Source organism: Ovis canadensis, chromosome 2, assembly GCF_042477335.2.
Source record: "Ovis canadensis isolate MfBH-ARS-UI-01 breed Bighorn chromosome 2, ARS-UI_OviCan_v2, whole genome shotgun sequence".
Classification (NCBI taxonomy): Eukaryota; Metazoa; Chordata; class Mammalia; order Artiodactyla; family Bovidae; genus Ovis; species Ovis canadensis.
The window spans coordinates 214,936,201-214,997,148 of NC_091246.1; the positions used below are offsets into that span (position 1 = coordinate 214,936,201).

Consider the following 60,948-nt stretch of genomic DNA (forward strand, 5'->3'; position numbering starts at 1 on the left):
ACCCTCCTAGAGCATGACCTTTGTGTAAACATTTCATACCCTTTGGTGTCATTCTGCAAGAAGAATGGACAATAATAATGAATACAAAGTGTTTTGTTTCCACCACTTATGAAGCCAGGAAATCACCTATAAAATTACCAATGGGAAAGTAAGAAAATAAATAACCCCCTCCTCCTCTCATCCTCTGCACCACACTCTTGCTTCCTCACACACTCAGGTGTCAAAAGAATCACCAGTTCTGTTTGGGAGACTTCAAGCATCCTTTTCTTGCAAGGCCATCCAAAATATAATGAGTATTATGACATCTCCTCCACAGCCATGTAATCAGCTAATACTAAAAGTGCTAAGAGAGATGGCTTTTTTCTGGTTCACATCTAAAATGTAGACAATCAACCATGAATGCCTCAGGCTGATCGCATGCTGGGAGAAGCAATAATAATACGTCTGGCCAGATCTCCCTGCCAACTGGAAGGCCCAGGTTGGGGAGCAGATGTGCCGTGGAGGTGATGCATTTGGTCTTCAGTGGGGAGGGTCTGTGGGTCTCATCTGTCTTCCGCACCCCTACTGGTCAGCTCAGCGCTCAGCCCTAAAGCCAGCTGCTTAAGACCCCACTCCTGTGTGAATCCTCCAGTCACAGGGACAGAAGCGTGCCCAAAGGAGAAGACAGCCCAGGAGCGATCTGTGCCCTCATGGCATTGCCAGGCTTTGTTCACAGGCTCTTGTTTTCAATATGGTGTCAACCCTTCCTTTCTCCGCAGCCAGAGTTTGGTGGCATTCTTTCAGTTGATTTCTGTATTGCTCTGCTACACAAGGGATGTCTAGCTCCTGCTTATACAATCAGCACACAGATCCCGTGTCAGCTGGAAGCCACAGATGACCAACTGCAAGATCAATAGGCCTCTATCGCTGCCACATGAGGGAGACACCAAGCTTATCAGTAGCATCATGATAAGTACCTATTTGCCTGACATCTCCTCAATCAATAACTTTGTTATTGTTTGCATTATCTGACTATAAGTTTGGTCAATATACCCAGCTAATGGGTAACATGAGCCAGGACTGCATTTCAATTTTTTTTCTTTCAAGTTTAACTCTCTCTGCGCCAGCTTGAAGGAGTCACCAACTAAACCTTCCCAGCTCTACTTCCGCCTTTGCTGAGTTTCACTGAATCCCTCAAGACATAGGCTGTCTTGAGACAAGGAAGTTAAAGTTGCCCAGGTCTAAACCAAATTGAATAAACCCTGCCTCTCTTTGCTATTATGTTTTATTAGGTTTTCATTAGGATAGGCAGATGGTTTTACATGTGTGTTTCCTTTACTTACTGCACTGGAGAAAAAAAAAATCAACTAGCTAGTGTGTGGATCAAGATGTACAATGCAAATGGGGATTAACTGGTTGGAGAGTGGGCATTGGGGTAAACAAGTTTTGAACCCATGAATAGCCTAAGATAGATGTGGTAACACCATAAAGTGAATAGAAGAAAAGTAACTGTTCTTGAATTGTGCCACAAATCAGCCCTATGCACCACATCAGAAGGGCCCCAGCCATTGTGTGATGAGGAGTACTAGCAGATGGCCCAGCACGTGAAGACGGCTCCAGCTGGCCTCTCACCCCTCTCAGGATTGCACAGGGCTCTAGTACAAGATCAGGCCCAAGAGGTTATGGCTCATCATAAAAAGAGAAATAAAACTTGTAGTAACAACAGTGTGCAAGGCACAGAATGCTTTGATTTTCTTGTCACATTAAAAATATTTACTGGTTTCTCCAGTCCAGATTTAGTGGCAACCCCAAGTACAGAAGGAATAAACAAATTACTCACTTACCAGAATGAGCCTGGTGGTATTCATCACCCACTTCATCATTCTGCCTTCGGGGGCTTTTTTTTTTCCTGTTTTGATTGGTGATAATAAGTTATTCATATATAACTGCACTGGTAATGGGGTATAAATTTATAGATCACAGAAGGTTTTTTTTTTTAAATAAATTTTGATAACTTTAAGAGGGTGCTATAGGGTTTTCAAATGGTAAGCTGCCACTTCCCAGTTCATGGACTCATGGAGCCCCAGAGCCAACCACAGGGCATGTGAAGCCTGACCCCCTGAGTTTACAGCTGAATGACAGCCCAGATCTCAACTTCCCGCCTTTAGCCCCCCTGCTCGGAAGGCCTCCCGCACACCTTTCCACTTGGCAGTCCTCATTTCTCCACTTCCCGTCCCTCAGCTGGTTGGTTCTTTTCCATCACAGAGAGAGGGCTTGGGGACAAGAGAGAGCTGCTTGGGGAGAGGCAAGCACTTGACCTCTATCACATTCCGAGGGTCGTTCAGACCCTGTTTGTTATTTGTAAAGGAGAAGAAAACACAGAAAACCAGAAAGTGCCAGAGAGGAAAGGCTCAGATAAAAAAGGAGGGGAGAGGAGTGGTTTGTGTCCATCTACTCAGACATAGCAGTTGCGAATAAATGCCTCCCTTCCAAAGCTCGCCTTCCCTCCTCCTCTATTAACTTAACCTAAAGTCCTAACAAGAATTGATCTGTTAACAAATAGATCCAAAGGGGCTAACAGGGTTGATGCGGATGTATCCTGGGAAATAATGAGTCATGGAAAATTATGAATGAAAAACAAGTGAAATCAATATATGACAATAGATGTGAGGGGAGGGTGGTAACGCGTGCAAGTTCACATCATGACTGATGGAGTTTCGGACATGCTGCCCTCAAACCAGCACCTTGATATACTGAGTGTCTTCAGCTGATGGAGTGTGAGCAAACAGTAGGTGCAGGGAAGACTCTCTGGCCTCCTTCCCTTGCGCATCTCACTGAAGGAGGTCACAGTGTCATGTGACAGGTGCCCTCCCTGTACCTGGAGTGAGGAGAGGAGCATCCTTATCACCTGAGATGGAAAGCATCCCACCCAAAAGGCCTGGCCAAATGCCCCAGTTACTACATTCAGCTCATTCTCTTCACCTAATCATGTGTGCTCTGCTAAGTCAGTCGTGTCTGACTCTTTGCAACCCTATGGGCTATAGCTTGCCAGGCTCCTCTGTCCATGGGATTCTCCAGCAAGAATACTGGAGTGGGTTGCCATGCCCTACTCCAGGGGATCTTCCTGACCCCAGGATCAAACCCCTGTCTCTTATGTCTCCTGTATTGGCAGGCGGTTCTTTACTACCAGCGTCACCTGGGAAGCCCTCACCTCATCATATCTCTCCATCACATCTCTCTTCATCCAATCTGCTATAAAAGCACTCTGTTTGGGACTTCCCTGGTGGTGCAACGGTTAAGAATCCATCTACCAATTCAGGGGCACCCGTTCCATCCCTGGTCCGGGAAGATTCCACATGCCACTGAGCAATTAAGCCCTGGCACCACAAATACAGAGCCTGTACTCTACTGAACCCCACTACTGAAGCCCACAAGCCCACGGGCCCTAGGGCCTGCGTCCCACCACAAGAGAAACCACCGCAATGAAAACCTCACATACCGCAACTAGAGAGGAACCCCTGCTCACTGCAACTAAAGAAAGCCCACAAGCAGCAACAAAGACCCAGTGCCACCAAAAATAAATAAAGAATAAATTATTTTTAAGAAATGCTCAGTTTTAACCATTTTTGGGGGGTCCTCACTTCCTTATTGGAGAAGGCAATGGCACCCCACTCCAGTACTCTTGCCTGGAAAATCCCATGGATGGAGGAGTCTGGTGGGCTGCAGTCCATGGGGTCGCTAAGAGTCAGACACGACTGAGCGACTTCACTTTCACTTTTCACTTTCATGTATTGGAGAAGGAAATGGCAACGCACTCCAGTGTTCTTGCCTGGAGAATCCCGGGGACCGTGGAGCCTGGTGGGCTGCCGTCTATGGGGTTGCACAGAGTCGGACACGACTGAAGCGACTTAGCAGTAGCACTTCCTTATGGAGACTCTCGTGTCACAGAAAACAAATAAATGTGTACGCTTTTCTCCTGTTCATCAGTCTTTGCGTCGGTTTAATTTTCAGACCCAGCAGGAACACTATGAGGGTGGAAAAAAGCTTTATTCCCCTCACACATGACACTCATCACCAGAGCCCGTGTGCTCCAGACTGGGCATACCACTGAGGCCTGCACTGATTGCCTAGACTGAATTAGTTATGTCTTCTGCCTTCTTGTCTGCTGGCTAAAACGAAATGCTGTGGCTTCACATTTACATCCTGCTCTTTTTCTTTTTAGACTTGTGAGCCTGTCTTAAGTTTGGGGAGATGTGGAGAGAGGAGGCCATGGAAGAAGAACAATGATCACTTAGCCCATGAACCTCAGAGAGTTTAGTGAGAAAGCAGGGACCCACTGGGCTTGCGGGCGCCCTGCTGAGCTGGTTACATCCTCAGTACCACAGCCCCACTAACCATCTGCTCATTGTCCCTTCTGTGTGGACGGGCTCTCCTTTGTGGCACACTCCATGGGTCTAGGATCTCAAATTCTGACCAGGTTTCCTAATTCATAAACTGGTAGGTTTTAATGAAAGATTTACCATTTCAAAACAGAGTTCTGAGACAGGATCGACTTTGAGGTTTCCCAAGTGCCTGCTGGTGGGTAACAGGATTCTGCAGAAATAAGTCCTGTTTAAAAAAAAGAGTCTGTCCCTGGCACTGTAATCTGAAACAGCGATTCAGCCTCTCTGGCCATCTTCATGTGTGTTTCCTGCCCACAGAATGAAGTTGGAAAGTCAGAGCCGTCATCTGTCTCTACATGCGATTTCTCGCCCGTCAGCTGGACAGGGAAGTGCTTCGTTCTGGTGTATTGATGTTAGTCCTACTAACACATTTCCAAGTTCTCCAGCTGCCATGTAACCTGAAACGGGTCAACTCTGGGAGGGAGAGGTTTGCTTTTCCTTCCTGTAACCTCAGGACTGATTTAATTAAGCAACTCCTCCAGCCCCGATTTATAGTCTGAAAAGTGTTCTCGCCGCAGCCCTTCGATGTGCTGTGTTTTTCAATGAGCTGAAATGCATTGTTCAGTGGAAACACCATTCTGAGTGTCTGCTGCCACCCCGAGAGCTATTCCAACATACGCACCCGTCCCTGTATGTTTAACTGCAAAGGGCTGGATAAATGAGCCGTGGCTTTCTTTGATAACTTAGCACAGTTTTAGAAATCAGAGGAGAGGATGGCTAAATTCCCCCATGGGTTCCTGGGGAGAGCAAAACTTCACCCTAGCCTCCTGCTGTGAAGAAATAACCTTTTAAACCTCATTTTAGAAATCAGTAGTTTTTCCCAAGATTAAAACTAAAAATAAGAAAACCCTGGCATGTAGGGGTGGAGGGAGGAAAAAGAAAGGATGCCACAGCGTGACTGTCCTCTGTCTGTCCCTCGGGACTTTTTGTTCTACCATCAGACCCCAGATGTCTTCCCCTGTTTGACAGTTCTGACCCCATCCCCCTCCCAACCTGCCACCTAGGAATGAATGAAACCAAATTTCCCATAGGAAATGCCCTTTCCTAGTCTCTCAAAGGCTTCTACCTCAAAATGAAATCTGACAAAAGAAACAAATTAGATTAAATTGCAGCGCTAAGGGTTTCAGATTGCTCAGATAACAGACTCAGACAGTGCTGTTAGGACTAAGCAAAATCATCTTCTGCAACGTGGGGGAAAACAGAGTTTCCTTCCCTTCATCTGTTCTTGCTGGCAGTTTTTAATATCATTGAACGATAATGAATAGACAGTGGGAGATGGGAGGACCAAGGGAAGGACATCAACCAGAGCATCCAAAAGCCAAGCCAGTAATATGTGTGAATGAAGCTGGATCAGTGAGAAACTTCACGTGATCACTCCAGACTTTTAAATGTTAGCAATCCATTCCATTAAAAACAGAAAAATCCACCACAGCTCCTTCGGTGGTTATTGAGCACTTTCTTATACATCCATGCTGTTACTACTTTCTGTTCACCAATGGGGAAGAACAAGTCTCTTAAGTGGCAAAACCAGTACCTACCCACAGCTTCGGCCACATTTTATCCACTGAACTGCCTAGAAGTTTCATAGATAGAGAAACGGAGGCCCCCTCCCCAGGGTTAACTAACGTGACCAGGATCATGAAAGAGTCAGGGTGACGTTTTAAAAAATAAATCATCAAACTACAGAAACTGAGAGGAGAATGCGAAGGAGACATGCTGGGACAGAACAGAGAAAGAACGCAACATAAAGAAGAGAAGCGCCATCGCTGGGTGATAACAGCCTCATCCTAACGGCTGCCTAGACCAAGAGGTAAAGATGTATTATTGAAAAATACTGCAAATTTTCAGACATAAATAATTCTGCTTCTGTTATCAGTCCTTGTGCTTGAAACCAAATGATGGAAGACCCTCATAGTTATCTGCGAGGTTCACATTTAGGCTTCATTCTGGGATTTATGTAGACAATGCTGCCCTCTCCTGGCCAACATTTTAATAATGTGAGTCATTGTTTAAATTGAAACATGTTTATATTTTCTCAACGTATTTTGAAGAAATTGGCATCCACTTAACATCACATATATGCATATTATTTACAAAGAACAATACACTCTCAAATTTTTTTATATAACGTGGAATTGGGTTTGTATCATTTTTACATGCATTTTATAGAGCACTAGTGATGTCGCTCAGTTGTGTCCGACTCCTTGCAACCCCATGGACTATAGACTATAGCCTAGGCTTCTCCGTCCATGAGATTTCCAAGGCAAGAGTACTGGAGTGGGTTGCCAGTTCCTTCTCCAGGGGATCTTCCCAACCCAGGGATCGAACCCGGGTTTCCCGCATTGTGGGCAGTTGCTTTACCCTCTGCACCACCAGGGAAGCCCTTTATAGAGCACTAGAAGGCATAAATGGAAAATAAATCACATTGCTATGGGGCTTCTGAACTTTCAGAATTCAGTTCCTCCAGGAAGAAGTTTTTTCCTCATGACAGGAAACTTAGAAGAGCTCCAGAGCAGAAAATATTTGAGTGTCTCTAATCTGAACACTATCGGACAGAAATGACTATGCCCTTCCATTTGAAGGAAAAGGGGTTATTATATTTGAGGAAACAACAGATCAGTTCATAAATACATTTTTGGGTAAAAGCAACTGTGCATGCTCACGGTAATAGAAAATCACCTTCTGGTTTCCTGTACCGACAGGTCAATTATATTTAGAGAAATCACAGACCAGGAAGAGACTGTCAGATAAGAGTTACCATACCAAGGTAGACAGTGCAAAGCGATTTTCTTAGAGCCGAGTGACAGTTCTCAGAACCTCTATCAGAAGCCGGTTGCCTCACAGCTTGTTCCATGAGCACCTGTCCTGTGAGAGTCACACCTCCATGGAAATCAGGATGCAGATGTTGGGTAGACAGCAACCCTAAGGATAGAAAATACCTTTTATGGAAACACGGTTGGGGAACATTATTAGAGGAATAAACATAGTCACCACCAAGGTCCCTCTTGATGAATATAAGCAAGTGTACAGAGAATTTTTTCACTCACCCAATCAACTATTATTCTTAGGGGAAGTCTAAATCTGAAAAGATATGAAAGTCAAGACTCAAAAATGCCAGGAGCGGACTGAGACCCGCAAGGCACACCTCACTTGCTAATGTACTATTGTGGCCTGTTTGTTCTCTGGTCAAAATATTTTACACAATAATCTAATGTTGGGTTTTTTCAGTAAAAGCAGAAGACCTGGCACCACTGGTCCTATTTTTCCACTAGAGCTGAGGACTGGCTGCCCCCTTGGATGGGGCATGCCCACTGCGGGTTTCCCACCATCCCCACCACACCCTGACACATACCCATCCCGTTTCATTGATTTTACAATACTTGTCGTGCCTTGCAGTTCTTTATTTACCTTTTTGCTCTAGCTCCGAGAATTGTGATGTCCACATTTATTCTTTAGCAGCCACAGAGCTCAGCAAATTTAAACAGCACTCTAACTTGAGGGAGGGGAAGGCAAAGTTACAAGCACTAATCCTGATTTATCTCTTTTCATTTCGCCTACACTTTTCCTCCATTGTCTTCCTTCATGATTACAAATTCCCGTAAGAGTTTTAGTTAAAAGGTATCTCTAAAGCACCTTAAGTTTTAGTAAAGAAAATTTTAATATAAATCTATATTTAAAATAACTAAATCAGACTAATGGAAAGCACATTGAATTAGGAAGCAGAAAACCTGGGATCCTATTTCAACCTTTTCCCCTGATAAACTCTGTAACATTAAGTAATTCACTTAAACCCTCTTTACCTTTTAATACTCCATAAATAAGAGATAATAATAGTTGTTCCTTCTACCTCACTGGGATTTTGTAACAATAACCATAAATCAGAAGACATCTGAGTCTACAGAAGAATATTTTATAAAGACCAAGATAGCATTACCATGAGCCAGCAGTAAGGTAAAATGTTGTTCAAAGGAAAAAAAGAAGCTGTCTTGAAAACAGAAGTTGTTGGTATATAATGATTTCTTTGGAGAATATACATCAACATGTTAATAGTAGTTATATCTAGGTAATAGGATTTGGGGGGATTTTTTTCCCCCTTTAGCTTACAGCTATTTTTTCTTCCCCTATAATGAACATATGTAAGATGTATAATAAAAAAATATAACAATAGTAAAAAAAAAAAAAGAGAGAGACAGAGATTGGGAGAAAGAAAATAAAAATCTCTATTTCCCATTTCACTAGGCTTAAATAATCACTGATTTCTATTGCAACCATATATAAAATCGCCTTATATATCTTATGTTAGAAACCTGAAAATTAGAAATCTCCTGAGAAATATTTTTTAATATGTTGCAAGCAAACTGGACTAGTCAAGGTGAAACTGTTGTTAACTATTTTGTACCTTCCCCTTCCAAGCACTACAGGAACTTTACCTTTCTGATCCCCTCTTTCATTACACACAAGGCACGTGTAAATTTCTGTGCCTGTGTTCCCACATCAGAATGTAGAAGTTTCTAATTCTTAACATCCTCTAGCCATTTTGCCCGTTGTAGAGACACTGTTGCTGTATCCCGATTCAACCACTGTAAACCCATGCTTCTTAACTGAGGGTGATATATCTCCCCAGGGGACATCTGCCCGTGTCTGGACACATTTTTAATTGCCGCACTGGAGAAGGATGCTACCAGGATCCTGGATCTAGGATACAGGGATGCTACTCCATGTCCTCAAATGCACAGAAGAGCCCTTACCAGGAAGAGTCAGCAGTAATGGGTTGAGAAGTCGTGATTGAATGAAAAATGCCCTAAGTTCAGATACAGTATCATAAGGGTAATAATACTTAGCAAGTTGATGAAGGTTATCAACTTTGTACCTAATAATCAAAACAGGAGGAGGAGGGGCACCATCTAGCAGATTTAAATTATCTGATAATTTGATATTTCAAAAAATATTTGCTAGTCCTTTTCATAATAGCCATTGCTTACTGTTGAATGAGATTATTTCTTCTTAAAATTCCACATATTTGAACTCTATAAAAGGTGATATCACAAAGAAAAACCAGGAAAAGAGTTGTGAAGAGCTCGGTTCATCACTATTTACATTTCTCTCTACCCAGGAAGATGAGAGAAAGTGTGAACTCAATGCTTTTCTGGAGTAAATGAAACCTACACCCTCAACATCAAATATGCTGACAGGACATCACTCTTTTCAAATTCAGAAAGAAAAATACTCTCAACAAGAAATGTGGAAGCTCAGGGTTATATAATTTGTTTTAACTTATTCTGAGAAACAGTATCTTTAACAAAGGAAAATCAACTCTATGCAAGAATTTTTAAAACACTCAGGTTAAAGTAGAACAAAAGCAAAAAGATATATTTAGACACAAACACTATAACTGTTTTCCTTTGAAAATCACTCTTTAGAAATTTCTCTAATTAGGCAAATAAAAGGGTTTTATACTCCTCAGATTTGTTTATTAGTATGGATTATCATTCCTTTTGTGTTTGCAAAACAATAGGGCTTCATCAGTCAAAGAATTATTCAGGATAATACTTAGCAAGTTATTTGGAGGGGTGAAAATTTTTACTAACATTTAAAAATCCTATCACCACTCTACCCAGAGATGAATTATGAAATAACTGGGAAAAGAGAGAGAGAAAGGACTCCTGGAGGCTTTGCCTCTACTGTCTTTGAGCTGAATCCTTGACACTCATTATCAATATGTTTTGTTCATGATAGTCATTATAAAGGAGATTCGTTTGCCTGATTATTCCCTTTTTGACCCCAAGGTCACAGAGCATCCTATTTATAATTCTGGTCCAGGAGGAAACTGGGAAAGGGGAAGAACACAATACAGTCTCATTGCTCCACTGATTAACAAGCTGAGTTGGTCCTCTGAACCCTGACCTAACTCTCTAGATTTGGTGTGGCAGAGAGAGGGCTGGACATGCAGGAGAGGTCTGCGCAGAGTGCTGGCCAAGTATGTGGCCCTGGCTCTCATGGAGCTGAGATACCAGATACCAGGAGAAGAAAACAGATACAAGGACTAATGAACGCCTCATAAAGTCCATTTCAAACCATGCAGAGGAGGGTCAAGAGTCCTGGGGAGGGTCCAAATGGGACGCATGTGACAGCTGAAATCAGCATCTCTCCTGACAGGTCTGGCTGCTGTGCTTTGACTGGCATCAGCCGGAGAGCCCATCACACTGGTTTATGGCAGCTGGTCCACAGGGCTGCTTCTCCCTGTCTCTGAAGACATCTTAGCTGCTCCCTTTGTCCCCTCTGGCCCCAAAGATGTCCAAGCAGACACAGGCAAGCTATGTGAGGAGGAGAAGGGGGAAGCAGAGGAAGGGGGAAGGGAAGAAAGAGAGAAGGGGAGGGACGCACTCAGGAAAAGACACATGGGAGAAAAACAAACCCATGCTTCTTTACTTCTAAAGAAACCATTGGAAACACTATAATCATGGCTAATTTTTTTTTGAGTGTTTACTATGTCCCAAGTTCTTTCTAAACACTTTGCATGTATCGACCCACTTAATCTCTACATCAGCCCTCTGTCATTTTTACCTCTATCACCCCATTTTATAGATAGAGAAACTGAGGTACAGAGCCCATGCATGCTCTTTACTGTCTTACGTTATCTCACCTTCCCAGTATCTGTGAGGGCTGGTCATTGCCACAGCCTGTATTTTATAGAGAGAAACTAAGAAACAGAAAGGTTATGTGATATATCATCCCACAAACCATGATGCAATGAGAATCTATTGTCCCCATCATTTGCCCCCATTATATTTTTCTGCCCCTCTGACCACATTTAACCAAATAATTTGACAAAAAGATGCTTGGAACCAAGTCCAGTTCAACAAGTACATTAGCATTATGAATTAATAGAAAACAAAATGCAAATGGAGATAATCTGCCTTTATGTCAGTTAGGTTGTTCTCTAATTATTCTGTGTGTATGAATGTCTGAAACTGCAACAATCCCTAGTATATTGACATGAAGTATGCTTGACAGCTTGATGAGTCATCAGTCTGTCAATCAACTTGCATTTGTTGAATGCGTATTATTAGGTGCAGCAGGAGATAGCAAGTAATAAGAGAAATAGATTAAACCTGTCTTCATTTAATGGCAAATGGGATAAACTAAATACTTTAAAGATCAAGAATGAAAACATTCTCCCTTCTTCCTTTTTGAAAGACCTTATCTCTGTTCGAGGTGGCAAAATAGCCAGTTAGAAATCCTCCCCTCTTCCAGATTGCCTTATGGTTAGAGGTAGCCATGGGAATAAATCAGTGCTGGCTGATTGCAAACAAGTGCTAAACTCAAGGGTGAACCTTCTGCTGTACATCTTCACAGTTCTCATCCTGCCCCTTTATCTTGTCTGGAGCATGAACACAGTGCCTCGTGGTGGAGGAAAGGTGGTCGTAGGGCCTGGGAAGGAGCCCGGGTCCTCAGTGACTTCCTTGGGCACCAGCATCTGTGCTGGGCTGCCCCACCCAGATTCCTTATCACATGCATCTTTGTCTAAGCCAGGGAAGCCGGGGCTTTCTTCCATGCAGCTGAACATTATCCTGGCCGATGGTAACTGCTCATTGTGTCCCTTTGTCCTCTCCCCTTGCTGGTTTTGAGGAGCGCATGTCTTCTCATTTCTGCCTATATGGCCACAGGCAGAGCTAGGAGAGGGGAAAAAAAAATAAAAAACTAAAAGAGATACAATAAAACATCACTAATTGCATATTATGTAATTTTTACAGGTTTGATTATTTTGGGAAATTATTTGGAAGGAAAGCAGTAGATTTGTTATTACATTTTTTTTCTGCAATGTCCTCCCATCTGTTTAATTTTTACACCTCATCTTGATGAAATCAAGATGTTATTTTCCTCTTCAAGTTTTTTCAATATGAGGCTTTTGAAAGATCTCCCACTAGACTTTTCCAGTCGATTTTAATAACTATTTCTTGCTCCAACACTAAACTACCATGGTATCTAGGATCCTCAAGACTATAATAGATCTGAAACATTATATAAATTTTCTTAGAGCTGAAATCTTTTTCACTTCTAAACCATAGCTAAATCCACTAAAAAGTTTTCATATAACTTTTAAGGAGTTCACTGAAATTACTGCTTAAAAATTATTGTTAAAGGAATCAACACATTCTTTGAGATGCTCAAATAGTATCTTAGGCATCACTTTGTTAGCCTTAGACTCATATAGCAGAAACAAAAATCGTTAAATCCAGCCCAATATTTTTTAAAACTTTATATATTTTTTTAACTTCACAGAGGTTTAAAAAATTAGAAGTTTAAACAAGTTAAAAAAAAACTTAGGAAAAGTTGATATGTCAATACATATTCTGCTAAACCTTCAGTTATTCATACATCTCAAGTGAAAATACGATTTCATTTTCTTTCATTCCCTCAATATTGAGAGAAAAGTTGATTTGGGATTAAGAGCTATCAGGATGCATGCTTTATTTATCCTCAGTATCACTATTCTTCACCTTTTAGTGTGTGAACCTAACTTTTAACTTGGTCACAGGAAAAAATTATTTCAAAATAAACGTACTAAATGAAGAACCCAACTTAGAAAACTTTGCCTGGCATTTATTCAAGTTCTAAAAACTCATAAATAACAAGGAGATGAAGTTTGGGGCTGATGAATCGCTGCATAGCCTGGGAAATTTATTTTCTAGGACAGTCTCTAGGTTTCAGATGCCTGAATTAGGTACGTCTCTTCAATACAAATGACTGTACCAGCCAGGTGGCTCCAACACTTCCTTTCCTCTACGCTGCCATTATTTGGGATTTCTTTCTCTCTCTGTCTCTCCTCTCCACCCACCCCCCACCCCACCTCCTTCCCAGCTATAACCCTTTGATATTGCAGCACAAATCTGGAGTGACAGCAAAGGAGGAAGCAAAGGAAAATCTGAGGGAGGAAGAAAGAGTGCGACTTCATCTCCCATTCCTTCTGTCCCTTCTGCACCCTGGGACATCTTACATTGCCTTCTGGGAGCAAGGGGGTTTGTGGAACCCTTCTGTGACCACACAAAAGATCCTTTATGATCTGGCGTTTGCCTTTTTTTTTTTTTTCCTAATGTAATGTGATGACTTCAGTAGACTCATTCCCAGGAGGAATGCTACCCAGCTCAGTTTCAGTATCAGACTGCTGTGGGTTAGGCTCCTTCCTGAACTCTCAGGATGTTCATTCTTCCTGTGCACCCTTTCCCATTTAACATCCTCTTCTCTACACAGTGAGCAACTTGGGAGCAGAAAATGTCTTCCGTTTGTATTTTCAGGGCTTAGCAGCCTTCTTCAGTGACTGGTTCAAAACATCAATGGTGCTCAAAAAATATTTGTTGGAGTATGTATGAGTGACCCCAGAACTTTTCCAAATGCTTCATCCCAGAGACCCTGCTCTACCTTCTCCCACCAGAAGTTACTCTTCCTTGATTAAGAAGGAAGATAAACTTAACTGAGCTTATCAACTATGCTCCAATATAAAATTTAAAAATATTTCAAATTAACTGAGCTGCTCTCCTGAAGTGGAAACAATGCTACTTAGGTCTCTTTGCTACCCTGAGATCCAGCATTATCAACTACATGTAGCTTTGTCTGTAAATGGAAAAAATAAATAGAGTGGAAGATTGTCACTGAAGAGGCCCACACTTTCATTAAATGGGTGGGGCTTTTTAAAAGAACGAAGGTGAAGATATGGTTATACATAATAATGGCCAACATTTACTCACCCTTTATTCTGTCTAGATACTATTGTAAATATACTACATCTACTGTAATCTTTCATTCTTGAATCAGCCCCAGGAGGTCTTGTTCTCCCTGAGTTAGGATGCAGAAACTTTCTCTAATCCATTAATACCCATTCAACAGGATATTACCAGGCCTTTAAGTTTATATATATATATATATATATATATATATATATATATATCCCTATGTGGAATCTGAAAAATCCTAACTCATCAAAATGGAGAATAGGCAAGAATTGGGGTGGTGGGCAAAAAGGGTGAAAGAAGTCAAAAGATACCAACTTCCACTCACCTAGAGTCAGACATCCTGGAATGTGAAGTCAAATGGGCCTTAGGAAGCATCACTACAAACAAAACTAGTGGGGGTGATGGAATTCCAGTTGAGCTATTTCAAATCCTAAAAGATGATGCTGTCAAAGGGCTACACTCAATATGCCAGCAAATTTGGAAAACTCAGCAGTGGTCACAGGATGGGAAAAGGTCAGTTTTCATTCCAATCCCAAAGAAAGGCAATGCCAAAGAATGCTCAAACTACTGCACAATTGCACTCATCTCACACGCTTGTAAAGTGATGCTTAAAATTCTCCAAGCCAGGCTTCAGCAATACATGAACCACGAACTTCCAGATGTTCAAGCTGGTTTTAGAAAAGGCAGAGGAACCAGAGATCAAATAGCCAACATCCACTGGATCATGGGAAAAGCAAGAGAGTTCCAGAAAAACATCTATTTCTGCTTTCTTGACTATGCCAAAGCCTTTGACTGTGTGGATCACAATAAACTGTGGAAAATTCTGAAAGAGATGGAATACCAGACCACCTGACCTGCCTCTTGAGAAATCTGTATGCAGGTCAGGAAGCAACAGTTAGAACTGGACATGGAACAACAGACTGGTTTCAAATAGGAAAAGGAGTACGTCAAGGCTGTATATTGTCACCCTGCTTATTTAACTTATATGCAGAGTACATCATGAGAAATGCTGGACTGGATGAAGCACAAGCTGGAATCAAGATTGCTGGGAGAAATATCAATAACATCAGACATGCAGATGACACCACCTTTATGGCAGAAAGTAAAGAGGAACTAAAGAGCCTCTTGATGAAAGTGAAAGAGGAGAGTGAAAAAGTTGGCCTAAAGCTCAACATTCAGAAAACTAAGATCATGGCATTCAGTCCCATCACTTCATGGCAAATAGATGGGGAAATAGTGGAAACAGTGACAGACTTTGTTTTTCTGGGCTCCAAAATCATTGCAGATGGTGATTGCAGCCATGAAGTTAAAAGACGCTTACTCCTTGGAAGAAAAGTTATGACCAACCTAGTTCAGTTCAGTTCAGTCACTTAGTCGTGTCCGACTCTTTGCGACCCCATGAATCACAGCATGCCAGGCCTCCCTGTCCATCACCAACTCCCGGAGTTCACTCAGACTCACTTCCATCGAGTCCGTGATGCCATCCAACCATCTCAGCCTCTGTATATCCCCTTCTCCTCCTGCCCCCAATCCCTCCCAGCATCAGAGTCTTTTCCAATGAGTCAACTCTTCGCATGAGGTGGCCAAAGTACTGGAGCTTCAGCTTTAGCATCATTCCTTCCAAAGAAATCCCAGGGTTGATCTCCTTCAGAATGGACTGGTTGGATCTCCTTGCAGTCCAAGGGACTCTCAAGAGTCTTCTCCAACACCACAGTTCAAAAGCATCAATTCTTCAGCGCTCAGCCTTCTTCACAGTCCAACTCTCACATCCATACATGACCACAGGAAAAACCATAACCTTGACTAGACGGACCTTAGTCGGCAAAGTAATGTCTCTGCTTTTGAATATCCTAAGTTGGTCATAACTTGTCTTTCAAGGAGTAAGCGTCTTTTAATTTCATGGCTGCAGTCACCATCTGCAGTGATTTTGGAGCCCCCCAAAATAAAGTCTGACACTGTTTCTACTGTTTCCCCATCTATTCCCCATGAAGTGATGGGACCAGATGCCATGATCTTCGTTTTCTGAATGTTGAGCTTTAAGCCAACTTTTTCATTCTCCTCTTTCACTTTCATCAAGAGGCTTTTGAGTTCCTCTTCACTTTCTGCCATAAGGGTGGTGTCATCTGCATATCTGAGGTTATTGATATTTCTCCCAGCAAACTTGATTCCAGCTTGTGTTTCGTCCAGTCCAGCGTTTCTCATGATGTACTCTGCATATAAGTTAAATAAGTTAAATAAGCAGGGTGACAATATACAGCCTTGACGTACTCCTTTTCCTATTTGGAACCAGTCTGTTGTTTTCCTATTTGGAACAAACCTAGACAGCATATTAAAAAGCAGAGACATTACTTTGTCAACAAAGGTCCATCTAGTCAAGGCTATGGTTTTTCCAGTGGTCATGTATGGATGTGAGAGTTGTACTGTAAAGAAAGCAGAGAGCTGAAGAATTGATGCTTTTGAACTGTGGTATTGGAGAAGACTCTTGAGAGTCCCTTGGACTGCAAGGAGATCCAACCAGTGCATCCTCAAGATCAGTCCTGGGTGTTCATTGGAAGGACTGATGTTGAAGCTGAAACTCCAATACTTTGGCCACCTGATGCAAAGAGCTGACTCATTGGAAAAGACCCTGATGCTCAGAAAGATTGAGGGTAGGAGGAGAAGGGGACGACAGAGGCTGAGATGGTTGGATGGCATCACTGACTTGATGGACATGGGTTTGCATGGACTCCGGGAGTTGGTGATGGACAGGGAGGCCTGGCATGCTGCGGTTCATGGGGTCATAAAGAGTCAGACATGACTGAGCGACCGAACTGACCTGAAGTCCTAGAGATGTAATGTACAACTTGGACTAGTTGTGGATGTGTGTATGTATAGACTAGATGTATATATATATATCTATATATAGATAGATGTATATGCATATATATTTTTTTATACATATATACAGACTTCCCTGGTGGCTCAGATGGTAAAGCGTTTGCCTACAATGCAGGAGACCCAGGTTCAATCCCTGAGTCGGGAAGATCTCCTGGAAAAGGAAATGGCAACCCATTCCAGTATTCTTGCCTGGAAAATCCCATGGACAGAAGAGCCTGGTAGGCTTAGTCCATGGGGTCGCAAAGAGTCGGACATGACTGAGCGACTGTATATATACATGTATATATATATATACGCACACATACACACATATATATACACTGCATTGTGTATTTAAAAGCTGTTAAGAGAGTAGGTCTTAAAAATTCTCATCACACACACAAAATTGTAACTGTGTGGTGATAGTTAACTAGACTTACTGTGGTAATCATTTCTCAGTATGCACATATATCAAACCATTATGCTGCACATAGCAAGCTTATAGAAAGCTATGTATCAATTATATCTCAGTAACACTGGAGAAACAGGGTGAGGTCTAGGTAGGATCCTTGTCCAGGATTGGACAGGATCAGTAAGTAAACAACCAGATTGTCAGCAAAAGAGAAAGTAAAAGAGGTCCTAGCAGAAAATCAGGGAGAAATAACTCTAAAGCTGACCAAAGATCAAGAGTTATTCCAACTCAGAGATAGGGGCTGACAAGTTTGCCCCCCTCCATCTCTTGGCCCCAGATTCCAGGACCATCCACCCACAGAACCACAAACCCCAGACTGTCCTGCCCCTACCAAGCTTGACTGACTCAGAAATATGAGAATCCCCTCTCCCAAAACCTGGCTGGGAAGGGAGGTAGAGGGTAGATCAAGCGAGAATGCCCAGGAGAGGATCTGTTCCTGGCTCTCACAGTCAGAAGTCAGGGTTGAGGAAACTCTCTCAACCCTGCTGATCCCTTTCTTTGGTCAGGCAGTCAGTAAAGTTAATAGGTTTCTGTGGGTTGGGCAGATGAACCTAGTCTCGGCAACTGCCTTGACTGTATCTGTGGGAAAATCCGTGGCAAACACCAAAGAATCAATTACAAAAGAATCTTTAAAACCCCGCTGCTCCTGTGTGACCCCAACCACACAGTCAACGTGACTGAAGGAGTTGCAGGGGAGGTCATTGCCCACAGGCTCTTTACAGAGAGATTTCATTTTTTATTCTCGTGGCTTTGTTTCCTTGTCATATTCTCTTTCCCAGCTAAACCAACACTTAAAACGTTTTAAATTCAGATTTTTTAAAATAGATAAATAAAATGTTACAGATATCTTTAAAGCCTCCCCAAACTCCTCTCTGATTTCGTTGCATGTCACTCTTCAGGGGCAACCATTGTCTTGAATTTGGTGTTTCTCATTGCATGCATAATGGTATATTTTCACTGGGTATGTACGTGTCCATCAGCAACATGTACTTTTATTTGGCATACTTTCAATCTTTACATGTATGCTACTCTGGACTGGCATTTCTTTCACTTGGTTTTTGCTCAATATTGCTTTTGAGATTTACTCACATTAACGTGGGTCTAAGGAATTCATTTCTAATTGCGGCATTCTATTACGTGAATATATCATATTACTATTATTATTCTATTACCATTAGTGTTCATTATAGTATTTCATTTTAGTATTCTGTTATGTAAAGACACCATCATTTGTTTCTTAATTCTATTGAAGAGTAGAATAGCTGGATAGTAGAGTATGAGCATTTTTAACATTAAAGAGAAGTTTGGTAATGCTTAATAAAGCAATCAAGCCAATACACACCCATGCTACCCAGGTTGAGAGCTTCTTCTATTTCACATCCTCAGAAACACTTGACATTGGCAGACTCCTTAATTTTTGTCCACATGATGGAGGTGATATATGACCTCATTTCTGGCATGATCTTTATTCACAGATTGAAAAATATTTTTCCAGAATGATCTTATAGGTCAGTGGTTCTCAGAGTTTGGTCTGGTGACCCCTGGAAGAAGCCTGAAACTCCTTCAGGCAGACACTGAGGTCACAACTATTTCATAACAGCATCAAATGCTATTTGCCTTTTGGAGGCTCATTCTTTCGCAGGAGTATAGTGGAGCTATCCAGAGCTATCTGGATGTGGTGCTGCCCCAAACCATATGATCATCCAGCCGTCTTCTATTAAGCCCAACCAACATTAAGGAGATTCACACAAATGTAAAGCAATGCTGCTCTTCTATTTGTCCTGGAAAAACTTACTATCTCCCACTTTTTTACAATGTGTTAACAGATAACGGGTTTATTCTAGCTGTCATATAATTAATAAGTGCTTTTAAATATTTTAGTTTTAATTTTGAATGTGGTAAGTATTACTAGATAAAAGGTAAACAATAGCTCTTTGAGGTCCTCAATAATATTTACAAGCTTAGGGGGCCCTCATATACCAAAAGGTTTGAAAGTCGCTGTTTTAGGCCGTACAGTTTAATTGTCACTTCCCACTTGAAGCGACGACGGTTGACTTTTAGAGGGTACTTCCTGTGATGGACCATCATGCTGAGGGCCTGAGGGTCCCTTGCCCTTTAACCTTCAAGATACTCTTGTAAAGCAGATTGGCCCCACTTGAGGGGGAGGAAGCTGAGACTTGGGCCCGGTGGGGGAATATCCCTGAGGTCAGGAATGGGACTGGAGTCCAGCCTTGCTGCTTCCACAGGCCTCCTTGCCCTTAACCTTCACAACTCTGTCTTCCCTCCTTACTCCCTCCCACTTTCTTCTTAGTCATTCTCTGAGTCAGCCATCTTGAAACTATCGACTCATCTTTGAATCATCCTCTGTTTCCTTTGAAATGATCCAAATCCCCTTCCCAAGGCAGCAAGTGGTAAGCAACTCTGAGGCCAGCTTCCTGAAGATGGAGAAGCAGTAAAATATGGCCAAGCCCGAGGCTTCCAGGCAGCAGATACGCAGGATGGAGACCTGGAAACAGAACTTCCAAAAGGGCTGCACTAAGCAGGAAAATATTTGCTACGTAGATACTAGGAGAGATTGCAGGCCCTAAAATAGAAAGGTAGATCTTTTTTCCTCGGTGTTTCTTTGCCTCAGGCTCACAGGTGGAGAGAAATTATTAAAGTCAGACATTTGCCTATTAACCGTGTCCATCTCTCATGCTCTGTTCCCACTCACTGGTTTTCTTCCTTCAGCAAACATACAATAGTGTGATAAGTGGGTTTACTGGGTTGATAATAACAGCTGATATTTATTGGTTTGAAGTATGCAGGTGCCTAGAAATGGGACTGTGGAGAGAAAGGAGAGCCAGCTCGTGAAGAGTTGGATTTAACATGGCCGGTTTAATAACGGGAGCGACATGCTTAGATTTGCTTTTACAAAGATCCTCTGGCTGCAGAGTAGAGAATGGATTCCTGGGGAACAAGACAGGAGGCAGAAAACAGTGGGGCCTGGAACTTAGCATCAGACTAGTAGGGATGGAAGAAATCAGTGATGAAGAGGCAGGAGGCAAAGATGGGAACTATTTCTCATATGCCTAGAATTACTACTGTAGCCACCTAACAGGGTTTCTCATCGCCAGGCTTTTTCTCCCCCTTCCAATCAACCCTGAGATTAACCTTCCTTAGATACCACTTGGGCTTCCCCTGTGGCTCAGTGGTAAATAATCTGCCTGAAATGCAGGAGTTGCAGGAGACAGGTTTGATCGGGGAAGATCCCTTGGAGGAGGGAATAGCTATCCACTCCAGTATTCTTGCCTGGAGAATACCATGAACAGAGGAGCTTGGTGGGCCACAGTCTATAGGGTCACAAAGAGCTGGACACGACTGAAGTGACTTAGCACACGTGCAGATACCACTTATCCCATTGAGAAGTACTAAAGTCTACTGCTTTGGAGAAGGCAATGGCACCACACTCCAGTACTCTTGCCTGGAAAATCCCATGGACAGAGGAGCCTGGTGGGCTGCAGTCCATGGGGTCACTGAGGGTCGGACACGACTGAGCGACTTCACTTTCACTTTTCACTTTCATGCATTGGAGAAGGAAATGGCAACCCACTCCAGTGTTCTTGCCTGGAGAATCCCAGGAACGGGGGAGCCTGGTGGGCTGCACAGAGTCGGACACAACTGAAGCGACTTAGCAGCAGCAGCAGCAGCAGCAGCAGAGTCTACTGCTTAAGTACACTGGCAGCATAGCCAAACAGCTTGGGTTCAAATTCTACCTCAACCTCACTATGCCCAGTTTCCTCATCTGAAAACTGAGATCCTAGAAATGGTGTTTATTTCCCAGGGTTGAGGTAAGTCAATATATATGAAAGAACTTGTATCATTACTTGTGTATGGTCTGATCTGTCGTCAATAAGTCATGTTGGACTCTTGTGTTCTCAAGGACTGTAGCCTGCCAGGCTCCTCTGTCCTGGGATTTCCTAGGCAAGAACACTGGAGTGGGTTGCCATTTCCTTCTCCAGGGGATCTTCCTGACCCAGGAATGGAAACTGGGTCTCCTACATTGCAGACAGAGTCTTTACCAGCTGATCCACAAGGGAAGCCCACCTGTGTATGGTAATCCTTCAATAAAAAATGAATTACTATTATGACATTTCCCTACTCAGAAACCTTTTATAGTAGAGGAGGCAAAATAGGGATATGGGATTAGGAGATATAAGCTACTATGTGTAAAGTAGACAAGCAACAAAAATATGTTGAACAGCACAGGGAATGATGGCCTTTATTTTGTAATAACTTTTAATGAAGTATAATCTATAAAAATATTGAATCACTATGCTATGCACCTGAAACTAAAATAACATTGTAAATCAACTATATTTTAACTTAAAAAAAAGAAACCTTCCATAGAAAGTATTCTATTTTCATTTGCTGGAATACTGAAGCCTGCCTCTCCAGATCCTTCATAATCCAGGCCCACCCACACCACTAAGCCTCATCTAATGCTATTCCTCCAAATGTATTCACCAAATGCACCAGATACAGCACCTCTGTGTCTTGGTCATGCTGTTTCCCTCATTTCAAATGCCTTTCTTTTTCCCATCTATCCTCCCAATCCTCTGTCCCTTAAATGCTCATCACCACTTCCAGAAAAATTACTCCAAATGCAGTGACCAGCAACCATATCCTGTATAATCATTTTCCCCCAAGCAGGACAGCATGTCACTCCAACCAGAAGGCTATCATTCCAAATAACTCACACAGCCACTCAGGCTCCTGCCTGTCACTGCTATCTAAATGCTAAGCACTCACAGAAGGCCCAAAGCATAAACTTGTCCTTTCCATGCTTCGTGGAGCACTATGGATGCCCCCAGAAGCCCATAAATAAAAAATAACTTTGGTGCAAGTTAAGTTTTCATCAGGACTATCAGCTATGAATTATTTAAAGGCTCTCATGGGTTGTTAAACCAAACCAATGTTGTATGTTGAAAAGAGATAAGACCAAAAATATATGAACAAATTGACCAAAATATATTTTAGGGGAAGCAAAATCTTATCTTAAGCAGGAGTTCATAAAGCACGTGTCCTTCCATGCTTTGTGTCTTCTGTCTGACATGTGATTCAAAAGAAAAGACTGTACAACATTGATAAATCTCATGTCTTTTTAACCACGAAGCTTTATAGGAGTCAGCTCTTGTGTTAGGTTACTTAAAATTTTCTTTTATTTTCAAACATGACAGTGTAATGATAAAATCAAGTTTGCCTACAGGGCTTTCCACACCTGTAAGTTACTAGAAATTTTCCTTGCTTGGGAAAAATGTGTTCTACAAACTAGAAGAATTTCTTTTTCAATGAAAATGATAACTTTGCATTTTTTTAAACCAGGATACTGTGGGCACTTGCTTTGAGCTAGAAAAAAAAGAGTTTTTCTAAATTAAGTCTCTCATTATCTACAATCTTGCTACAGATTGCATTCAGTTCAGTAGAAACAGTGAATGGAGAGACAGAGAAGAACTTCTCTCCACGTTCTCAGAGAGATTCAGAGTGAAAGAGTGCATCAACGTGGTACCAAGCACCAGACCCCAGAAAACATTTATTTTTATTGATTCCCATATTCAACCAACATTTACTAAGCCCCTAATTTTTACTGGACTATATAGCTTTGCCCCATCAGCAGTTTCCAAACTATTTTGAAATGTAAGACACAAATGTTCAGCCCCTGCACTGACCCAACGGGCAGCTGCATTTATGGAAGGAAACCAGCTGCTGGGGAGTGAGAAGGAGGTGGTAGTGGTTGGGGGCCCCCATGTACTACATCTTTGCTTCTCCCACTCTACCATGACGGCTCAGGCTATATCGTTTGGTTTCTGACTCAGTTTCCTATCCCTTCTGGAGCTAAAATATTTCCGTGAATTCTAGCCTGCTTAGATGAGCCACAGTCGTCAATACCAAGAAGTGGTTCTTACTTCCTGAGCCAGAGCTGCTGGCCAATGCCCAGTTGTGAACGGACTTGTCATCTTGCCTGACCATGAAGAGTCACCTTGAGCATTTGTCAAAACTATAGATTCCTAGTCCCTGACCCCAATCTGTTTGAATCAGAAACTCTGGGGGAAGGGAGGTTTTCTAGATGGGGAAACTGAGGCTCAGAGAGGTGAAATTATAGGCTCAAATCTACACATGCAAGGCTGGAGCCACAAGTAAACCCAGATCTATTCAGTCTCACCTTTTTTTGTGTTACAGTGAGACATGTGAGAGAGTGTTGCTTCAGCGCCATCCCCTTTCTTCAATCACAGCCTCCTTACTCCATTTCCTGGAGCCATACCCTTTCTCAGTTTCTTCAAAAACTGTAATCTCATGTCACAGAAGTCAACACTCCCAATAGACAGAAGGGTACAGGGAATGAATGACTGAAGCAGGCCGTGACAGTGCAGCATGCATGGAGGAGGCTACCCTACAGAAAACTTGAGTTCTTTCATGTCCAAGCTATTCACACTGGTACTACTCAGCTCCCACCAGCTATTTGCCAGTCAGAATGTGGGCCCTGATTCACTGAAACATCTAGATTTTTTTAAGGTGAAATCTCACACTGTCAACCGCATAATCATACTATACTCTAACACTCCATGGTGCAAAGATCCCCTCAAAAAGGGAATGGCAACCCACTCTAGTACTCTTGCTTGGAGAATTCCAAAGACAGAGGAGCCTGATGGGCTACAGTCCATGGGATCACAAAGAGTTGGACATGACTGAGCAACTAACACTTTCACTTAGAGATCTCAGAGAGCAAATCTACGGCTGCCCTTGAAGAAGCAAGGGGCTATGAAATGAACCGCCTGTGAAGAGGGCTGCATGTCAGAGAGCTAAGACAGCCTCGGGGTGCAGAGGGCTTCAGTCCTACAACCACAAGGACCTGAATTCTGCCAGAAAACAGGGGAGCTTAGAAGAAGACACCAAGTTCTGGAAAGGAATGCAGCCCCACCAGCATTTTTATCGCAGATTTGTGACCTTGACTCGAGGACCCAGCTAAGCCAAGCCCAGGCTCCTGACCTACAGAAACTGTGAGATAATCAATGTGTGCTGTTTTAAGCTACTACAATTGTGGTCTTTTCTTATACAGCAACAGAAAACCAGCATACCCTTCTAGGCCTGCCCTTCTCAGAGAGCCTTTCAAACTCCCTCTGCCATCAACATTTCCACCCCTAACGGCTCTGATCTCAGCTGACTGTCAAGAGAGAAAGTAACCTGGCAAACTGATTTAGCATTTATTACTTCCCTACCCCTTAGCATTTTTTAAAAGAGGGCTTAGAAATGTACTGGCTAAATCAAGTATATGATTGATTCAAAATGATAGAATTACAGAAAATGATGCAGAAAAGTAGGAGCCATTTGGTGCCTGGAGATTGTCCCAGTGGGCCTCAAGGCATACCATAGTGCTTACCTCAGAATGCAATCAGCCCAGCCAAAAACACTCTAAACAATGGGACCAGGAGCCCCAAACTGCATTGTCACTTATTAGAAAGATTTATTGGAGAAAGCTTTAGTTTTCTTTTCTGTCAAATAGTGGTGAGACCTACCCTGCCTGCCTCAAGAGACTGTGGCAAGGATTATGCCAGTTGGCATATGTGTGTGAGCTCATAGGAAATATGTATGTCTCTACCACCAGTTACTGGGTCAGAGCTCCTGAAACCCTCGTAATTTCCTGGGTGATAGGAGTATCTTTTGTTCTTATGAGGTGACTCTGGCTGGTCCTCTGGATGAGCGCTGGCCACTGGAATGAACAAGCCATGATTAGAAGCTTGGAATTTTCAGCCCCGCCCCTCATTCTCTTGAGAAGAATGAAGGGGAGGAAATGCAGTTAATAATTGATCATGCCTGTGTAATGAAGCCTCCACCAAAACCAAAACTGTATGGCGTTCAGAGAGCTTCCAAGCTGGTGACATACCCCAACTCCACAAGCCAGAAGTCCCTGTGCTTGGGACCCACTAGAATCTCATTCTACATATCTCTTCATCTGGCTGTCCATCTGCGGGCCTTATCGTACCTTTTAATAACCTAGTAATTATAAGTGATTCCCTGACTTCTGTGGGCAGCTCTAGCAAATCAGAGGAACCAAAAGAAGGAGTTGTGGGAAACTCTGGTTACAGCCAAATGTCCCAGACAGAAGCTGTGGGTGACCTAGGGACACACTACTTGTGATCGGCATCTAAGGGCGGGGCAATCTTGTGGGACTAAGCTTTTAACCTGTGGGATCTGACACTATCTCCAGGTAGTCACTATCAGAACGAGTTAAACTGTAGAACACCCAGGTAGTATCTGAGCACTGCTCGGTGCAGGGGAAAAATCCACACATTTGGTGACCAGAAGTGTCAGAAGTGTTGTGACTGTGATAGTCTCGCCCTGCTGCTGCTAAGTCGCTTCAGTCGTGTCCGACTCTGTGCAACCCCATAGATGGAAGCCCACCAGGCTCTGCCATCCCTGGGATGCTCCAGGCAAGAACACTGGAGTTGGTTGCCAGTTCCCTCTCCAATGCATGAAAGTGAAAAGTGAAAGTGAAGTCGCTCAGTCGTGTCTGACTCTTAGTGACCCCATGGACTGCAGCCTACCAGGCTCCTCCGTCCATGGGATTTTCTAGGCAAATGTACTGGAGTGGGGTGCCATTGCCTTCTCTGGATAGTCTCGTGAGAGTAAAGGAAAAACATAAGGAGAGAAAGACTGGGCTTTTCTACTCAAAGTGAAAGCACTCTGGAAGTAAAAAATATATTCACAAAAATAGATTGAAGTGATGAAGTAATCACAGATGATTTAAGCCAAAAAGATTCTGGCGCACGCATTCTGATTTCAGCCCTGCAGCTTCAGCAGTGATCTTGCCCAAGTCTGCTGTCAGGCTTCCCTTTCCTTACCACCTCTCAGTTTCAGCCAGAGGCTGACATTCTCTTGTCCCAGCTCCTATGCGCCCAACGAGGGCCAGGGAGGGACTGAGACGACAGTCGTCTGACATCCCAACATGTGATTAACGAGGAAGAAGCCTTCAGGAAGGTCACACAGATATCTAGGGAGTCTCCCCACACCAGAGCTAAAACAGCCCCATTGAACTCCCCAGGCTCCAAAAACGAAACCACTCAGTGAGACTGAGATTGTTCAAGTCCTTCAAACCCAAGCAGTCAAGCCCCTGAGAGTTCTAACACTCTGTCTCATCCAGCAGGGCTCCGTTGCCTCCCGATCCATATTTCAAATGGCAGGAGCAAGCAACCACCTTCTTTCAATGTCTACATGGCTTAGAGTGAAACCTGTACCAGGCAGAGTTTTATTAGATTTAAATGGACTAGAAAAAAAGTGAGGAGAAAAGGAAGAAGATGATTTATCCTCCTTCTAGTCTTACAAACATTAAAAAAAAAAAAAAAATTCTCATAACAACTCATTTTAAAGCCAAGGGTTGAAGTCAAGGACGACATGACTGATTGGAGGAGTGAAAGTTTCCTTCTAGAACTAAACTAAATCATTAAATTATAGAAATTAATAATAATAATAAAACAGCCATAACAATACAAACATTCACTGCCTATACGCTGTACCTGGCACTGTGCTAAATGTTTTTCAAGTTCACCAAACATGCCTGAAGGAGGGATTTACAATGACCCTTCCCTCTTAGAGAAGAGATAATACGCCCACAGAAGAGCTATTAATCTTAAGCATCAACATCATTGGTTTTTTTCCCTTCTCTAGAAATAAAATATTAATTGTATTAATATTTTAAATTTGTAAGCAATAAAGAATGTTTTATGTAATGTTTTACTGTAAGCTAATTATGTTTACAGTAGCCTTGAAGAAAAAAGCATGGGTTAAAAATGATCAAATGTTTGCAACCTGAAATTAATATTCAGTGCACTGAGAGAATGTAAAGTTTAAGCAGAAATGAGAGTGAAAGCAATACTTTGAGCAATGCTAGCTCAGTAACCCCACTCCAGTACTCTTGCCTGGAAAATCCCATGGACAGAGGAGCCTGGTGGGCTGCAGTCCATGGGGTCACGAAGAGTCAGACATGGCTTCACTTTCACTTTTCACTTTCATGCATTGGAGAAGGAACTGGCAACCCACTCCAGTGGTCTTGCCTGGAGAATCCCAGGGACGGGGGAACCTGGTGGGAGGCCGTCTATGGGGTCGCACAGAGTCGGACACGACTGAAGCGACTTAGCAGCAACAGCAGCAGCAGCAGCTTCTGTGTGGCAGAAGAGGTGATCATTTAGAAGGACACACAGGAGCCAAGAAATGTTAGTGCTGGCTTCTGTGTCGTGTTCTCAGAGCCGCTCTTCCATTAAACAGATCTAATCCTTCATGCTGTAGAGAGCTGCATGGAAGGCAGTTTGGAGGTATACTTAGTTATAAAGAAGGAAGGGAAGAAGGCAAATCAGAAGAGCAGAATAATAGGAGGTGAAGAAAGGAGAAAAAAGATTAAAACAAAAATGCGGATTCTGAGTTGAATCCAACGTGGGCAAATAAAATCAGCATATAGCCACAGAAAGATTTTCAAGTTTCCAGATGTAAAGCCTCATGAAATCTGCATGTTAAAAAATGCAAAGCAGGGAATTCCCTGGTGGCCTGGTGGTTAGGACTCCAGGCTTTCACTGCCATGGCCCAGGTTCAATCCCTGGTCAGGGAACTGAAATGCCACAAGCCACATGGCAAAAAAAAAAAAAAAAAATGTTATTTTTATATTGAAATTCTTGGTATCAGAACTTGGCCTGTAGTTCAGAAAATAGCAGTGTTTAGGGCCACAGGAGGGAGTAGAAGAACATGGTAACAGAATATTATTTTTGATATTTGTACTATATAAGTAAACCATGTAGAAGTTTTCCAATTTGGGGTTTTCATAATAAGAGCTATTATTTACTGAGTGCCTTGTGTACCCAACTCTGTGCTAAACACTATTTGTAATACTCTATTTCATTTGATATTCCTAACAGGTCTACCAGATAACTATAATTACCCTCATTTGTACATGAGAAAACTGAAAATGAGAGAGGGTAATTTGCTCAAAAATGAGCAAAAAAGGTGCTGCATTTGAGACAAAAAAGTCCGAACTGCAGTACTTGGTGCAGTCTCAAAAAATGACAGAATGAGCTTGGTGTGTTTCCAAAGTAAACCATTCAATATCACAGTAATCCAAGTCTATGCCCCAGCCACTAATACCAAAGAAGCTGAAGTTGAATGGTTCTGTGAAGACCTACAAGACCTTCTGGAACCAATGCCAAAAACAGATGTCCTTTTGTCTTTTTCATCATAGGGGACTAGAATGCAAAAGTAGGAAGTCAAGAGATACCTGGAGTAACAGGCAAATTTGGCCTTGGAGCACAAAATGAAGCAAGGCAAAAAAGGCTAGTAGAGTTTTGCCAAGAGAACGCACTCATCATAGCAAACACCCTCTTCCAACAACACAAGAGAATACTCTACACATGGACCTCACCAGATGGTCAATACCAAAATCAGATTGATTATGTTCTTTGCAGCTAAAGATGGAGAAACTCTATACAGTCAGCAAAAACAAGACTGGGTGCTGACTGTGTCTCAGATCATGAACTCCTTATTGCCAAATTCATACTTAAATTGAAGAAAGTAGGGGGAAACCTCTAGGTCGTTCAGGTATGACCTAAATCAAATCATGATTATTCAGTGGGAGTGACAAATAGATTCAAGGCATTAGATCTGAGAGACAGAGTGCCTGAGGAACTATGGACAGAGGTTCATAATTTTGTATAGGAGGCAGTGATCAAAATCATCCCCAAGAAAAAGAAATACAAAAAGGCAAAATGATTGTCTGAAGAGGCCTTACAAATAGCTGAGAAAAGAAGAGAAGTGAAAGGAAAAGGAGAAAAGGAAAGATATATTCATCTGAATGCAGAGTTCCAGAGAATAGCAAGGAGAGATAAGAAAGCCTGTTTAAGTGAACAATGCAAATAAATAGAGGGGAACAAAAGAGTAGGAAAGACTAGAGATCTCGTCAAGAAAATTAGAGATACCAAGGGAACATTTCATGCAAAGATGGGCTCAATAAAGGACAGAAATGGTATGGACCTAACAGAAGCAGAAGTTATTAAGAAGAAGTGGCAAGAATACACAGAAGAACCATATAAAAAAGATCTTAATGACCCATATAACCACGATGGTATGATCACTCACCTAGAGCCAGACGTCTTGGAGTGCGAAGTGAAGTGGGCCTTTTGAAAGCATCACTATGAACAAAGCTAGTGGAGGTGATGGAATGCCAGCTGAGCAATATCAAATCCTGAAAAATGATGCTGTGAAAGTGCTGCACTCAATATGCCGGCAAATTTGGAAAACTCAGCAGTGGGCACAGGACTAGAAAAGGTCTGTTTTCATTTAAAACCCAAAGAAAGGCAATGCCAAAGAATGTTCAGACTACCACACAATTGCACTCATCTCACACACTAGCGAAGTAATACTCAAAACCAAGCCAGGTTTCAACAGTATGTGAACCAAGAACTTCCAGATGTTCAAGCTGGATTTAGAAAAGGCAGAGGAACCAGAGAGCAAATTGTCAACATCTGTTGGATCATAGAAAAAGCAAGAGAATTCCATGAAAACATCTATTTCTGCTTTATTGATTATGCCAAAGCCTTTAACTCTGTAGATCACAACAAGCTGTGGAAAATTCTTCAAGAGATGGGAATACCAGACCACCTTACCTGCCTCCTAAGAAATCTGTATGCAGGTCAAGAAGCAATAGTTAGAACTGGACATGGAACAACAGACTGGTTCAAAATTGAGAAAGGAGTATGTGAAGGCTGTATATTGTCATCCTGCTCATTTAACTTATATGCAGAGTGGTGGTGGTTTAGTTGCTAAGTCGTGTCTAACTCTTACAACTCCACGAACTGTAGCCCACCAGGCTCCTCTGTCTGTGGGATTTCCCAGGCAAGAATACTAGAATGGTTTGCCCTTTCTTTCTCCAGGGGTATATGCAGAGTAAATCATGCAAAATGCTGGGCTGGATGAAGCACAAGCTGGAATCAAGACTGCCAGGAGAAATATCAATGGTCACAAATATGCAGATACCACCACCCTTATGGCAGAAAGCAAAGAGGAAATAAAGAGTCTCTTGAGAAGTGCAAAAGAGGAATGAAAAAGCTGACTTAAAACTCAACATTCAAAAAACTAAGATCATAGTATCTGGTCTTATCACTTCATGGCAAATAGATGGGGAAACAATGAAAACAGTGACAGACTATTTTCTTGGGCTCCAAAATCACTGTAGATGATGACAGCAGCTGAAATTAAAAAACACTTGCTCCTTGGAAGAAAAGCTATGACAAACCTAGACAGTGTATTAAAAAGCAGAGACATTACTTTGCTGACAAAGGTCCATCTAGTCAAAACTATGGGTTTTTTTTCAGTAGTCATGTATGGATGTGAGAGCTGGACCATAAAGAAGGCTGAGCACCAAATAATTGATGCTTTTGAACTGTGGTGTTGGAGAAGACTCTTGAGATCCCTTGGGCCATAAAGAGTTCAAACCAGTCAGTCCCAAAGGAAATCAATCCTGAATATTCACTGGAAAGACTGATGCTGAAGCTGAAACTCCAATACTTTGGGCACCTGACATGAAGAGCTGATTCATTGGAAAATACCCTGATGCTGGGAAAGATTGAAGCTAGGAGAAAGAGACGACAGAGGATGAGATGGTCGGACAGCATCACTGCCTCAGTGGACATGAGTTTGAGAAAGTTCCAGGAGATGGTGAAGGACAGGGAAGCCTAGCGTGCTGCAGTCCATGGGGTCACAGAGTCAGACACAACTGAGCAGCTAAAGAACAAGTTGCTCAGAGATACACAGGAAGAGGCAGAGCTGCTCGTCAGTGCCCGTTCCATGCAACTAGCACCGCTCTCAAAACTGCTCCATTGTAGGCATCATCATCACTGCCAACAGCAACACTTTTGAGCAATTTACACAGAGCACCAGTTTGGATCCCCACTGCAATTACTGTTACTCCCAGTTTACAGGAGGAGAAACTGGGGCTCAAAGAGGTTAAATAATACCCAAGGCTACCTAGCTAGTGGGCTTCCCTGGTAACTCAGCTGGTAAAGAATCTGCCTGCAATGCAGGAGACCCTGGTTCAATTTCTGGGTCAGGAAGATCCCCTGGAGAAGGGACGATCTACCCACTCCAGTATTCTTAGGCTTCCCTGATGGCTCAGATCGTAAAGAATCCGCCTACAATGCAGTAGACCTAGGTTCAATCCCTGGGTTGGGAAAGTCCCCTGGAGGAGAGCATGGCAATCCACTCCAGTATTCTTGCCTGGAGAATCCACATGGGCATAGGAGCCTGACAGGCTACAGTCCATGGGGTCAGAAAGAGTCAGACATGACTGAGCGACTAAGCACAGCACACACCTAGCTAGTAAGGGGGTGAAATTGAAATAGAAATGCAAACAAGCTAACTCCATATATTAAACTAGAGCGTGCTTCAATGTTCTATGCATTTCAGAAATATGACTAACAAATGAAAACACTCCTCTACAAATAATACAGAACTACTTTTACAATAAATGTTAGTAAATGGCTGGCTCTGCATTCTGAATGTGAGAATTAGCATGAAAATCAGGTCAAATTCAGTTATAGGTCATTTAATGCTGAGACCTGTTGATTGTGTGTTATTTTTGTTTTCTCATTTTGGTGGAAATATGCTGTAATGAGTTAACTGTAATAAATCACATTAATAGTTTATTGGAGTTAGAAACAAAAGAATTGATGCTTAGTCTTACTATCTTTCTAAAGCAACAGTGAATTAACAAATTAAGAAAAATATTCTGAACATTAAAGGATGTGACTGGAAACTTTTCTTCTACAGGCTTTCAGGTATATACATATTTGTAGATGCATACCAGGGCTATTAGGTCCTGAAAACTAACAGGTATATTGTCTGACAACAAACAGTGAACTTTGAAGAGTTCAGCTAATCTCTCCTCCTCTCTTCTTCCACTCTCTTCCTACACTTTAACTTTCATAGTACACTGGTTAAGTTATAGGTATTTATCTAACAACTGAGAAGCACACCAGAAAAACACATGTTATAAAACATGCATTAGTCAGGATAACAGACTATGCTAGATTAAAACATGAGCCAGTGACTCAGGAAAGTTTAATCTCTTGCTCACACAGGGTGCTATGTCAATTAGGCAACTCCCCAGGGCATCTATCCTTTATCTGGGGACTCAGTAATCTAAGCTGCTTCCACTGAATGACTTTGCTATCTCAGGACATGGCCTTCAAGATCACAGCGGGAGAGAGGAAAAGGGAAGCTGCAGACACTAGGGAAGCCCGAAGGATCATATACGGTCTTAAATGCTTTGGCTGAGAAATCCTATGTGTCATTCTACTTACAATTCAGTGGCCATTCTGCTTACAGGCTCATGACTAAGAGGGCTTGGGAAAGTAGCAAGTATGTGCATACTTGGTAGATAATAAATGTCTCTGATATAGGGCACTGTATTCATGCTTTCTTAATACTGCTACTGCCACTACTATTAATACTAACACTACAACTAATAATAAAACCATATATGTATCACAACTAAAGTTTGTTTTTTTATTTATCTTTATCAAGAAACAAACTTTTCATTTTTATTAGTCAATTCCACTGAGGTTATTTTGCTTTATTTATTTATTTATTTATTTATTTATTTTTGATCTTTAACCCAACATAAATCTTTCTACTCTTTGGGATTTTTGTTCTTTTTGTATTTTCTTGAGCTGGGTATTTTATGTTCAATCTGATTTATTTTTCTAATAAAAACTTGTTATAAATTTCCCTCCAAATGACACTTTGCCTACTTTTTATAATTCTGATAGTACTACTCTCATTGCGGTTTCATTCTGAACATTATACAATTTTATTCTATCTCTTCATCCAGAAAATTAACTATCTAGGAAAATGTCTTGCTAATTTCCAAATGTATAGATTTTCTCTCCTTACTGCTTATAGGATCTTAGTTCCCTGACTAGGGATTGAACCTGGGCCCCTGCAGTGAAAGTGCCATGTCCTAACCACTGGACTGCCAAGAAATTCCCAGGTAGCTCTCTTTTATTGTTGTTATTGTTAACTTATAATTGTATTACATTGTAATCAACCAGCATGGTTCCACCTATTTGGTAGCAAATGCTTAACTTGTTGAAATTTCTTTGGCCTTTGTTTTTCTGTTACTATGTTTATCTCCTTCTCTAAAATAAGGTAAAGAATTACCTAGAGGGTTTTTAGAAGATAACATATAGCCAAATGTTTCTCCAGACCGTTGTTGTTCAGTTGCTAAGTCATGTCCAACTCTTTGCAGTCCCATGGATTGCAGCATGCCAGGCTTCCTTGTCCTTCACAATATCCCAGAGTAAAGTTTACACAAACATATGTCCATTGAGTCGGTGATGCTATCAAACCATATCATCCTCTGCCACCCTCTTTCTCCCTTTGCCTTCAGTCTTTCCCAGCATCAGGGTCTTTTCCAATGAATCAGCTCTTCACATCAGGTGGTCAAAGTATTGAAGCTTCAGTTTCAGCATCAGTCCTTCCAATGAATATTCAGCACTGATTTCCTTAAGGATTGACTGGATTGATCTCTCTGCAGTCCAAGGGACTCTCAAGAGTCTTCTCCAGTACCACAATTCTAAGGCATCAATTCTTAGGCGTTCAGCCTTCTCTGTGGTCCAAATCTCACATCCATACACGACTACTGGAAAAAACATAGCTTTGACTTGGACCTTTGTCGGCAAAATGATGTCATTGCTCTTAATACGCTATCTAGGTTTACCATAGCTTTTCTTCCAAGGAGCAGGCAACTTTCAACTTAATGTAATGGCTACAGTCACCATCTGCAGTGATTTTGGAGCCCAAGAAAATAAAATCTGTCACTGCTTCCACTTTTTCTTCTTCTATTTGCCACGAAATGATGGGACCAGATGCCATGATCTTAGTTTTTTGAATGTTGAGTTTTAAGCCAGTTTGTTCACTCTCCTCTTACACCCTCTTCAAGAGGCTCTTTAATTCCTCTTCACTTTCTCCAGACTATAAGTCATAACTTCCAGGGGCAGGTACAGGCATTATATTTTTACTGCCCGTTCATATCCACCACAGCAATGACTCTCACATATACCACTGGTGAAAACCTCTATTCCAACTATTCTGCAGTTTTGGAATTTGATGAATTGAGATTGGGGTTGAGAAGATGCCCTGGAGAAGGCCATGGCAACGCACTCCAGTATTTTTGCCTGGAGAATCTCATGGACAGAGGAGCCTCGCAGGCTGTGGTCCACAGGATCGCACAGAGGCGGACATGACTGAAGTGACCTAGCACGCACACATGCTACTGCGAGCATCACATGACAGCTAAAGGTCTGTGTGACAGAAATAAAACCCTAGTTCATCGTCCAAAACGCTGATGGCTTGTGGGAAGGTGTGACATTCACGTTACCTTCACATCTTGTCTCTGTGTACAATCTTGAGCATTCAGTAAAAGCTTCACAAAATGTCTTAAATGTAATGTATGAGCATGTGCATTAGTTTCGCGTTGCTGCTGGAGCAAATCACCACAGACTTAGCGACCTAAAACAACACAAATTTAGTATCTTAGAGTCCTAGTAGTCAGAAGTTCAAAATGGATCTCACCGTGCTAACCAAGGTGTCGGCACGGCTGCATCCATTTCTGGAGGCTTTAGGAGAGACCGTACTCTCTTGCCTTTTCGCGCTTCTAGAGGCTGCCACATTCCTTAGCTTGTGCTCCCTTCCATTTGCAAAGCCATCAACGGCAGGTCTTTCTCACAAAGCCAGTTCTCTTTTTTCTAACGTTTTTGCCTCTGCCTTGCCCACTTAAGGATTCCTGTGATTACATTTGGCTCACCAGATAATCCAGGATAATCTCCTTAAAGTCAACTGGTTAGCAACTTTAATTCTATCTACAAACTTAATTCCCCTTTCCATGTAACATGATATACTCATAGGTTCTGTGGATTAAGACATGATTATCTTTCAGAGGGCATTATTCTGTCTACCACAGTACATAAGACCAAAAAGGGAAAAAGAAAAAACAAGAATAGAGGAGGAAATGACAGTGAATTTTTTAAATGGAGTAGTAACATTTACAACAGTAATAAAATTACAAATATATAAGAATTAGTGCATTCATTAGACTATAAGCATCTGGAACAAAGCAAAAAAAAAAAAAACTTTATTCAATACTATTAGTTTATTCCAAGAGCACACGCACACACACATAACACAGAGTAATAGCTTGGTTAGCTGATGCCACAGCTGGGATAGTACTGTTTATTAATTAGACAAATGAAATAAAAAAGGAACAATATGTTTGCTAGTTATTATACTTTTGTAGAAAATTTCCTAAATGCCTTTCTTCCTGGAAAAGGATTTTTTTCTTACTGCTTCCATTCCAGCTCACCTCTAACATTTCTGGAAAAGTTCTAGGAGGATGGATAAAAGCCTTAACGTTTGCCTCCCAGCTTAATCCATCACAGCTCCAGGATGGATGGTGAGTGACTGTGCAAGTGTACTCTGGAGACAGAGCGCCGCTGGCCTGAATTAGAAGCAAAGGCTGGTCAACATCGCCCCCTTGTGCGGAGAGGCAGAGACATCACTCCCTCTGGCCACCCAATCGGTATGCTGCAGGAAATTTCTTGGCTGAAACTCCATGGAAAATGGCTGTTTGGAGAGTGAAATTCCCCAGAGCTTTTAGAATCAACTCTTTTCATCGTTTTAAGCCTACTTATTGGGAAATCTTTCTAAAATATATTACACATAAGAAATAATCATACTCAGTCAATACTGCGTGAAAGAATATAACGGCATAAAATAAATTATTCATTGCCTTGCCTTGTAAAGAGCACTCTGAATGCAATTTTAACTATCCTTTTTGGCTGTGAACCTCAGTCCATTTACTGTTCCATAGAGTAGATAAAACACCAATATTCTTTTGCATGTTTATGACTTTTTTCAAGGTTTTCTTCATCATCGCCGTTTGGGTTTTTTGCCTCCTCTGTTGCTTATCAGTGGTCACTTTTTTATTTTGAGTTTGTCAGTGTGGCTTCCTTAACAGCTTTCTTTCCTTTTTTATTTGCTGTGGAAATAGTAATTATTTAGAATTATAAGTAAAAGGAGGTTAAATAGGCTCTCAATAAAACCCTCTCTTACAAGTAAAATGTGTGAAATTTGAGACAAAACTAGAGTGACGCTGCGCACAGCACTGCCTGTTGCATTGGATTTCAGGGCTGTTTGACATCTATTTGACTTCTTAGGAGTTATTTTTACCTCTTCCCTATTTCTTTTCTGAATAGGTTAGTGTGAAATAGTTGTGCTTTGGCAAGATGGAGTATTGTTATATTTTCCAGTGTGTCAAACCCATGAAATGGAATTTCCTGGGAATGAAAAAAAGAAAAGCCATATCCCTTTGAATGCTTATGGCAAATTGATACAAAACCAGGGATGCAACTTAAACATGAATTAATAGGAGAAAACGCTTTAAAAGGTGGTTCATCTGCATAGCAAAATACTATGAGATATGAGCTGTGTATACCACATGTACATACATCGACTGGAAAATATGTTCATTGTCCTACTGTTTAGTTTCTACACTGATAGAAAAATGTTCCTGTCTTTGGTTCCCCAGGGGACAGTGCTGAGATATATTTCAGAAGGCCCCTTGGGAGGTGGCAGCGGACTGTAGCACTAGTCACCCAAGGCTTGTCCCACTCAGTAATGCATCCTGATATTAGCTGCCCCTCATTCCCAGCTTCACTCCTCCAGTCCTTACTCTGCTCCCTTCAATCATCACCACAAGTCATTGCACACAGCCTTTGTCTTGGGCTTTGGTTTTGAGAGAAGTCAGGTTTAAAAAAAAAAAAAAAAGACATTGTCAAAGGAGAATATGATGAGCTGCTGCACCCACTTACAACCGTGAGGGAAAGACTAAGAGAATGCAAGAAACTGACCCAGAACCATGGCACCAATCTGCTACAGAACCGTCTACCTCTTCACATCTTGCTCCATGAAAAGAAGAATCCCCTATTAAGTTGCTGACAATTAGATTTTGTGTTGTTTGCAGCCAAAGTACTTCTTGGGAGTATCTCACTTGGAGCTGAAGGCGGAAGGATCAGCCCTCGTGTGGGAAGCCTGGGGGCGTTGGTAACCAGAGTTCCGGCTTGTGGAGAATGCTGGAGACAGAGACAGAGGGAATGAATCCTGTGGTTTTCACTCTTCTGCCAGTGAATTCTTCTTTTTGCCTAAGATAGTTGATGTAGAGTTTCTGTCACTTGCAAACAAAAGTCCTGCGTCATTTAAGTCTGAGTTTATTCTTGTTCTACAAAAAAAAAAAAAAGTGTGCATATGTGTGTGAGCACATGTTCACTGAAGCATGGGGAAACATGAATGGATGTGCTGAATGGCTACCAGCAGTTGTTTCTGAGAACTGGAATAGAGGGGAGCAAGAAGGACATGGGCTTCCCAGGTGGTGGTAAAGAACCCGCCTGCCAATGCAGGAGACAAAAGATGCAGTTTCGATCCCTGGGTTGGGAAGATCCCCTGAAGGAGGGCATGGCAATCCACTCTAGTATTCTTTCCTGGAGAATCCAATGGACAGAGGAGCCTGGAGGGCTACAGTCCACAGGGTTACAAAGAGTCAGACACGACTGAAGCAACTTAGCGTACAAGAAAGTCTTATGTATAATTTTCACTTTATGAACTTTTAATGTTTAAACTTGTTATAACCAGCTTTATCATTTTTGTACTTTTAAAAGACTAAAAACCGCAGAAATCCTGGGATAATGTGTGTGTTGTTTGAGGCTGTTTAGTTTGAGACGTGTGGCAATTGAAAACTAATACACGAGTCATCACCAACCTGAGAACTACTGCTTACAAACCACCCAACAAACCTCAGGCAGACAACCGCAAATCCCAAGGCCAGAATAAAAGCAGAAATAAGCGCTGAGTAAGGAACTGATGCTGGGAACTTGTATCCAATCAGCCTGTGACCATGGCCCCCTACCCTCCCAAACATATAATTTCCATTACTTCTCCTAAAACCCAACCCAATAAGCCCACAATCTAAGTTAAAAACAAACAAACATAAAAGTGTGCCTGCCATGCAAATGCAGCTCCAAAGCAAACTCATCCATTTACCCCTTCACTGCCGAGACAGAAAAACCTAGAGCAGCCGCAGCTTCCAGAGTCAATGTCAAGAACCTGAAGCACTAGAGAATATGGGCAGTGTGCTGGGTTAACCTAAGCCAGGTCCAGAGGGGATGGGGTCGTAGGAAAGGGATACACTAGCTCAGCCACACAAGCCAGCTGGTAGATGGACCAACGCAGCAAATAACAGGGACACGGCACTCTCAGGGTTGAGATGGTGCCGGCAACTGGAGCACTGACCGGGGAAAAAAGTCAGGACCAGCAGGACCCAGAGCAGCGGCAGGAGGACACCAGGAACGGAACAAAGGAGAGGACCAGTGAGATCCAGTGTGAGGCTGTGGGGCTGGGAGGCAGCAGCTGATGAGGGCCGAGACCCGGAACTCCAGGTGGGGATACTGAGGCAGAAATCCAGGGATATGAGGAGCAAGAGCTACATATGCATACTTACCGCATACTAAGTGCTTTAAACTCACAGATAATTCTTCCAAATATCTTGTGAAGGGGAACTTTTACCATCTCCATTTTTGAAAAAAAGAAATTAAGCTTGATAGAAGATACCGATTTGCTCAGTCACATGCTAGCATATTGGTCAGCTTGGGCTATTGTAATAGAATACCACAGATTGGGTGATGTAAAGAACAAAAATTTGTTTTCTCAGCCTTCTGCAGTTTCAAAGTCCAAGATCAAGGTGCTGGCAAGGTTGGTTTCTAGTGAAGTCTCTTTTCCTGATTTGCAGATGGTTGCCTTCCTGCTGTGTCCTCATGTGGCCTTTAATTCAGTACACATGCAGAGAGAGAGAGCTCGCTGATTTATCCTCCTCTTCCTCTGAAGACACCAGTCCTGATGGGTTAGGGCCCCACCCTATGACTTCATTTAACCTTAATTACCTTCTTAGAGGCCCTTATCTCTAAATATAGTCACATCGGGCTTTGGGCTACAGCATATGAATCTGGAGGATGGGTGGGGGAGTAGGGAGGGAGTGGGGGAAAAGACACAAATCAGTGCAAAAGAGATAGTTAGTAGTTGATACAGACAGTATGACTTCAGAGCATAATACTCTTTTTGTATATTTATATATTATTGAGGTATAACTTAAAAGATTATAGTTCAATGAGTTTTGAATAAATGCATATACATTCAAATAACACACAGTCCTAGCAAAAACTAAACAATACATCTTAACCTTGAGACTCCCTCTACCAGATTATCTGATGACAGGAGGTGATGCTATTGGTAGATTTCACGGCAGCCCAGAGTCATCTCTGGCACTGAAGACACAAGGTCCATGAGCAGCAAGACTGGATTATGAACTTCCTTCTATACACACCCACATCCGCACGGGGCTCCCTGCCTGGCCAGTCCTCACCCTCTGCTGCTCTGGATTCCAGCAGACTGACCCTCCCGAGGTATTACTCCCCCTCCCTCTCTGTGTAAGGCAGTGCCTCTGGCATCTTCTCGGTGGCTCCAGCTCCTACCAAATAGTCCCACAGTGGTTTCCACCAGATGACCCTCGTGCCTGCTCTACTTTGGTAAAGAAGCACTTCCTCCCCGTTGAGTTCCAGTTCAGAAGAATCAGTGGCTTCCTGCTGTCGCTAGTCTCTGAGTTATCCTGCCATCCATTGCTTGGCCTCTCTACTCTTCCATCTCCTACACCAACAGTTACCTGCATTATATTCCACAGATTCAGACACTCAGCATGGTTTCTCTTCTCCTGGTTATGCTCTTATAGTACACTGCTACAGCCCCTCAGAAACTGGGGCAGTTCTAGGCATTGGACGGCGCCCATGCACAGATGCTAGAAGATGGAGGACTCAGCAGAATTTCTCCAAGAGAATCCCAGAGATTATGTTTTTGTTCTTGACACGTTGACACCTTGCTGGTCTATCTTGTTAGCAAATCAGCACTTCCCTCCAATTCATTTGTTGCCTGTGGCACACCTGTTTTTCGGGTGGACCTGTGCAAGCTGTCAAAACCAGCGATGCTTTTATCACATGGTTCTTTAGCTACTGTCATGACACTATGCAACTAATTGGATTTATCAAACTGCCACATATTTTCCCCAAAAAAGTGCATGTCTCTATGAAGTGCTTGTGGAGAAAATAGTGACTTTGGAGTGCAAACTCGGATACTCCAATACTGAGAAGGCTTCAATGGCCTGTGGGTATCCCCTTGGATCCTGCCAACCAGCTGGGGTGGGGTGGGGGAGAAGCCTTTGCAGGGGCTTAAAAGAGGCACAATGCCTGGTCAGCTCTAGCTCCAGCTTACGTCAAGCTCTAGCTAACTGTAAAATCCATATTGAGTAGATTCCCAGGACTACCGCAGAAGGAACCCCATCTCTAGTTTGGCTGCAAAACTAAGCCTTGGCTTCCAAGAGAGGGAACACCAGGAGGCAGACAGCACCCACTGGCTCACTGCCCTGTATCTGGGGACTTCTCCAGAGATGCGATACTTCTGAGTCGAATCTCCTTTCCTCAGCGCCCACCTCCCAAGCGACAGGCTGTTGGCCGGTCCTGATTGCAGGAGAAGTCCTGCTGCCGGGCTGGGGAAGGAAATCCGACAGCTCCCACTTCTCCTTCGCTCTCTACATGACAGATCACTTCAGCTGGAAGAAGTATCGCAAAAGGACCTGGAAGCTAGTGGGAGAAATGTGACCCCAAAAAAGAAAGAATCCTTTAGTCACAGAGCTTTTTATCCTAACCACAGAACAGGCTCTTGCCTTCTGTAGGAATAATAAAATCCCAGGCCCCCACTATACTAGCTCCTCTAACAAAAAGCAGCTCCCTAAACTGTAACTCCTCAGGGCTTCTGGGTTGGATTTAGTTTTCACTGGGTAAAGGAATGCATTAAAAGGAAAGACTGAGTACTCTTATGAAAATCAAAGGGGTAAATAAGCTTGCTGTTCAAACAAGGAAAACACAGGCTGCACCAGCTCTGCCCTGTGGTGGATTTTGCACCTGGTGAACAGACAGTACTGTGTCTGCCCCAGCTGGGCTTTCCCCACAGGGGACCGGCAGCTTCAGAGGTCCAGCAGACTGCCAGGGACGTCTCTCCCACCTGGGAAAATACAGTGAAAAGGAAGGGCTGAAAGAGAGAACTTCATTCCAAAGGAAAAGCACAGCAGCTAAAAGTTATTATAAGAGAAAGATCTCAAAGCAGGTGGCAGGAGCTATTTTAAGGGTAAAGAAATATTCTTGGTGGAGAAGTGTTTGGGGAAAAAACACAAATAGTGCATGAATATCATACTGGAGGAAGAAAATGTTCTCTCCAAACTAAAGAGCGGGTATGGAGTCAATTGTCTTCACATCACATAAGCCCAGTGCATGCCACCTCAGCCTTTCCTCATCTCACCTGACTCCTGTCTTTGGCAACCCTTTCCTCCAAAGGCAGCCAGACTCAGAATTCTCTGAGAAGAGTGTTCCTCTAAATTATTCATAGGACAGTTCTACCAACTTCCTATCCTCCCCTTCCCAGAAGTATCTGCTATGCAATAATCCAGTGAAAATGAACAATGCTTGGAACAAATAATGAATCATTCCTTGTAAAATTTCAGGAACTTGTAGACATTTCATGCAGGGAGGAATGTCTCTTCAGTTCAGTTCAGTTCAGTTCAGTCGCTCAGTTGTGTCTGATTCTTTGTGACCCCATGAATCACAGCACGCCAGGCCTTCCTGTCCATCACCAACTCCCGGAGTTTACCCAAACTCATGTCCGTCAAGTCAGTGATGACATCCCGCTATCTCATCCTCTGTCGGCCCCTTCTCCTCCTGCCCTCAATCACTCCCAGCATCAGGGTCTTTTCCAATGAGTCAACTCTTTACATGAGATGGCCAAAGTATTAGAGTTTCAGCCTCAGCATCAGTCCTGCCAATGAACACCAGGACTGATCGCCTTTAGGATGGACTGGTTAGATCTCCTTGCAGTCCAAGGGACTCGCAAGAGTCTTCTCCAGCACCTACCCACATCCTAAATGGTACCACATATAAATATGCTATAAACTTGACCTTTTTTAGGGTATGAGGTCCTGTTTTATGGGAGTGAGAACATTATTTTTTAAATACTGACTTTCAAAAGTTGAGATCATTACTTTCAATTAAAATCTAAAGCAGACCAGAAAAATATTTATGGTGTTATTTTCAACTTGTCTTCTCTTCCTCATATGTGAGCAACTTTGTTATTAGTAAAGATAAGGGAAACTGTCTTCAATAAGCAAAAAAAAAAAAAAAATTTCTAAAATCCTATTTAATCTTGTATTTTTTTTTTTTTTCATTTTCAAAACTGGCTTTAAATACTCATCAGAGTGCCATGCAGAGCGATTGGGGTGAGAGCATGTTACATATATGAGTGGGGGTTGGAGTGCCCTGAGAGAAGAGGGACCCATCCATCAGGGCAGCTGGGGTTCCCCCCCCCCCCAACCTGGGATAAGGGAACAGATAGAGGCCCTCTCTGGAGTGTCCCATGGGCCAACTGGGAGCCAGCCCTCCCTTCAAGGTTGATCACCCAGGAGGGGACCGAGAAGGAGCTCTCACAGTGGCGGTGATAGGCAGTCACTTCCTCAGTGGTACTGCTGATAGCTGGGGTAGCCTGGGCCCGGGATACCCTCCTTAGAGGGCAGCTGGCCAGGGTTCTCCAGGAAAGGGGGTGCATTGCGGAACTGCTGCATGGTATAGCAAGTGAGAAGGATGCCAATACCCTCGATGAGGGCCAATAGGATGCCCCCCATCATTGCCGAGCCCACCATGACCAATGGGCCACTGCGGGCAGCCAGCACAGCCCTGGTCTATGCTCCACTGGTGATGGAAGTTCCAGGGATCTTCCTTGCTCCGAAGCCGCACCAGACCACAGTTGACGGTGGAAAACAGCGCCCCCCCCAATCCCCACCCCACAGTGAAAGCTCCGTAGCGATCATCCACAGTTCGCCAGGGGCAAGGCTCCCGAGCACACTCCTCCAAGGCGCCGGAGTCCGCTGTGCAGTATGGCTACACACTGGCCAGGCCACACCCCGCACTGTATTTCTTTTCCACCAGTGCACGTTTGGAAGTGTTTTATCCATGTGACACTCTAGTCCTGGTAGGGATAAAACATGATTGACAAGTCTATGTCCATATTTACAACTGTTAGGGATTCCTACTATAATACTGTCATTCTCAGTTCTCACTACAGTAGACTATTGCCAGGGACAGACACAATAATCCCCTCAATTGCATGCTTTTTCCATATGACTCTGCTACTCCTTCCATCAGTGAAGGTGAAAGTGTTAGTCACTCAGTCATGTCCACCTCTTTGGAACCCCATGGACTGTAGCCCACCAGGCTCCTCTGTCCATGGAATTCTCCAGGCAAGAATACTTCCATCAGTCAGTGGAGTCCATTTCCTCTCCCCTTGAACCTGGGTTGGCTTTGTGACTTTCTTGACTCACAGAACTGGGCAGGTGTGATTTCCAGGCACCCTTGTGGAGCCTCAAGCCTCCATGTAAGGAAGCCCAGGCTGTCCTGTTAGACAAGTGTCTTAGCGGAAGGAGCCCCAAGGTGCCCAGCTGACAGCCATACCCAGACATGTGAGCGGGACCATGCTGCGCCCTCCAGCCCGAGCCATGACCAGCCCACACATGTAGAGCAAATGCATATCTTTTCCACTGAGTCCGCTCAGATTGCAGGTCTACAGAATCATAAGCAAATTACTGCTTTATGCCACTGTGTTTTGGGGTACTTTGTAACCTAGCAGTAGATAACCAATCTACTGACCTTACACAAAATTACTAAATTGTGTACAGCTACCCAGATTTGGTACATCAAAGATGAAATACTTAACCTCAGAAAGCATCATCTGTCTAAATACAAAAATGTAAATGATCGAAGTTCAAATTATGCTCCAAATCAGAGACCACTTTCCCCAGACCCCTGCTCGCCTTCTTCTGTGGCAGTGGCCCTCAAAGTGTGGTCCTGGAACAGCAGTATCAACACATGAGAACTTGTTAGCAATGCAGATTCTTGGCCTTCTACTGAGAGATAAACTCTGAGGATGGGGCCCAGAAACCTGTATTTCAACAAGTCTTGTAGGTGAGTCTGATGCATGCTGAAGTGTGAGAACCGCTGTTCTACAGCAATAACACTTCTAATGCTTAACTGGTATACCTGGCCACGTGGATGAAAACTAGGTTAGGTGGCTAGGTAAGGCCACAGCTACGTTTCGACAAACAAAAAGCAAGCAGAAATGGGGAAAGGGGTGTTCTCTTCTCTGTCTCTGTCACCTTCATGCTGGCTGCGATTCAGATATGATGGGTGGAGCCCTGGAAGCTGTCTTTGATCATGAGATGACCGTGGGAAAGGAATCCATGCACAGCAGAGCAACAAGATAGAAGGAGCCCAGGCCCCTGGTATTATGGAGATGCCACACTCCCTGACTTCCTGAACATGAGGAATTCCTATCTTTAGTTCTGTGTTTAAAGTTTTCTGCCCCTCACAATTAAATCCTAACTAAGATATAATGCTAAGTAGTATCCCTTCCCCTCACCAGCTGAAACATTCTTCAAGAATATTTTATTTTCTTCACTTGTCACAAGCCATTCTTTAGGTTGTTTTCTATTTTCATTTGCCTATTAACCATCTCCCTATTTGACTGAAAGCTCATGGGGGCAGTTTTGTTCATCATTGAATCCCCAGCACCCAACACATTTTACCCTCCAAACAAGGACTTGGAGAATATTTACTGAATCAAATGGACAGATGAAAGGATGGATGTAGGAAAGCCACATTTTTTCCTGAGATCTTTAAGCACTGATAAAATGATCAAGCCTTAAATAAATCTTTTTACATCCAGTAAAACTATCTCCCTACAACATCTTATCTGTTCCACAATGTAATCTAAATACGAAGCAATAATAGTAACTAACACTTTTATACATCTTGTGTGAAAGTCACTCCATCCTGTCTGGCTCTTTCCAACCCCATGAACTGTAGCCCCCGAGGCTCCTCTGTCCATGGAATTCTCTAGGTCAGAATACTGGAGTGGGTAGCCGTTCTCTTCTCCAAGGGATCTTCCCAACCCAGGGATTGAACCCAGGCCTACCACATTGCAGGCAGATTCTTTCCCATCTGAGCCATCAGGGAAGCCCAAGAATACTGGAGTGGGTAGCCTATGCCTTCTCCAGCAGATCTTCCTGACTCAGGAATCAAACGGGGGTCTCCTGCATTATACCAAAACAAGTTCCAAAAGAGACACATACTATAATATATCTTACCAGTATACCTCAAACCTGTCAAAAATCATCAAAAACAGGGAAGTCTGAGAAAGTGTCACAGGGAACTTAAGGAGACATAGCTAGAAAATGTAACCTAGTATTCTGGATGGAATTATGGGAACAGAAAAGGGCATTAGGTAGAGACGAAGGAAGTCCGAATAAACTAAAGACTTTAGCTAATAATAATATGTCACTATTGGTTTAGTATTTGTAACAAATGTACCACACTAATACAAGATGTTAACAGTAGGGAAACTGGGCATGGGATGGGGTGAGGGGAGGGCTGTAAGTACGTATTCTCTGTACTATCTGCTCACTTCCTTAAATCTAAAACTGTTCTAAAAAAACTGAAGTCTATTTTTTTTAAAAGACATATATTAATTCTCATGAAAACTGAGATGGGAACCATGATGAGCCCTATGTTACAGATAAAAGAGTACCTTAAGTTTGGTTTCCCCAAGTCTTTGAGACTTAGAATATACGTCTCTTCTGCACCAAAATGTATTTGATTCATTTAAATAATGTGTATTGATTACTGTCTGCCAGTCAGAGACTGAGCTTCGGTGATTCTATGAAGAGAGGCACAATTAGGAAGGCAGAAAGAGCTCTGCATCTGCCTACTGAAACTAAAGGGCACAAGCAAACATTTTATTAATAAAGTGTGCACAATTCTAAAATGTATTTTACATGGTGACAGCACATATACTCCTTCAATAGCTAGAAACAACTGAGCTTGACAGCTAATTATCAAGAATAATTATTTAAATATGAAGCCACAGATGGCATACATTTTTAAGAACACATAAGCCATATATCAGAAGTTATAAGGCTTTTCAAGAATGAATTTGTATCTTATCCCAGATACTAAAATAACTAAGGCTCTATCTTTGAGGACAATCCCTGGTCTATACTGAAAGAACACCTCAAAGGAGAAAACTTCCTATGTCATTTGCATTCCTTTCTGAAGATACTCAGTGTAAACTTCCTTGACTATTATTTTGACTGGTAGAACCAATCATTACTGATTACTCCACTGATCAAAACAAAGATTTGCCACCTTGGCTGATCAAGCTGAAATTCCTGGCCCATGCCAGTCTGACCATGAAATGTCATACATGCTCACTACATCGTGGCACACCAAGACAAAAATAAGCTTTTTTTTTTTTTTGCAAAGTGTATTACCTCTGGGGCTTCTTGACTTTCATACCTGGAACTGTAATCAACAGGTGGACTCCAATCTAAATATCCACCTGAAACAATACCCAAGGGAGCACTCTGTACCTGTAACTTCACTGCTTCTTGTGATTCCTTTAGCTGCCTCACTGTATTTAGCCTTAAAAGTTCAGCTGAGGCATTAGATCCTTCACAAAGTTTTAGCCTGCTCAGTGTGGGCCATGGCACCTTGCACAGACCTCAGTCATAGTACTTACCACAATTCAGTACATTTTAACAAGTAACGAATAAGTGCAGATGAGGTGCCATTCTGGGCATCTGGGAAACATCAGTGAACAAATCAAAGATGCCTACTCTTGCAAGGAAAAATACACAATAGATAAACTATAATAAGTAAATTTTATAGCATGTTATAATGATAAGTGCTATGGAAAAATAAAGGGCTTCCCTGGTGGCTCAGTGGTAAAGGAATCTGTCTGCCCATGCAGGAGATGTGGGTTCAATCCCTGGTCTAGGAAGATCCCCTGGAGAAGAAAATGGCAACCCACTCTAGTATTTTTGCCTGGGAAATCCCATGGACAGAGGAGCCTGGTGGCCTGTAGTCCATGGAATTGCAAAAGAGTTGGACACGACTTAGCAACTGACCAACAGAAACATATGGAAAAAGAAAACATGGAAGGGGTTAAGAGGGCTGGGATGGACTAGGGTATAGAAGAAGGTTCAAAGTTATAGTACTTGAACCATATATAAGAGTACTCATGTTCTCTTCTGTGAGAATAGGATTGAAGCAAAGACTCGAAGGAGGTGAGGGAATTAACTCACTTCCTTCGTCTTTGCAGATCCCAGAAAAAGAGGCTTCCAGATAGTGGAAAGAACAAGAGCAAAGACCCTCACACAGGAATATGCTTGGTGAGTTTGAGAAGAAGCTTGGAGGCCAGTGAGTCTGGAGCAAAATGCCTCAGAAGGGAATAGGAGGGGAAGAGAGAGGCAAAGCAGGGAGCATCAGTGATGGCAGCTTGTGGGCCATTACAAACACTGTGGCTTTTACTCTGTGTGAAATGGGGAACTGTTGATGGGCTTTGAGTAGTGGAGAGACATGATCTTATTTTTGCAAGATTCACTCAGGTCATTATGTAGAGAATAAAATTTTAGCCAGGCCAAGACAGAAGCAGAAAAACCTGTTAGGAGGTAATTATGAGAGAGGAGGATGCCTCAGGCAAGAGAAGTAGCATAAGGTGGGGCAGATGAGAGCCAGATTTTGGATTTAGCATCATGGGGGAAGGATGTGGGGTGTAATCCTTGTGTTAGTAGCTCAGTCATGTCTGACTCTTTGGTACTCCACAAACTGTAGCCTGCCAGGCTCCTCTGTCCATGGAATTCTCCAGTCAAGAATACTGGATTGGGTTGCCATTTCCTCCTCCAGGGGGTCTTCCCAACCCATGGATTGAACCTGGGTCTCCTGCCCTGCAGGCATTCTTTACCATCTGACCGCCAGGGAAGCCCGGATAACAAACAGGGGAGAGCCAAAGACGTCTCCAGGGATTCTGTCCTGAGCGACTTCTATGATGGAGGTATCATGAACCAGTGTGGGAAGACCATGGAAGAGGCAGATTAGGATGTGAAGAGCAGGAATTCATGAAAGAACATGAATTTGGTTGTTGTCTGAAAATGTTCTGTTGACACTTTCTGGTAAGACAGAATAAATACAAGGAGAGTGGTTGTCAGCAGTCTGAAAGAAAATCTAGGATTCAGCAGAGCAGCACATTTTAGAAGTGCTCCATTTCAAATTCCCAACACTTGATATCAGGAACAACATTGTGAGGAAAAACACAGAAATCAATGTCTTTGAATCTGAAAGTGATTGTGAAGAATTAGACTCTGAACATGAAAATAATCTAAAAACACCTCAAATGATTTATCTACATTTACCTCTTTATACATGACTGAGAATAAAATATGATTTTAAAAATCTACTAGATAGGATTAAATTTTCAAAAAATAGAAAATAACTTCCGTGGTAAGAAATCACCATGTAATAGTTTAATGGGGAATGCCTTTCTTAGTGACACACAAAAAAATCTTTAAATTGGATACAAGGAAATAATGATGATTAAAAATAACAAATACTTACTAGCCACAATGAGCCAGGAACAGTGCTAAGTGCTATACATGGAATTTTTTCTTTTTTACTCTCACAACAATCCTATGAAGTAGTAACCAATTTCCCTCCTTTTAAGAGAATGCCCAAAATAGTGAAGAAAACTTATGTGTCTTTTGTATGTCCCATACAATCTTTGTGCTTTGCTACTTTTTCCCCTTTGGAAAAAAATCATCAGCCTCCTATTTAATAATTTCTCACCTTTAAGAATTTTAAGAAGGAAATCTTTAGCATGGGTCTTAGATGCCTGCTACACTTATTATTCCCTAGTCCAGCTGCTCTCTCTGCTACACATAGACTTCTAATTCCAGTCTTTTGTGTGGGTTTGGGGTTTTGTTTGGTTCCCTTTTTCAAGTCAAAAAACAGGCATGGGAGACTTCCCAGTGGCTGGGACTCCGTGATCCCAATGCAGGGAGTTCCAGTTTGATCCCGGGTTGGGGAAAGTGAAAGTCACTCAGTCATGTCCAACTCTTGTGACCCCGTGGACATACAGTCCATGGAATTCTCTGGGCCAGAATACTTGAGCAGGTAGCCTTTCCCTCCTCCAGGGGATCTTCACAACCCAGGGATCAAATCCAGGTCTCCCACATTGTGGGTAGATTCTTTACCAGGTGAGCCACAAGGGAAGCCCAAGAATACTGGAGTGGGTAGCCTATCCCTTCTTCAGCGGATCTTCCCAACCCAGGAATTGAAATGGGGTCTCCTGCATTACAGGCGGATTCTTTAGGAACTGAGCTATCAGGGAATTGGATCTCAAGTGCTGCAACAGAAGATCCCATGTGCCACAACTGGGACCTAACACAGCCAAAGAAATAAATATTTTTTCAGAAACAACAAGCACACAAGGAGGTGCAGGGCTAAAGGGATGAGTAACACTTTGCCCCTGCCCTGAGGCACTCATAGTCTAACTGGTGAAACAGCACACGAATGGGTAATCCACTCCCTCTCACATGCCGGGTGCTCTGCGTCTGTGTGCAGCAAGCTCTGACAATGCAGGGACAACTTAGGGCAGGCCCTAATGGAAAGAACAAGTGGGTGTTTTCTCAGCTCCTTCAGCTTCATGCTGGATTACAGGCCATTCCCGTAAACATTCCTGGGCTGCAGTGAGCCACTCAGGGGGTGTTTTGATAACTCTTTCATACTTTGTATCACATAGGCCACAAGAGTATACACTGTTTGTTTAATCTCGGACTAAAGACGACAGACTAGGTTCTATGTAAGTCCTGAAAATGATTCAGTTCCACCTTCCCAGGAAAAAAAAAAAAAACACAACTCTGACACACAATTACAAAAGCATGGTACTGGCTGGGCTCAAAAACCAGTTACAAAAGCTATTTAGCAATGCACTGTAGAATAAATGTTCATTGACATTTACAGAGTATTAGTCAATAATATATTAATAACATTTACAGATTCATTACATGAATCTACACAGGGTACTTGTACTGGGGTTAGGGGGTGGGGGAAAAAAAGGATATAGATCATCTTGGAAAAGGATCAGTCTAGTTAGGGAGCCTCTGTGAACCTAGAATAAAAACCAGAGTTATAAACATGCCAAATTCTAGTAAATTCAATCCCATTTTACTAATGTTTATAACCCTCATTCATAGTTTGAGACTATGTGCACTAAGGGATGTCTTATATTAACAGCATCTCAGAACTGTGACAATATCTGCTCAAACGAATAGATTAGGATGAAATGAAGTGTGTTTTTTGTTTTTTTTCCTGATCTGCAACTACAAGACCCTAATGGTATAAAATCTGCTTGTACAGGGGAGGGATGAGCAAGAATGTGCTCTAAGTTCAGCTGGCAAGAAGATATTTCCTAGAAGAAGCAACACTGTTGCTAATGCAATTTACAGAAACCTATACCAAATCACTGTCATTGTTGACAGGTCCCTTAGGAGGGGAAAAAGAAGTGTGTCAAATACTAAAATATAAGATTTTAGCTGACTGGACTAGATTCCTTGCTAAAAGCTGTTTACACAGAAGCAACATTGGCAATCATGGCACTGAAAATTTTTAAGGGTTCTTATTCTCATCTGCAGCCTTGGGATGTGTACAGACGAAAAGATTTATTCTCTCCTTCCCCATCATCCTTACAAACTCAAGTAACTTCATCTAAATTTCTTGTAGAGGGAAGGGGTAAAAGCCTAGATGGGAAAAAAAAAAAGCCTAGATGGGAGGAACTTTTGAAAATAGTGTCTCTTCCCCACTCCATCTTTGGATGTTACTGATGGAAATGGTCTATGTGTAAAAAAGAGAAAACCTGAGAACCACTCATCTGAAATATCTGACCACACAGCCAGAAGATACAGATAGTTTCAGGAGATACAGTAACTGCTACCATTAAGCTCACCTCCAGTAGCAGTCCATTTATAGAGATGGGATGCCTCCTAGGGTGTGGTTTGAACCGCTGTATCCTGTACCTAAGTTTAGGTAATAACAGCTCCTGTGAGGGCGTGAGTCAGCTGTGTTGTTTTCCAGTGTCACCAAGACTACAAACATGACTAAACCGCAACTGACACAGAGATCAGTAAAGTTTTATCAGGATGCATGTGAACATCAGCATAAAGACTGATGCAATTAACGACCACTTCACCCTTTTTACTCATATATTGAAAGAAATGTTAACTCTTCTGGAGAAGAAATGTGCTCCAATACTTCTGAAGTACATCCTATGATAAATTATATTTCACTTCAGCACAGTGAAGCATCAGTTTTTAAGCCCAAAAAGACATTTTGTGTGGATACTTCGCTTTCTTTGAATAAGCATTAAGGAGCAAAGGCATTAAACCTAAAGGGAAAGGAGTTAAGAATCCAGTAAGACAGTTACAAAGGTAAAGGAAATCTATCTTTTTGGACTGAAGTTGAAGCTGAAACTCCAATACTTTGGCCACCTGATGTGAAGAGCTGACTCATCTGAAAAGACCCTGATGCTGGGAAAGATTGAATGCGGGAGGAGAAGGGGACGACAGAGGATGAGATGGCTGGATGGCATCACCGACTCGATGGACGTGAGGTTGAGGGGACTCCGGGAGTTGGTGATGGACATGGAGGCCTGGAGTGCTGAGGTCCATGGGGTCGCAAAGAGTCGGACACGACTGAGCAACGGAACTGAACTGAAGTGAGTGCCGTAGATATTTGCCTGCTATAACTAGTGAGAGTAGTGTAGCCAAAAATGCAGTATGTGGACAGGACTGCAAAAAAGAAAGCTGTTACCCTTAGAAAGTCAAATGTTTCCACCTTCTCAGGGTTACTAATGCTGTTTTCCCACAGCTTCTTGGAAAAATATTGCTGTTTTCTCTGGGCTCTTTCCAGGTGCTTTATTGAGAGAGTTAAATGGAGGACGAGGAAAATACCGTAAACAACTTCACTGTGGAAGGATGGGAAATGCTGACCTCAATCTGCTTCTGTTCTTTCTATATAAAATTCTCATATGCATAATTGTGGAGGAAGAAGGATGATCACAAAATACGGCATTGGTCATTTGCTGACTGTTCTAGCACAATAATTCTCAAATATATTCATCCTTTACAGTCTAAATCAGAGCTTCTAAAACATTCCAGGGTAAAGGACCAAATTTTAAAAATTCCAGTCTACTGCAAGCTTTTATAAATTACAGTAGAAATGAGTTACTAGAAAAGTAAATTTTTAAAAATATACAAAATATAAGCCCCCAAATTTTGTATTAGTGATTTCAACAGGCATAAAATACTCTGTCAAATTGCTATTAAAGTTTATAAAAGCTTATTCTCAGCTTCTGTACTTACCTTGTGGTAGATGGATAACAAACTATTCTGAGCTACAGTTTGAAAAGAATTGTCTTAACCACACACCTACCACGAACATGGGACACATATACATCACAGAAGCACATACAAGCACATCAAAGTAAAGATAAATTTCTATCCATTTTAACAATAGTTTAAATATATATAAAATAACTATTTTACATATTTCTTTAAAATTTACTTTATACCAAAAAAGTTGATGAGAAAGCAGCAGTCTCCTACCCTACCTCCCCTCTTCAGTGCCTACCAAAAGCGGCAGCTGTCTAACAATCAGGGGAGCTGTCATTGCCAGCCTCCTCTCCCCCAGCCTGACTTTCCTCCTGGGGCTCTCTTCTTCTCACAGCTGCTGACCTGGGTATTCCCTCTGCCTCTCTTCCATGCAACAGTACCCTTTGAGAAAGAGTATAATACTGTTCAAAATATTTGCTGCTCCTGTCTTGGGGGTGATTATACTCACCCCATTGATGTCAGGCTTGGTTATGAGTTGTGATGTCCCATCCGATGGGAGGATTTTCCATCTCTGCCTTGTTAAACTCAGAAGTGACCCTGTGACTTGCTTTGACCAATGGCATGTGACATTCCAAGGTGGAAACTTAAGAGAGAGTTCTATCATCTCTTTTCCCTCTGCCACGAGTCTGGCAATTTCACAGATAAAGAATGCTCCCCCAGCCTGAGTCCAGTTATGATGATGAAAAGGAGCAGAACTACACAGTGGGCACACTGGGTGAAAAGAAATAAACCTACACTGCAAACCGCTGAGAGTTCGGTATTGTTCGTGACTGCATCGGAGCCTGAGTTGATGAATATATCTGTATTTCCTAGATCTCCTTTGTTTGTTTTATGCTCTAATTTTGGCAAATTATCTTCCAGTAGCTTCCTGAGAAAGAACTGGCAACCCACTCCACTACTCTTGCCTGGAAAATTCCATGGATGGAGGAGCCTGGTAGGCTACAGTCCATGGGGTTGCAAAGAGTCAGACACAACTGGGCGACTTCACTTTCTTTCTATAGTTCCTTTTGGAGAAGGAAATGGAAACCCACTCCAGTGTTCTTGCCTAGAGAGTCCCATGGACAGAGGGGCCTGGTGGGCTGCAGTCTATGGGGTTGCAAAGAGTCAGACACGACTAAGCAACCAACACACACACAGCTTCCTGAGAAAGTATCTATAACGGGCAAAGATCTAGTATGCCTGAAAATAACAGAATACTGAATTTGAAATAATTTTTCTCTCAGAATCAGAGGGCATTGAGACATTGTCTTCTCGTTTCCAATGATGCTGTTGAGAAGACCACTATCGTTTTATTTCCAGTCCTTTGTGTGTATCTTCACCCACTCTCAGAGGCTTGTAATGGCTGTTCTAAAATTTCGTGGTCATGTGCTTTGTTACCGGCCTTTTTCAAGAGATCTGAGTATCTCTTTTAATCTTAAAGCTCATGTTTTTCAAATCTAGGACAGGATCTTCAATATTTCTCTTAAAATCATCTTTTTTTAAAAAATAAAAATTTTAGTTTCATCAAAGTTAAATATGCTCAAAGTTTGCAGAGTCAACAACCTTCTCACTGAATATTTACTGTTCTCCAGGGATACCCACTCTGATTTTTTTTTTTTTTAGCTAGTTCTTTGGTATTGACCTCCATATCTCTACACATATATTTAATTATGGTAACATGATATTTCTGTTTTAGGCATCATTTATTTTCATTATGGAAATGAGGATTTATTCTCCTCCTTCTCTGCACACCCACAACATACATGCTCCTTTCACTATGTATCATAACTTTAATTAGATTAATCATGAGTTATTTACATTATTGGGACCTTGTATTCCAGTTAGATTTGAGTCATGTAATAACTATGATTACTTTTCCTCTCCTACCAAACTTTTTGTTTTCCCTGGAGTTAATAATTGTATTGTTCTTTTCATTTACTTAGTTTCCTAGGCATATATTGGCAATTCAAAACTCTCTACTACTCATTTAAATTTCATCTCAGTACATTTTTACATGTCAGACTTTCTGGTTTGTTGGTTAGTTGGTTGGATAGTTTGTTGGTTTCTCTCTTTCATGCTGGACAATTCCCTTAAGTTCACTGGAGTACTCCAGAATAGAGGTCCTTTCTCCTCATTTCTCAAGAAAGAAGGATTGAATATACTTTAATTAGCAGTTTGTTAGCTGGGTTTATAACTTTTAAATATTTGGACAAATGTTCCATAGGCCTCTTTTTATGCTCTTTTCCCAGGCTCTACAAATTGCATAAAGCAGACACGGCCACTAACCCCTGAACTCTGGGTTCCTGTCGGGCAAATTCGCTTCCTTCTCATCAATACCCCTTCTGCAGGCTTAGGTATCAGTTTCCCCAACTCTGCTAAGTCAGTTGCCCTTCCTGCATCTATCCTATCTTCTAAGCACGTGTTGAATTATCTCGACCGCTGCTGTCAGCTTTTCTGCTCCTTTTGTCCTTGAGGGGTTGCAGAAGTATCCTATTGCTGCTGTGACAGATTATCACAATGAAATGTCTTCAAACAACACAAGCTTATCATCTTAAATTGCTGGAGGTCTGAAGTCCATAATCAGTCTCAGTCAGCTAAAATCAAGGTGTTGGCAGGTGGCATCCCGTTAGGAAACTGTGAGGGAGAAGCTGTTCCTTTGCCTTTGCAAGCTCCTACAGGGTGTCTGCATTCATTGGCTAGTGACCTCATCCTCGATCCTCAAAGCCAGCTGCAGAGCATCTTCCATTCTCTCTTTCTCTCTCACTCTCCTGCCTCCTTCTTTCCCTTATAAAAAGCTGTGTGAAGTCGTGTCCAACTCTTTGCAACCCCATGGACTATAGCCCGCCAGGCTCCTCTGTCCATGGAATTCTTCAAGCAAAAATACTAGAGGGGGCAGCCATTTCCTTCTCTAAGGGATCTTCCTGACCCAGGGGTTGAACTCAGGTCTCCTGCATTGCAGGAGGATTCTTTACCATCTGATCCACCCTGGAAGCCCTCGGGGATTATACTGGGTCCACGAAAACAATCTAAGATAATCACCATATCTCAAAATTCTTAACTTAGTCACATCTGCAAAGTCCTTTTTTTTTTTTTTTTCAAATAAGACAATCCCAGGTCCCAAGAATTAAGATAGGAATATTTATGAAGGGACTGTTATTCTGTCTATCGTAAGGGTTCACACTTTTCTTACCCCTTTAGTGTGGAGTGTCAGAAATGAGCAAAGCAAAAAGTATGTGTTCAATCACCTTGTTTGATCAGGAACCCAAATAGTATGTATACTGTTTCCAATCCCTGAGCTTCTTCTCAAATCTTTTTTCAAATAGATAAAAACAATAGATAGGAATGATAATAGAAATAACCAAATATCACTGAAGCCTTTAATCCATACATGAAGATTAGAACAGCCTTCAGAAACATTTCATGAATCATGAGTGTCACTGTTTGGAAGAGAATCTGGCAGAGTAGAAATGGGAAGAAAATGAATAAAAGTGGAAAACAGAAAAAATGAGTGGGGAAAAAAAATTTTTGAAGGAGGTGCCTACAAGATTATGAAATACGCCTGACACTCAGTAATATGGGTGTTAACCACAGACTGACAGACAAGAATCAAAGATGAGAATAGAAAGGTCATATCACATATGAAAAAAAGCTACATTTAGAATTGGAATTTCTAAAGTCAAACCCCAATTCTCAAACTTACAGTCTGATCTTGTGCAAGTCAGTCAGGTGTCTTGGTTGTACAGCTGAGGCTGAAACCCTCAAAAAAAAGTTATCTCAATTTAAATTAGCAAACACATATGAAAGACTTCATGGAGCCGTCCATCACATTGCAGTTGGATGTTAGTTGAATCTAAAGAAGAAATCGGCACTAATTGAAAACTAGCATTATGGCAAATCAATGATAACATGAGAACCCCCAAAGCTGGAAAGCAGACTAAAAGAAAATTTTCTTTCCTATTTCTAAAACGATGGACTTAAAAAAATAAAAAGAAAGAAAGAAAAAGATGGACTAGTCCAACCATAAGAAAATTCACCTTAATGCATGGTTATGATTGCAGATATTCTTTAGAAATACCACTTCTACTCATTATTATTATTTTTCTTTTTACTGAACTCCTTCAGTGCGCCAAACACCATGCTAGGTATTAAGGATATAGCAGTGAATAAGGCAGATGCAATCGCTGCCCTCACAGAGGTTACAGTCTAGCAGGGAACCAGACAATTAAACAAAAAATGGCAAGTAAGTGTGACAGGTGATTTAATGGGAACCAAAACATGGAATTCAGGCAGTGAAATCCGACTAGGGTGCAAGTCTGAGGTAGGGGGTTAAGTACCATGCTCAGAGTTCATGACATACCCTTCAGAGCTCAGCCATACAGAAGGAATTAGCAAAGCAAAACTGAAAGGGGATGGTTAGACAGAGGGTGCCAAGGAGCCTATTCCTTCACCTAGGAAGACTGACAAGGCATTTTGGAAACTTTTTAGCCTAATTCTTGTGTCATGTATGAAATGGTGACAGGAACAATATGAGAGGAAAGTGCTTGTATTACTATGATGCTATCAGACTCACACTAATGGAATAATAATTACTTTGCTTTCTTCTCAAAGTAAATTCCCTCCCCTACTTCTCATTCTACAACCAGGCAGTGGAGCACAGCGGCTAAGAGTGCCACTGCGGAATCAGTTTGTCAGCTCTGGAAATCAGGCTCTGGAGTCAGGTTGCCAGCTTGGGTTCACACTGTCACTGTTGCCACTTGCTAGTTCTAAGACCTTGGAGATGTGATTTTCTTTATCCCTTCAAGCTTCAGCTTACTTATGTACAAAATGTTCCTAATGTTACTATTTTCCTCATTAAGTTATTATGAGGATTATGTTAGTTAATAAGTCAAAAGTGTTTAAAACAGTGCCCAGCAAAAAGTAAGAACTCAATAAATCTTCACTTATTGCTGCTACCAGTTTTATTTGCCAACCACTGGCCTTTTGTAATTTCCAGGAGGATAAGAGGTCAGTTGATTCTGTTTACATGGCATTGCTTTCAGTCACAAGGAAGACAAGAATGCAGCAGGACTACTAGCTTACCAACTGGTCCTCAAAATAGAAATAAGAAGCAACCAGAATCTTGCTGATCAGTTCTTCAGTTCTAACTGTGAACGTGGGAAGATCAGAAAGCTTCAAAGAGGTCTTCGTCTCTTTCAGGTTATATAGAACTAAGACAGAGATGGCAGAGAGTGTGACCGTGCTGAAATCAGGTCTCACAAGAAGTCAGTACTTTGGTGGACTCTTATGATTCAGGCTGTAATACAGAAACAATATTTATAGATGCATTTAGAGGCTATCAAGCTAAGGGAGACCTGTTTATGCAAACCAATGCCAGGAGATTAAGTCCAGAATTTCAACTGCATTCACTCATCAAACATTTGAGTGGCAGCTATGTATAAAATACTGTTCTAAATGTTAAGAATATAGCAGTCAAAAAAGAGACAAAAGTCCCTGCAAACATATTAAATGAGCTAAGTATATATCATACCAGAAAGTGACAGGTGCCATGGAGAAAAATAAAGTACCAAAAGGAGACAGAGAGAGCAAAAGAGCAGAGAGGTGGGCTGTGGGGTGAACAATTTTCATCAGGGTAATAAGGGAAGGCCTCACGGAAACGGGGACATTCAGGCAAAGACCTGAGGAGGTGAGGAGGACACAGAAACGTCTCAAAGGAGCATCCTGACCAGAAAGAACAGCAAATTTGAATCCCTGAGGAGAGTGTGTCCAAAATGTTAAGGAACAGCAAGGTGGTCAATGGGCCTGAGCAGTGAAAGGTAGGGTGAGAAGAGCAGGAAGTAGATCAGAAAGGAAACAGGGTCTTGTAAGCCTAACTGTAAGAATCACAGCTTTTTCTGAGTGAGGTGGGAGCTCAGATAGCTCTGAACAGAATCATAGTTTAGATAGCTCTGAACAGAATCATAGTTTAAAAGGATCACCCTGGCTGCTGGGCTGAGAAGAAAATGAAGGTTAATGAAGGCTGATATGAAATCCTGATTGAAGGTAACGGCAGCTTGGACCAAGGTGGTATCAGTGGAGATGGGAGAATTAGTCACATATTTTGAAGAAACAGCAGCAGGATTTGATGACAGACTGCATGTGGGGTGTAAAAGAGTTGCTGAGTCAGCCTCAGCAGTGGAAATGATGGAGTTACCATTAACTGAGACAGAGAAGGTTGTAAGTATAGGTTTTTGAGCAAAGGAGAGATCAGGAGTTTAGTTTTAAATATAATAAAATGGAGAGGTCTATTAAACATCCAAGGCTTCCCTGGTAACTCAGTTGGTAAAGAATCCACCTGCAATGCAGGAGACCCCAGTTCAATTCCTGGGTCAGGAAGATCCACTGGAGAAGGGATAGGCTGCCCATTCCAGTATTCTGGCATGGAGAATTCCATGGACTGTATGGACAGTCCATGGGGTTGCAAAGAGTCAGGCACGACTGAGCGACTCTCACTTTTCAGAGGTCTATTACATATCCTTGGATACACAAGGCCTAAGCTGAGCCTAGGAAGTTGTGAGCACATTTGTAATATCTGATGCCGTAATACTGAATGAGGTACTGAGGGAGAGAACACGAAACAGAAGAGGTGCAAGGTCAGAGACCTGGGGCCCTCGAATCGTAAGAGGTCAGTGAGCAAAAGGCATCGAGAACATGACTAGCAGTGCATCATGAATATCAGGAGAGTAAAGGAATAAGCGTAACACTGTAACACCGAAGAAACAAGTGTAACAAGTGAAGTTACACGGGAGGTTGTGAAAAACTGTGTCAAATGCTGTTGGTAAGTCAACTGAAAAGACTGAGAACAGGCCATTGGGTTAAGTAACACCTAGAGCAGTTTTGGTGGAATTCTGAAGGCAAGAGCTAGTTGGAATGAATTTAACAGAAAATATGAGAAAGGAATTGGGATGGTAAATAGAGAACTCTTTCAGGGATACGCATTATAAAGAGCAAAAAAAAAAGGGGGGGGGACAGCAGCTAAGAGGAGAAAGTAGAAATAGTTTTGTTGTTTTTATTGTTGAAGATTAACTTTAAAAAGCAAAATATTAATTTACATTGTTTCAGTTGCTAGGCCATGTCTGACTTTTTGTGACCCCATGAACTGCAGCATGCCCTCTGTTCATCACTATCTCCCTGAGTTTCTTCAAACTCATGCCCATTGAGTCGGTGATGCCATCCAACCATCGCATCCTCTGTCACCCCCTTCTCCACTCCTTCTCCACTCCTATTTAGAATGTGTATATTAGCAGGGGAACCAATAAACAATGAACATAAAAAGTAGTAAAACAGACAGTGCATCTGAAGATAATGACTGCTGTAGGGAAAAATAGAGGTGGCTGAGGGAGGTGTCAAATTGTAATTTTAAACAGTATGAGCAAGGCCTCAGTGAGAAAGTGGCCGCTGGGGCAAAGACCTGAAGGAGTGAGGGAGTCAGCTATTTTCAAATTTGGAAAAAAAGTTTTAAGCACTGAAGCAGACCCAAGGTGCTAAGGTGGAAGCGTAGCTGGTGTGCGGCAGTGGGAGAAGTAGGGAAACTTCCTAAGAAGCAATTGCAGTAATCCAGGCAAGAGATGAAGGTACTGCAGACCCAGGTCACCTGTACCTGCAATGGAGGTAGTAGTCAGTTTTTGGATATATTTTGAAGATACGGCCAATAGAATTACCTACAAGAATAGATGTGGAATAAGAGAGAAAAGAAGGTATTAAGAATCATTACAAGATTTCTAACCTCAGCAACTAAGATGGAAAACGCTGCAGGTGCATATGTGAGGGGAAAATCAGCTCAGTGTTGGACATATTGAGCTTGAGATGTCTATTAGACACCTCTGTAGCACCTAGGATCCTCTTGGCCTTCTTGCCTGTGGGACAATTTGCAACTTACTTTGTCCCTATTGCCATGGCCACCCAACC

General features: G+C 42.2%; 1 long non-coding RNA gene and 1 pseudogene across 1 annotated transcript; both read right to left on the bottom strand.

The window, feature by feature from the left end:
- Positions 1–35,563: 35,563 nt before the first annotated feature.
- On the bottom strand, positions 35,564–39,481 carry LOC138434153 (uncharacterized). The gene is made up of 3 exons (XR_011254659.1): positions 39,103–39,481; positions 37,460–37,827; positions 35,564–36,588 (listed from the first exon to the last, which is right to left on the bottom strand). It is a non-coding gene; the product is annotated as an uncharacterized lncRNA (long non-coding RNA).
- A 3,637-nt stretch (positions 39,482–43,118) lies between these two features.
- Positions 43,119–44,222, bottom strand: LOC138433141 (mitochondrial import inner membrane translocase subunit Tim17-B pseudogene; annotated as a pseudogene).
- Positions 44,223–60,948: the final 16,726 nt, after the last annotated feature.